Here is a 68,792-nt window from a genome sequence, read left to right as displayed (position 1 = left end):
CCCTGAGCCTGGTGCTGCTGGAGGTTTCTTCCTGTTACAGACGAGTGTTTCCTTCATCTGATTGTTGGGTTCTCTGTATTGTTGGAAGATCTTTACCTTAAAACATTAAGCACCTGTTGTTGTGATTTGGCACTTTATAAATAAAACTGAATAATGGTTGCTCACAGAGAACCCTGAGTGGACGCCTGTGGGTCAGCCCATGTGGGCCCACAGCGCCTCCATCATGGTTTTCTGTGGACATCACAGCGAGGAAACTCAGAGACCCCAGAGGGCAAAACTGCTGTCAGCCCTGTGTGGCCACACCCACTCACACAGCTGCACAGTTCACGCACACCCGCCCACTGTGGGCCTGCATGCACATGTACGCGGGCACATCGTTTTTAACAAGGAGACAACGAACAGGGCAATGTGACTCATGTGGAGAGGAAACATGTTTTATCACAGTGCTGCAGAGTGTGGTGGTTCACACGGTGGATCATGAAGCAAAGGTTTGCTGGTTGAAGCTTGAGAAGAATCATCAGTCCTGTTTCATCAGGAAGGGCTTGTGGTGCAAACAGCTGTCACGTGGTGACCCGTCTGCAAAGTAGCTTTGTTTTCAGCAACACTTTGGTCCACACAGACCAGCTGGTGACAGCAATGTACTGTGGGGCACATGTAGGACAGCCCACACCTAGACTGTGGCCATACTGTGGGTACGCTGCAGGCCCACACTGAGTCTGCATTAATCAGCAGCTGGCTGTGGACAGGCTGTGTGCTGGTGTGAGCCTCATGCTGTGGCTGAACTGCTCAGTGATCCCACGTCCCTCTTTGGTTTGTGTTCTCACTGATGAGCTTTTGTGTAGTTTGCCTTTCCTGACTCTTCTGTTCCTGTTATATCTGCATGTATTATTGTCGGGTCTACGAGATAAAGCACCCTGAGGCGACTGCTGTTGTGATTTGGTGCTGTGCAAATGAAACTGAATTGAATTTATATCTTCTCAGGTTCTGTATTATGTCTGACTCGTTACTGTTACACGAACACACTGACCACAGCGGTTGAACTCCGACCCTCGAGGCCTGGACACCCCTCGTTATCTGTGACAACACAGCATCATAATTTGACACTCTATAGCTCTGTACACTGAGCCCTTATTAGAAAGGAAGTGGTCGGACTGAGGGTGTCACTGTGTTGCTCAAACTCGCATTCATTCGTGACGCAGACGTCATGAAGAGTCCATCAGTGTATCTGCTCCTCGGTAAGTCAAACAAAGAGCTCCGACACTCCTTTGTTCAACTCTTAAATTCCAAAAACATGACTTTAGCTTCATAAATGTGCTGCTGGCTGCATATTTGTGCACATTTATCACCGCTGCCAGTAAATGACTGTAAATGACTTTGTGTGTGTCCTTAAAAGGGAAACACTCAGAGGTTTTCTTAATAAATCACACTTCCATTATGTTTTCTTTTTAAAATTATTTAAAGCTTCTATCCAAATCAAAACAGCACGTACAGCTTTGTCCTTAGTGTTACCAGCGTGTGACCTCACAATGCTCTGATGGCAAAGTTTATACAGGAAGTCAAACAGTGTTTCTGTGCTCTGGATTCACACTGATTAAACCTCTCAGCATGTCGTTTACATCCAACTCTGTCTCTGCGCACACGTGTGAGTGTAACGTGTGTTACACAGGCTTTGTGGTACCTGGTTTGTGTTTGTCTGTCAGGTGTTGGCTTCACAGACTGAAGGATTTTCAGTAAATCACACAGATGCTTGTAATTATCCAGATGTTGCTGTTGCTCTGCGTAGGTCGAAGTTGCAGCAGAGCTCACCAGGAAGAGGAAGTAATGTAAAAATAATCACAGATAAAAGCTACAAACAGCAATGGGGTGATACAGAGACGTCCAGCTCTGCAGAGCTCTCCTGGAATATCTGAATCTCCACCTGACCTCAAACTCTCCATGTGAAACTGGTTAGTTCTCTCGGAGCTGGAGATAGTGGGCGGGGCTTCTTCTCACCGTGGATTCATCTTTATCACATCGGGAGAGGCTGTCACTCACACATGCTGACCAAAGTGCTGCACAGAAGCAAAGCTATCAGCAGAGAATCAAAGCAAAACAAAGAGTTTAATAATGATAAAGATAAAAGACACAAACAGTGTTAATATAAGCAGAAACAAAGTAACAATGACAAAGAAATACAGATAAAATAATGAGAGGTGTGCTGGGAAAACGCGAGCGCACGTCAGTTAGAAGATTTTGAGAAGAGTTTTCCAGCTGGGATTTGAAGACTGTGGGTGAGGAAGACAAACTGATGGGAAGAGGGAAATGACTCCAGAGATACGGTACGCCCAGCCAGCAGCACGAGCCAATCAGGAGTCTGGAATAGCTGAAAACTGCTGATCAGCAAACATGAGTGTGCAGTTTGTGACAGACAGGACTGTAAAGGAGATTTAAGCTATGTCACCAAGGACCCGGGATCTGAAGGACACTCAGCAGGGCAGCCCACACCTGTGGCACCACTGTGGATGTGCTGCAGGCCGACAGTGGGTCCCACTGTGGACCCCTCTCTGTTTAGCGTGGGCTGCGTACAATGGGGCGTATCAAGACCCCACAGCACAGGCCTCAGATGTGCTCTGGGCGATGTTTAGTCATTTCCAATACAATGCATGCAAAACATTGTACAAACTTCCTTCAGTGACCTCTGACCTTCAGTGACCTCTGACCTCCTGTTGCAGGTGCGTGTGTGCTGCTGCTGTCTGCACTGACTGTTTCTGCAGGTGAGTCGATGGAAGTGAAAACAATCAGTGAGACTCCTACAAGAACACAAATACACTTACTGTGTGTGTGTGTGTGTGTGTGTGTGTGTGTGTGTGTGTGTGTGTGTGTGTGTGTGTGTGTGTGTGCGTGTGTGTGTGTGTGTGCGTGTGTCTGTGTGTGTGTGTGTGTGTGTGCCTTACCTCTTCCAGTCCTCGCCTGCCTGCCTCCATTCCTGCCGTTACAGGCTTTCCTCCACTTAGTGGTCATCATTCCGTACTTTGTCTCCACCTACCTGATGGTGTCGATCTACAAAGCAATCCTGCCAGGTATAATCTCCGTGACGCTGTGTAGCACAGCCTGGGCTGTAATTGTCCTGTAATTAATAGAATTTAAATGAATTTCATTTGAAATTCCAAAACACACAAACACTTAAAATCAGGTTTTACAGCAAGCAAAGAAATCATTTCATTCTAACTACCTTTAATTAGTGCGTAAGTTAAAGTACTGCCTCATATTCTGGTAATGCAAAAATCAAACAATGTTTTCCATCTTATATCATAAGTATGCTGCACTTTGGGCCCATGTCGTATTATTAAGTCGCTTAACTTTTACATCATTATTTAATATTTATGATGTTGACATGCATGACGGTTTTTCTGATAATAGATTGTCCTTTTTTACTTAAGCACTTCTTATGCATAATTTAAATCACTTACACAGTGTTTAAGTTTTTTTTAGTTTTATTATTTATTATTATTGTTTCCTGTAAAACCTGACATGTTAGTATTTGCAGTGTACCTACTTTAAGGATCTGTAAGTGAATATAATTACATTGTGATTCTAATAAACTACATTGCTGCTCCATTTAATTAGAGGATCCTACGCTGTATTATAAAGTGCTACTGAAACGTCTCAGCTGAGTCACATGACCTGCTGGGGTCTTTACTGTCATTTTCACTGGTTCCCATTACACCGACAGAACGCTCACTGGCCATTTGCATGGATATGGCGACGCTTGAAAGAGGGAATGAAGAGGGATGCAATGAAGACTATGATGACATTGATGCTGACGTCACCACGACTTTCTGAGACTGCAGAGACTTCTGTCTGCATTTGGTTGATTTGGTGACTTCTTATATTATTATTGAAGATATGTTAAGCTCTGGTTGTTGCTATTATTAGTTAGATTTGAGTTGTAAATTCATTGTTTATGTTAAGTTCATTTAGTTATTAGCTCTTATGTTGCTCATTTTTTGTTCTTCGATCCCTTTGTGTCTTCACCCTCTGTACATGTGTCATGTTAAGTTCGTGTTGTTCTGTTTCATCTTTAATGTTGAAAGTCTTGTTTCTATGATAATCATGCTTAGTGCTAATTTCCTCTGTGGTGCCATTATGTTTATTTGGGTCAGCTGCTTCCCCATGTGTCTCCACTTCCCCTGATCACCTCCTGTGTGTATCTAGTCTGTGTGTTTTCTTTCAGTCTTTGTCGAATAGTCTGTGTTGCCTCCCTCCATGTTCACATTCATAGTCAGAGTTGTCATATTCATTTCATAGTTCTTCAGTCTTGTTGTCTCAGTTGTTTTAGTTTTCCCAGTTTAGGTTTTCAGTTAGCTCGCGCCCCCGTTTGCCTTCGTTTGAGTTGTATTCATGTTATCAGCCACATTAAAGGCTCGTTTGTTTGCAACTCAGTTTCATCTCCCTCTCTGTCTGCTTTTCGGTCTGCACCTAAAACACACCGTCACTGCAGGTTTCGTGCCAGCTGTTCAGGTGATGCTGTTTATTCCAGTTTACACACATCTTTTTAAAACAAAGATGTGGCCACTGTGACATCAGCTGCTTGTTTCTGGACCTCTGAATCTTCAGCTCACTGATGGCTGCCATCATGGCTCATGACCATCAGCCTCAGGTCAGCCTTCATCCACTGGTTTGTTTCTGGGCATAAATATTATTGCCTTTTCTCCCTCAGCATGAATTTTCCAGCATGATCTCATGTCCACAAACATGTAAAGTGTCCTGGTGCTGTCAGGAATCTGGACTGTAAATAAAAGATGAAGCTGCCCACATTTTAAATCAAACCGCTCACAGCTCAGCAGAAAACGGCTCACGGAGCGCAGAGATCAGCTGAGCAGGAGGCCCGTTTCCTCAAAGACCAGACGAGTCGCCCCCTGCTGGACATTAGAATAAACTCCTCATTACATCATTACAAATTATGATCTGTTGACACATTCAGGACATTTTTTCACACATTAAAATCATGAATGTCTTACATTCTCACTGGACGTTATTTCCATCAGAGTGAATCGGGATCTGCGTCGGTCCATGGGTGTCGAGGTCACAAGGTCAGTACTGCGGTGTGAGCGTGTGCAGGTGTGACAGTAGGTTCAGCCTTCTCAGTGATCGGCTTCCTTCCTCTTTTCTTCTTTACGATGTTATTATTATAGCTCAGTTAAAGTCATACAGCTATAATTCTGTTATTGCGGCTTAATGTCTGAACGTGGTTGTTATGGAAACATCACTGCAGGCACTTGTCTTTAGTGACACTTGGTAAGAAACATGTGGTATTTCTTTACTGTGGGACGGCTGTAAAGAGGAAGTGATGCAGCTGAACTAGTCTGTGTGTTTAGATCTCAGCCGTCGTTCACACAGCATGAAGACCCCGTCAGTGTCCCTGCTCCTCGGTGAGTCCACACTTATCCAGCTCTGTGCACCCACAGCGTCCACACACCTGAACTTCACTTTAAACCTGCTCCAGGTTGAATTATTACGGCACTCTGAGCTGTGCTGTTAGAAAGAGGAACAGTGAAGAACAGGAAGGTTAGTGTCTCGTCTTCGTGCCCTTGTGAACTTTTTCACAGATCTAAATTCAGTTTTTCTGAAGTTGAACAGGAACAGAGACACTATCAAACTCACATCAGCAGACAGAAATAAACTTTATTTATAACTGAGTATGACTCATTTCTAAAAGCTTCATGTTTCTGATAGTCAAGGTGTCTGTGCTCTGACCGCAGCTTAGCTGTTTGTTAGGACTGATGTGGAGTCACATCTGGGATCGGCTCTTATTGTTTGCACGATGATGGACAGGCTGACCGCAGGGAGCAGGTGGAGGTATGCACAGGAGAGAAGTGTGTGAATGAGAGGGAGACAGGTGGACATGAAGGAAAGGGAGGCAGTGAAGGTGGAGGGTTCAAATACCGTGGGTCAACCCTTCAAAGCAACGGATGGTGCAGGCAGGGTGGAGACGAGTGTCAGGGGTGATTTGTCTCACACACACACACACACTTAGTATGTGTGAACAGCGCCCTGCTGCACTTCCTCTCTCTATGTCAACACTCACATATCAGCACTGCTTCATCATCATTACACTGATTATAATTATACAAGATTATAGTATAGGATTATTAAGATTAAGATTATTGTATAAAACTATTAAGATTAAGATTATAGTATAGGATTATTAAGATTAAGATTATAGTATAAAACTATTAAGATTAAGATTATAGTATAAAACTATTAAGATTAAGATTATAGTATAGGATTATTAAGATTAAGATTATAGTATAAAACTATTAAGATTAAGATTATAGTATAAAACTATTAAGATTAAGATTATAGTATAGGATTATTAAGATTAAGATTATAGTATAAAACTATTAAGATTAAGATTATAGTATAAAACTATTAAGATTAAGATTATAGTATAGGATTATTAAGATTAAGATTATAGTATAGGATTATTAAGATTAAGATTATAGTATAAAACTATTAAGATTAAGATTATAGTATAAAACTATTAAGATTAAGATTATAGTATAGGATTATTAAGATTAAGATTATAGTATAAAACTATTAAGATTAAGATTATAGTATAAAACTATTAAGATTAAGATTATAGTATAGGATTATTAAGATTAAGATTATAGTATAAAACTATTAAGATTAAGATTATAGTATAAAACTATTAAGATTAAGATTATAGTATAAAACTATTAAGATTAAGATTATAGTATAGGATTATTAAGATTAAGATTATAGTATAGTACCCCGCCGTGACAGTTGATGTCCACCAACAGCAAATCATCCAAAGGGGTAACCCTAACCATGGTGGTTACTCAGGATCATCTCTTTATAAACCCTTCAGCCCTTCAGTTTCTGACTTATTGAAGACAACTGCAGCTGGGAAATTTGGATAAACCCGTCTCACACATGGTCAATAAAAAGTATAAAGAGATCAGAACTGCCTTTAAATGGTAAATGGCCTGTATTTGTAAAGTGCTTTTCTAGTCCCTATCAGTGTTGGTCAAGTTACTTGAAAAAAGTAATCAGTAACTAATTACTGATTACTTCCCCCAAAAAGTAATCCCGTTACTTATTTTGAAAAGTAATTAATTACTTAGTTACTTAGTTACTTTTTAAAAACACGATTTACAACCTGAAGAGGTGATAAAGTGAAAGATCTTTCAGCCCAATTCTACTTTTTCTGCATAATCCATCATACAAAATGTAATCAAATGGAAAAGTCTCTTTTTTTAACTTGTTTTATCAGTTTTAATCTTTTAACTTTATGCATCAAGCAAAAATGTAATTATATGCAACATTCTCTGACTGGAAGAAATTAGTTTAACATTTAAACCTATTTTCTGCACATTCCAGCACATAAAATATTTTTTTGTGTTTACACTCACTCTTTCAAATAGATGCAAGTAAAACACCTTCCGATTACAAGGCGAACTCCCAACTCTAGAGCCACAATTTATTGTGTTCATTTGTTTAAATAAAACATGTCTGCCTGATTGACAGCCAGCACAGCGGGGAAGTAGGAAGTAAGTCAATGCTTTGTTTATGTGACACTTCACAAACCTCATTTTTCGATGACCTAATTATAAGCTGATACTTCAAAACCCAAACAAGGAGCACTGAAAGGTTAAAGAGCTGAGAGCAAAGAAAGCTTAAAGGTGGACGATCAACACGAGGAGGCAACAGAGCAACACAAACACCAGGAATCATTACAAACAGTTTCAGAAACACAAATCAGTTAATACAGGTCACAGACATCTGCAGGGAAGGAGGCTATGTGAATGTATTCATTTGAAGCATGTGCAGAACCTGAAACCAGAGCTACCAGGGTCAGAGGGGAAACCTGACAGCAGACTCTCACTGAACTGTGAATGTAGTTATCAGATTTAACTAAGAGGGAAGATGTGAAGAAGTATTGAGGCTTAGGACAGGATAACATGAGGTGGATGCTCTTTAATGAAGCCCACAAACCTTTTCACAGCACTGTGATAGAGAGTTTACGAGCACCGAGCCGAGAGCTGGCTGCACAAGAGTTTGATTTAGAAGAAGAAACACATCCTTCATTTCTGTATAAGCAGCATGTTTGTAAATGTTTAACATTCTGAGCCAGGAAAGAAAGTCCGCTCTCACATCAAATATACTCGGCGCTTTATCACTCCACAGAGTCAGTGTAAAGTTTCAAATACAGGAAAGGCAGAAGTGGACAATATCATGATTTACAAGTCTGTGATTGTAAAGTAAACAAGTCTCTACGTATGAAGCAAACAGCAGTGCACTAAAGACAGATTTGAGTATATTAGCAGTTATTTATGCACACAACACTGCACACACGCCCTGGGAACCTTCGGATAACATTTTAAAGGTCCCAGGTTGGACTGTTGAGGTTCTTTTCTTCTTGGATGCATTGGTCTCTTTGGTAGATGCAGCAGGGTGAACGTTGTGTGGCTACAGGGTTTTGTCTTGTAGCATCTCTCACCGATATTGGTGGTGCTACAGAACTTTGTCTCTGCTCACCTCAAACCACTTTATGGCTCTGTTTAATATGCTCTCCATTCACTGACTGTAAGCTTTGGCTCCGTCACAAAGAGTGATGTAGCCAGCATCACTGCACTGCTCATTGGCCAGTTGGCACATCCAAAATAACCCTCATAGGACCACAATTTCTAAATATCACTCTCTGTTTTATGCTTTTCAAACTAGTGACTGAGACCAATCCATAGATCTAGACACACTCTTTTTGCCCCCCAGTGGCCATTATAAAGAACACAGTTTTATGGCACTTCACATCTTTTATACGGACCATTTCAGTTGAAACGGTTCAGGTATTTGGTTCCTTCTGGTTCCTGCTTCCCTAGAGGTGCTCCAAGCACACCCAACTGGGAAGAAACCCCAGCATAGACCCAGAACATGATGGAGAGACTGTATTTCTTCTTTGGCCCAAGAGTGCCTCAAGATCCCACCAGGAGGAACTGGAAAGTGTAGCCGGGAAGGATGTCATCGAGAAGGATATCCTGCTTAGCTTACTGCCACCATGACCTGACTTTGGATAAGCCAAGATAATGACAGGACAGCATAAAACTCCCCTTGTGTAAGCTTTCAGTTCATGGATGACCATAAATTAGGATCACTTAGCAGTCTTTGTGGCAGAAGGCTAACGTGTCTACTGAATGTGCAGCTGATTGTTTGAGCCCCATACGCAGCCCCTCCAGATTGCCTTCTAGCACTAGCATTTTGCTTCAGCAAACACAGACCGTTAGCAAACAGTTGCACTCTAACAGTTTCCTGCTGCCCGCATTTCATCCTCAATGTGACCCAAAGCCATTCACAAAAACAAAAACGTCTAGCACCGACAGATTTGTAGGTGGTTTGACTTTGGCCCCTCCTTCTTTTGGATCCCTTAGATAAGGGGTGGAGTTAGGCTGAGTCAGTGAAAGCAGCTAAACTGATTTTTAACATCTCTCTGTCTTCAAGTATTACATGTGTCGAACAGATGTTCTTCAAATCTACATGATTCAACACACACATGCATACACACACACACCTACACACACTCACCGGCTCTGTGAGTGTTTTTGCTCTTTTCAACTCCTTTTGTCCAACAGGTCATTAAACACACCGCACACACACACACCCAGGCCAACAATAACATGTATAAACCAAATCCAGCATATTTTTATGGGTGTGTGTGGGCTGGTGTTGGTATCTGTGTGAGTACCTTTCTCCTGTTTAGCAGATCTGTAGTTTTTAGTGGCTTTAGTTGTGGTTTTTGAGAGTGTAAAAGGGATTATGTTTGTGCTCTCAGCTGAACTACATTTATATTCACACTTTGACTTTTTAGTTAACTTATATGAAACACCTGTGTGTCCCCAAACACATCATCTCTGGCTGAATGGCCCAGGAAAGCATTAAACAAACCATGGTCCTCACACTGATAGAAAGGCAGGGACATGGGTAAGTGTGTGTGACTTATGGAATTTCCCTGTGGTGTGTGCGCTCATAAATACTGTGCCAAGAACACACATGCACACACACACACACACACACACACACACACACACACACAAATACACACACACATTTCCCGCCTGAACAGGCCAATCAGAGGAGCCAAAATTAACTCTGACCTTTGACCCCCTCTGCTCTACTCAGACGGAAAAACATTAAAGGGCCGTTCCACTTAAACCCAAGCATTTGACCTCAACATCCACATTGTTTGAGTGCAGGCGGTCCTCCAGAGTGAGGTTAGACATTTAAATTCCTGCACAGAGTCCTGCAGCAAGGCATTCAGTCTCTACACCGAGCCTTTAGAGTCAGAGTTTCTGTTTAGATTACATCAACTTAGAACAAGAAGCTTTGGTATTTATTCTATTGATTAATAAAGTATAATAAAGTGTATAATGTGTCAGATGGAAGGAAGGAAATATGAACTTTAATGATAACTGTATTTTTATAGCATCCTTATTTCACTTTACCCCAGAATAGCTGCAAGTTTCTATTCCTGTTTTATACACTGTGTGCATAAAAACATTCTTGTGCACACTATATTTTAACATATTTGAACCATTTCAGCATTTAACATTGACAGCTATGTATCAAATATTGAAATCTTTAGTTATTACAAAGTATTTATAAATAAATAATCCATCTCTCCATTCTCTTCCTCTTATTCTCTGAGGCAGGTCGCAGGGATAACACATAGACACAAACAACCATTCGCACTCACATTCATACCTATGGGCAATTTAGAGTGCCACCCTAAATAAATAATATTTCATTTAACTGTTTGTGATATTTTTCATTTTCACCTCATGTCAGCTCAAACTCTCTGTAGTGAATGTTTACCCCGGTTTATCCCAGCTGTCATTATTCAGTAAGCTCCTGTTGGCTATTGTTAACCTGTGATAATTTTTGTTAGCTGTGGTTACACATCATTAACCTCTGTCAGCTTTTATGAATAACCATGAGGTCTGTTAGCTCCTGCTACCTGCTGCTAGCCACCAATATCCACTGTTAACCTCTGTTAGCTGCTGTTAGCCAGCGTTACTGAAGATTTCTTTGAAGTGGAGTGTGGAGCAGGGAAATTATTTTACTGCTATTGTTAAATAATCATCATCATTACCATTGCATTAATAATATAAGCTGCAGCATTGATATTGTATTCAGAGGTTTAAACAGTGTGTGTGTCTTTTAGAAAGACTAAGCTGCAGGAGTTGACAGGAAGTTGCAGAAGGCTTTGCAGAACTGAAACCGAAAGTCATTCTGAGGAGCAGGTTAGACGAGGCTATTTGAATTACTAGGTTATTCAAATTGTCTGTTATACTTTTATATTCTTTTACTAAGCTCTTAGTAGAGGTTCTTGATTAAAACATTTATTCAACATAGTACATGTAGTTTCAGTTAGGTTATTACACATAAGGATGAGCCTGTGGTCTGGTAAAAGGTCAGAAGTGCAACGGGTGAATTGAGAGAACATTTGAGGACGACACACACACACACACACACACACACACATACACACACACACACACACACACACACTCAGTTAGAGAATCATTTATAGGTGGAAGTTTAATCATGTTTTGCTCGGGGTTGCAAAAAGTCATTGTGGTTTTGATTTGATGTATGTATATATTCTGTCTGTGACGTATGAAGGGGCGTCGTTAATTCAAACCCTGATGCTATAAAAATCTGTGTATGCTTTGATTAAGTTGAAGATCAATCCCTGTCTGCGTACAGACTGGTCTTCCCACGCGTGTATTCATTAAAATCAGTTGTTTGACCAAGATCTTCTGGACCTGGTTGTTTGTACTCTCCTTCCTCAATTATGTGAACCTTAACAGGAGGTAGCGTTGTCAGACTCAGCGAATAAACTCTTATATGATGTAATAATTGAATTCAACTGTTAAACAGAGAACGTGTGAGTGAACCAGTTGGTTTGTCTCTTTTATATGGTCTGTGGATTTGAGTGTGGATGCACTTTAAAGGGATCTGAGGTTGTTATGGGCTGTAAAAGTGTTCACTAAAGACTCCAAATCAAATGTGAAAGGCAGAGGAAGCCAGTGCAGAAACCAATAAGGAGACCGAGTGAATTTTGATTTCTGATAATGACACAGAAAGAGTGTTTAATTTAAGAGATTTTCAGATTTTGTGTGTTTAGTTGAAAAGCGCATGCCATGTGACACCAGTGAGAGCGACAATGAGGCCTTTTTAGGGTCCTGAGGTCATGTTTGAAGCAAAGGACACTGAAGGACACTTGTGAGGCTCGGGAATGAGAACGACCCGGATGGCCTGTGAGATAAACGAGGATCCAGTTTGAAAGTGTGAGTCACGGACAGCTCCTCGAGTGGACTCCCAGAATGAAAATGTTTCCCTGAACAAACACACACAGCGATTCGGTTTCTTCTACTGACAACACGCAGAATGGTCTCGGGGCTGATTTCTATCAGTGTGTTATTGTGAGGTCTATTTGAAGTGGTGGTTTCACTTCGGCTCTCTATAACAGAGACAGGAATGCGACAGGGAGACGAAACTGAAGGACGGATCAGAACAACAGAGCCTCCGGCTGCCACAAAACCTCAGCGACCACCTTTATTTAGACAGGAAACAAAGACTCTGTGAGTGTCGGTGTGTTTGTGCGCGGTTTCCTGACTCGCTCTTCCTCCGAGCCACAGACAGACAGACAGACAGACAGACAGGACCGACTCTCTCAGGAAACAAACCGCCATACGTCAGGCAGGGTAAACACTCTGGCTCCACTCGGCTGAGCCTAAAAACAGAAACATGTGTCATCAGAATCACGCTAAAGATGCTCGAAACCCTCCAACAGTGGGAGTGGACGTGTTTTAGCCGTGAACACAAAGTAACACCGATCAGACTAAACTCAGTGCTCAGCTCTGTCGATGTTTCTCACCACATCCTCTCAGCTGTTGTTCTATGAAACCACACATTTCTTTGTCCTGCACCTTTGTTTGTCTCCGCTGGGCTCTTTGTGAAGTCCCCAGTAGACGCCAGCCAGCGTCAGGCTTGAAAACCACAACTATTTAGAGGCAGACACTCAGGCTGAAGCTGCAGGAATTCACCTTCACTGATGTGAGAGTGAAAAAGCATAAAGATATCACGTTTACTGTGTGAGAGCTCATGAACAGACACCAGCGCTGGCTGCTGGCTGTTGAACCATCAACCCTTCAGTTAGTGGGAAACCCAAAATGCCACCTGAGCCACAGCTGCAGGTACAGTGTGGATCGTGATGTCAGTGTTTGTCCTTTTAACCCTTTAAGACCTACCATAGAACCAAGTCCGCCAGAGCTTATATTATATTTTTACCTGCTGTGGAGCCATTTTTGGGAACATTTCAAGTTGCTATACATCAATACAACCATTATAGCCCAGATTTTAATAATATGTATGCATTAAGTGCATAGTAATTACATAAATTGCAAAAAAGTGCAATAAACTACAAAAAAATTGAAAATCGTTTTTGCTTTTTTAACATATATTTGTAGTTAGAGAAATTTAAGAGGCTTATCCCTCAAAACTGTAAATACAAAAAAGTTGCACAAAATTGTTTCCCACCTCAGGAAATTTATTTTGAGTGTCTTCATAGTTTTATTTTTGAAATACATAAATTTTTATATACTGCAGGAAAAACGAAAATAAATATTATACTGCAAATTTGCAAAAAAGCAGCATATGCATCAAAATAAACTATTTCCAGCAGTGCAATATGAGTCCTAAGCATCCCAGAAACGACACAGAAAGTCATAAAGTCAAAGATAACTTTTAAAAAGAGCAGTATAGGCCCTGAGGCCCTGATGGTAAAAAAAAAACTACATTTCCGCGAAAATGACGTCACCTCCGGTTTCGGGCAGGTAATGGCGGAAATGCAAAAGTTCGCGCTGACGTCTATTCCAATGTAGGAAGTGTTACAAACAGCTGATCGGATCGGCAAAGCATGTTTCTGGAATATTATGTTTTTGTTCCTGCAAGCGCTTTTTATTCAGTTTTTGCAAAGCTTTATGTGGAAGGAAACCGTGACCTAGGACAAGCTGATGGCATAAGATGTAAGGACAACTCCTCCGGTTTCATATGCAAAAAAAATTTTTGCGCTAGCTTACGTGGTTGCAGTGCTACTGGGATTTAAAAATAGTTACGCAAAACAGAGCGTGCCCACTCCGACCGGCTCTAAAGGGTTAAAGCATCGTTGCCATGTTAAAGCACCATGTTTGCAGAGCAGGGTGGAGCGCTCACTGCATCCACAGACTCCATCGCACAGATACATGCACGTCAGGGATATTTAAATATCCACATAAAATCCTGCAGGTTTTCCCATCAAGCAGAGCCTTCAGCAGCCAGTCATCTGCTTTTTCTGCTCCACAAAGACTCAGTGAAACTCCCGACCTTCTCTAAACTTCTCCATCATCTCATCAAACATCCCTGAGTAGAGCTGTTTGTCAGCATGAAGGCACACTGTTTCTCGCTGATCTTCTCCTCTTCTTCACTGAGCTTCAACAGCTCTTTCTCAGATCTTCATCATCAGCTTTCCCCTTTGTTGTTCCCACAGCTCTCACTGTTCTTTAACATCAGTCCTCCCGCTCTCTATGATGTGTTTAATAGAGTGGTTAGAAAGTGCACCGTCCTCTCTCCTGCACCGCTCTGAACCTGCACAGGTTCGTTATGTGGACCACCATTCCCCTCTTCATCCTCCGCACAGCTGCCCTCACCTCCCCCTTACTGTCCTCCATCCTCCTCTCTCATTAACATCATTGATCAGCTCCTCACAGTCACTCTTCAACATTAGTAAGGTATTAACACTTAATTCATCCTTTATAAACCATTACGTAACATGTCATTTATAAACGTAGACATAAATAGTTATTTTGTTTAATAAGCTCACATGTAGCATGTTTACTGACACAATGTTTTATACTTTAGGACTGATTAACTATTTGTAAATAAAGTTTTACACCAAGTTCAAACAGGTTGTTTAGGAGCTGTTTGTGGTTCTGAATTATTAACAGAGTTGAATCTGTTTCTTTAACACAGCTCATAATGTGCTGTCAGTGAGTGTGTAATAAAGGTTTTATAAGTACTTGCTTCATGGTGTAGTTCATGGTTAATTCAGGCAGTTTTTAGTGTTTTGTGTGAGCTCGTCTAAACTGAGGACTGTGTATACGTGACAGTAGCGTCATAGCTAACCTGCTTCAGACTAAGTCTTGGAGGCTAGTACTGCTAGTGGATCAGTGTTATTAGTAAACATACATTTAAAAAGTGAACATTTTAAATTATTTTATTTCTAAAATTTAATAAGAGAAAAAAACTTGGATAAAACTGAATTTCCTGGAATAATAATAATGTTCTGTCTAAAACTGCAGTCGTGCGCTTCAGATTAAGTTTTACTACTAATAAAAGTATAAATAATTTTAAACCTGTGAGTAATCAGATTACTGCTGTAAGGTCGTATTATTTTCAGACTGTTTCTTGTATGTTGAGCTGATGTTAGACGTTCTCCTGTTTTCTGAGTTATTACTGTCATTTGTAACTGTTCATCAGTGAGTGTAAAACAAACACTCTCAGTGCGTCGACACATGGAGCACCGACTGCTGTCCGGTGTGTCGGCCAGCAGCAGCTTGGATTTAGAGTCGCACACAATTAAACTTTAAACAACAGAAGAAAAATTCAGTTGTTCAGGTCAAACTTCAGATGATCCTGTTGCAGGAGTCGTACTGAGCACGTGCAGAGGAAGTTCAGCTCTTGTTTCTGATTGGAGGAGTGGAAACTACATGTAGGTGGATTTAACTGTAAATAATGAAATAAGTGAAACGCTGTGGAGTCTGAAGGAGCTGCGATGGCGTGATGGAGTTTCCAGAGCTCGGGCTCGGACCCTCAGTGGGCTGGAAATGAGCTCCCCCGCGTCCGCTCGGTAATTGGGGCGTTATTGAGCCTCCGTATGTTTCTTCCATCCAGCAGATCGTCTAATTGATCGTCTCTGCACAGTGTCTGTGACGTTTGCCTCTCCTGGTGGTCTCAGCGAGGAGGGGCGGGAGGCCCCAGAGGACTTTGTGTGTGTGTGTGTGGGAGGGGGTGTTTACAGCGTTGACTTATTTCCACGTCCAGATGAACTCAAACTCACAGCATTGGCAGAAAGACAAACTCGCTCTCGCAGCTGGAAGCACTTTGGGCTCCGTGTGGTCTCCATGGTAACGCCTGAAAGGTGAGCCCCTGATACCAGCGTGCGACCTCTGACCCCTCCCTGCCGCTGCGGGAGGAGGCTCCTCTTCCTGTTCCTGTGCTCCTCCCTGCTGCCACATTCCTGCCGTTGTTCAAAGAGGAAGTGATGTCGCTGTGCTGTCTGCTGACCTGCTCCGGGTCCAGGTTGGGGCTTCCTACGTCTCCCATCATGCCTTTCAGCACGCCGACACAGAGTCCAGTGTTTGCTGATTCGTCGCTCTTAGTTATGAATCAGTGTTTACACTCTGACCTGAGATCAGCCGAGGTGTCGACTGAAGCCCGAGTTTCACCTCAGAGGCCACAGCAAGCTGATGGCATCGAAACGAGCTTCCTGAAGGTTTACTGAATATTTTAATGGCAAATCTGGGATTCATCCAGAGCTTCTTACCCAAGTTTGTTCAAACGCTGGAAATGTGAAACACTAAAATAAAATAAAAAATCATTGGGACTTTTCTTATTTTTATATGAACTTTAATGTTTAACTGTGCAGTTTGTGTGTAACACATGATTCAGCACAGAGATGCAAACCTGAAACTCAAACTTGGGATCAAACTTGACTCTGGACCTTTAAATATGCTTATTTTTACAACAAAGTAAAAAGTATAAAAAACATTCACCAGCTAAAACATGCAGAGTCGTCACGGCGACGAGCAGAATTACATCCCTGCAGCTGGATCTGAAGCCCGGCCGAGCTACAAACTCCTGGGATCCAACAAATAATGACCAGCAGAGACTTCAGCGCTCACAGGGTCTCCGCTCATGCACCAGCTCACACAAGGGAAAACATTTTCACAGTAAAAGAGGTTGTGAGGTCACTTCCTGTGTGTTGTTTGGACCAGATTTTAATGAGCATGCCTCTTCCTCCTCCCTAGCTGCTGTGTGTGCTGTCATGTGACACATCTGTCTGCATCAAACCTTTGCAGGAGTTTGTATTTTCTGGTCTATAATCCTGCTAACATACATGACACACACTGATGTTGGATATCAGATGCTACAGACCTGTAGCGTCAGGCTCAACACCTGTGCAGGTGTGCCCCGCCCCTCACTCTGTGACAGCAGGGTGAGGGGCGGGGCACAATGTTAAATGTCATGACATCAGAGGTGATGTGTGGATCTGAACCGAGAAGGTTTACAGTGTTGTTGACCTGATGATGGTTGCCATAGCTGATGATGGTTGCCATAGCAATCATCACATGATTTAAAAGCAGTGAGTGTCCACATGAAATATTGATTTGATCACATGATCAATCACTGATAGGGCTCAGGTTTCAGACACACACACACACACACACACACACACACTGCAGGACTTCACATGCATTTACACGTGTCACCTCCATCTCATGTTCCTTCTCTGCTCCGCCCACATCTGGGACGAGTTACAAAAGGAATGAAGGGAGAGAGAGAGGGGGGGGGTTAAAGTTGGAGGTCTGATGGTGACAGACAGCTCCTTGTTTTTCTGTTATTACAGAAACCAGACTGGCAGCAGGCTGAGGACACACACACACACACACACACACACACACACACACACACACACGCGCGCGCACACACACACACACACACACACACGCGCACACACACACACACACACACACACACACACGCACGCACGCACGCACACACACACACACACACACACACACACACACACACACACACACACACACACACACATGTCAGTCGATTAGACCAAGCTGAGTTTCCACACTCAGTGAAGAATCCAGGAATTAACCTGATCCGTCCTGTAGTGTTGCTATTGTTTTGTGTACTTTGGTTTAAATCTTGTTGTTTGTTTGTTTGATGACATTGGAAAGTGATGTCATCAAACAATGACCTCATTCTGAGCTTGTGTATGTTTCAGTCATCAGGCCACTTTGACAACATTTGTTGTGTTCGACTGTGGGCAAACCTGTTTCTGTTTCTGTCATCGTATTTTATATTTTGTGGGTTTTCTTTTGTTTATTTGTGTTTCTCGTGTATTTGTCATGTATTTGTCTCTTTGTGGTGTTTTTGTCAGCTTGTGGTCATCCTGTGTGTAACTGTGATTGAGTGCATGTCTGACTCTGCAGGTTTTTATCTTTGTTCTTGTTGTTATATCTTTTTAGATCTCCCTGCTCATTTATGGTCATGCTCTGTCTCTGTGTTTGTTTGTCTTTGTGTTCTTTTTCTCCCTTTTCTTCACTGCCTGTGTCAATTTTGTGTGTCTTCAGTTTATCTATTTTAGCATTATTTGCCTGTTTCAGATCATTTCATGCTCTTTGTGTTACTGTGTGTTGATGCTCCCGTGTGATGAGCAGCAGCTCGGTGTGTGTCTGTGTCGACAGACTAACAAATGCTGACTTTAAATAATGAAACCTGACGTGTCAGCTTTGTGTCCAAAAAACATCCAAAGATGGAAGAACATCATCTATTATTCTATTCTATTCTATTCTATCGCGTGCAGCTGGTCTTGCTCTCTCAGCATTATTTTTAATCATCCATGAAACGACTCGAGTGTGTTTGTCGTTAGCTGCACTAATATTATTTTAAACTGTTCACCGACTGCTGAGAGCTCACACACACACACACACACACACACACACACACACACACACACACACACACACACACACACACACACACACAGATGTTTGGTGCGTCTCATGAGGTGGGGTGGAGGACGTTGCAGCCAGTTTGAGTCTGGGTGAGTAAAACAAACGCTCCTCTGTAGTTTAAACTTTGATCAAATCTCATCCTAAAGCCTCGGCTTCAGGTGGAATCTGATTGGCTGCAGGTCAGAGGTAAAACACAGCATGAGGATCAGACAGAACTCACACCAAGCATGTGCAGTTCATGAGTCCTGAGGAGGAGACATGAACTTTATGAGTTAGGACCTCCATGACTTACGCTCACACGGACGTTTCAACGAGGAACCCTGAATGTTTGACTTCCTGGTTCACCTGTGTGAGACCATGCCCCGCCCCACAGTCACGTGACTGAATCAGACCACCTGTGAGAGGGCTTTGAAGCACCTGTAACTGGATGTCAGGACTGCACTATAGCGGCTGACCACTGGTGTGGGAAACCATGACCTCTGTCCACTGATGGCCTCTTTTACTACTCTCTACGTCCAAAATGTAAACATTTACATCCTCAGCGAGTGACCTTTGACCTTTAACCACAGGTGTACAGGTGAGTGTGGTGCTGTTGAGGGGACACACCCACTGTTACCACCAGGATCTCTGCAGTTTTCACAGTGAGAACTTCAACTGGACAAGACGCGAAGAAATCCAGTCGCCTTTGTTTTCAAGCTCTGGAGACCGCTGTGACCTGGATGACTGATGGGAACATGATCTCACCTGTTGCCAGGTGTGCTTTGTGCAGGGAAGCAGCAGAGCAGCAAACTGGAGGATGTTCCTGTCTGGTGTAATCAGACCCCAGCTTAGTGACAGAGGACGGATGTGTGGGAGCTCTGCTGATGCTGAGAGGCAAACAAACTGTGCTACAGGCCCAGAATAGGAGCTCTTTATTTAAAACAGCATTGTTGTTTCACATGGAGACGAGCAGATTTTCAGTGCGGCGGTGTCACTCTGGGAATTTCATTTGTTTTTTACATGGAAAACCAAAAAAGGATAGAGCTTTGACATTAAGTCAGAGCATGAAATGGAGATGATGGGCTGGAGGTGGGTTGCAAAGCAGCTTGCAGGTCAGTGTTTAGTCAGGTCCCCATGGATACAGAATAAATTAATCGCAGGTGCTTTGAATGAACTTGGGTTTGATTTGATGTGTGCAAATCAAAATTAACCAAGAGCCAAGAGCAATAACATGGTCACACTCACGTTTGTCACACTATGATTCAGGTTATGATCCATAACACCTGAGCAGGAAGTCGGAGCTCTCGTGTGGTCTGAAGTTTGTTTGTTTGTTTTTAGTGTGTGAGGTTTTCAGACCAAAGTAACAAACTGCAGGCATGAAAACATCCTGTGAGCAACAAACTAGGAAAACAAAAGAGGAGCTTTTTGCAGACGAGCAGGTAATCTGAGTTTAACCTCAGCAGCATTTATTAACGCTCACACCAACGTGACTTTAAAAAGAATGACAGGAAATCATCCTTTACTCTCTGACCTGCTGCTCTCAGGAAGTCCAACAGCAGCACGCTCTCACGTTTAAACTTTTATTCTGACAAGGGCTTCCTGTGCAGCACACACACACACACACACACACACACACACACACACACACACACACACACTGCTGTGTTTGCGAGGTCGCTCACTGCTGGGACTCTAACCCTGAAACCAGGTCAGCAAACCCGTGAAGGTCTCTGCTGCACAGTGTCCTCACAAACACACACATATGAGGGGCTGTAGTTGATGGGTGATTATCTGAAGCCTGAACCAGACGACCCTGAAAAATGTGTGCATGTGCTTGTCTTCCTATTAGTGTGGGGACATATATCTGTTCAGACACTCATATGTCCTCATAAGAGTTTAAAATGTCAGCTTTGATTTTTGTTTGAGTTTTCTGGAAGTGAGTGTGAAGTCCTCTGAAGTGGTGAAACAGCTGTGTGTGTGTGGTGTAGACACAATGAGCATCCTTCATGGACACGCTCTCTGATATATGAAGTGTGTCGAACCACTTCCTGCTTTCTCTGAATCAAACGCACACACATGAATACCTGTGTGTGTGTGTGTGTGTGTGTGTGTGTGTGTGTGTGTGTGTGTGTGTGGGGCAGAGAGGAAGTGTTTGTGCTTCACGGTTGAACGAACTAAAGGACTTTAGATGAGGACTGAGTGTGTGTGTGTTCACTTCTGAAACAGATTCAGATGTTTCAGGGAGACGCTTCATAGTCCGGCTGCGATCAGGGTCCCTGTAAAACAACTCTCAGATTTAAATCACATCTCATTACCTTGTTTAACGTTTGTCACCTGTTAAATTATCACAGAGTACTGTGACCCATGACTGACTCACAGGTAGGAGATGCTCCTGGTGTCACATGCTGAACCTGTCCCACGAGCTAATACGAGCTTCAAAGTTTACCCACAATGCACTCTGTCAGGTTTTCTACAGTGAACGATCAGAACCAGGTCAAACATAAACGGACTGACGCTCACATGAAGCTGCTGCTGGTTTGTCTTCAGACGGTGACTCATGGCCGTAAATCTGATCTGAGTTCAGTTTCTAATAAGCTTAAATCTGTTCTTCAGCCCAGAAAGTTTCATGTGGAGATCTGCTGAACTGATGATGTCATCAGGATCAAATGAAAAAGGACCTCAGGTCTGATCCCTCACATTACATATGAAAGAATAACGAAGGACTAGAGTGAACGTCCACAGCAGGACAGCCGTTCAGGGAGGACTTCTGTCATAATAATAATAATAATACTTAGCTTATTATGAGACAAACAGCACGCTGGCTCGCAACATGTGTAAACACTGAAGGTGACACAGGAAGTATTTTCCTGCTGACGCTGTCTAATCAGGCAGACGTCAGCTTGTTAGAAAAGCCAAAGAAGAAGAAGTCTTCATGTTCACAGGGTTCAAAGATCTGTGGAACGCAGACCAAATGGATTCATGTTTCATAACTTATTCATACATGTTTGTGTGCTGTTGTGCTGGAAGCAGCTGCAGGCATCCAGTTGCTGCCAAGCACAGTTAGAAATCATCCTACTTTTAATCCTGTGAGTTCTCCGGGAGACAAAAAAATACTGATACAATTTAAGTGAGTCAGATTGTACTGTAACAGACCGAAACTTGATGTGACCCACTGTACACAGTGAGGACACTAACAGAGCAGTGTGCGCATCTTTAACATAACCTACAGGACGTCTGTGACAGGAAGTGAGAAGCAGAGCCCGTCCTCTTAAACCTGACGGACCTGAGCGATGGTCCTGCAGAACACATGGGTCCTGATGAAACACAGACCTGACCCGCAGACATAGATTAGGACAAATTACTGTTCACACACACACACACACACACACACACAGACACACACGCACGCACACACACACACACACACACACACACACACACACACACACACACACACACACACACACACACACACACGCACGCACACACACACATCTGCTCACATCTGTTGGAAAAGATCTCGTCAGGCTGGATAAACGAGTGTGTGTCTAATTCAATTAGGCTGCTGTGAATTTTACACTTCATCAACACACACACATTTGCACCAGATGTGTGTGAAGAATCAGTTTGTGTTGAACATGTTTCACCTTCATGCAACCTCACAGACAAGGGAGGAGGAAACGTGGAGGCAGGAATCAAGGAGACACATGGAGGAGACAGAAAAGAAGAGATTAAAGAAGAGTGAAATTATTGAGGAGACAAGGAGAGAGGAGGTAATGAGGCAGGAGTCAAGGGTGAAGGAAACTTTGAGACAAGAACACACAAGGAGGCAGGAGATGAGCTGAAAGAAGAAAAGGGTAAAAAGAGTAAAGAAGGAAGGAACAACCAGCTCTGTCAGGTGGCCCTGTACATCTTTAACCTGAGCCTGAGCCTGGAGAAGGTTCCTGAACTGTGGAAGACTTCCTGTGTGGTTCCGGTGCCAAAAATGCACAACTTCAGGCCTGTGGCCTTAACTTCTCATCTGATTAAAACCACATACTGTGTATGCTACAATTGTTTATAGTGTATTATCTTACTTTTTTTAATTGATTGTACTTATTTGTATTTTTGTATTTCCTTCTGATATCTGTACCTGAGCTGTCGTGGGATCAATAAAGTCTTATCTTATCTTATCTTATCTTAACAAGGAGACTGGAGACAAGAAGTGAGGATGTGTGAGTGGGGAAGACATGGTGGAAGGAGGAAGGAGAGAATGAGGCATAAAGAGGGAACAGAAATAAGGAACCTAATTTATTAAAAATTAAGGGCGCGAGGAGAGAACAAAAGAGAGGAGGCAAGAAGAGACAACAGGGATGGAGATGAGGAGTCTGTAAGTGTGAATAAAGTGATAGAAGAAGAGTCACGTGATGATGTACGTCCTTCCTTTAGAGGTTTGTGTTAAACATGCTCGGTTTGAGCTCAGCTTTTTAATTCTTTAGACAAACATAGAAAATCACAGCATGACAAAAAACATCACAGCCTTTGTTTTCAATCATGTGACTCTGACGCCCTCTGCTGGTCAGTGCTGACATCACATGGCTCAGAGACGAACAGTTTGTTTGGATTCAGGTTTATTTCTGCTGATGATGTCATCGCTCACCTCTGTGTCTGATAGATGGGACAGGTTACTGTTAATGTTTGTCTGACTGAAAGCCTAAACATTTATTCTTTACTGATGTTTAGTAACTTTAGTTACTTGATGTCGGTGAAATCTGTAGCTGGAGTGTCTGAGAGTGCATAAATGATTAGAGTATTGATCTGATGATGATCAGCACTCTCAGAGCGATGCCTCTTCATGAAGGAGGAAACAGGAAGTCTTCCTCATGCTCTGCCTCCACGACCCGACTCTGGATACGAGGAAGAGAAGGAAGGAGGAAGCTGCTGTGTGGAGATGTTCCGATGGTGAGGTGTCACAGAGTGACACGGGATCCACAGCAGCTCTGACTGCAGTTTCCTGTTTACACATAAAGGCCTCCCACCTGTGGCTGCACATGCTGCAAATTTTTGTTGCCTAACAAAAAGCGTGAGAACCACTGTTGTATTGTACTTTGCACACCTCTGTTGCTTGTGAAGCTTGCACACAAGAATTTCACTCACATGTGCTGTACCAATGTACCTGCACATGTGATGTGACAATAAAAGTGATTTGATTTGAAACAAATGTGGTTGAATTACAACACTGCACGGTGCTTTAAAAACCTACAGCCACTTATGGCAAATCCTTGGTTGCAGTTGTTGCTGCTCAGTTAGCTCAACCAGTTATTATGTTTAGGGATTAATCACTTTTTCACACATGGCCATGAAGGCTTGTATTTTTCCTCTTAATAACAAACACCTTCATTTAGAAACAGAGTTTTGTGTTTGCTTGTGTTATCTTTGTCTAATATTAACATTTATGTGATGATCTGAAACATTAAAGTGTGACAAGCACAAAAAAATAGAAAAACAATTTTTACTATACTCTGTAGTACATCGAGTTCTGCCATGGACACATGCCTTCTTGTAAATCAGCTGTGTTTACATATCTAACTGAGGCCCTCATGAAGACTCGCTGATTGGTCGATTCATTGTTATGTTAGATGCAAGGATTTCCTGTGACTAACCACAAAAGCTCAAAGCCAAACTGCAACTTCTCACATTGTTACTGACTGCAGTGTGCTGCTCTCTTCACTTTCAGCCTCAGCAGAAATTCAGTGTAAGTTATTTTAATTTATCTCATGAATTAAGCTAAAGTCACTTTCTTCCTCTGGTCACCATTTTTATTCTTTAAGATAAGACACAGAAAATGTAGTTATTTTAAATAGATGTGGTAATATAATATTATTTAATAATTATACAGGTGAGGTTGCTGAATGACTTCCTGTCCCATCTGCTTGATGTGACCTTAGCTTTGGGTGTTACTTCATCATTACACAGTCTGCTGATTATTGAGCCAGTTTCAGTGCATCCGATCATATTATATTTAGATGAATAGAGAATAACTTATATCATTTATATGTATCATGTCTAACATAATTGTTTCAGATAATCTGATCTGCTGAATGCAGGGTTTTAGTTTAAATACATTCAAGTCTGATAATAGGCATTAATAACCAAAAAAAGTCTGACAGGAGTCACTTTTGGATTTTCACAAAATAAAAACAAATTAGCTTTTTTCAGACTGTTAAGGGACAAGATTTCTACTTTGATTGTAAATCATAATTTTACGTTTTTTTCCTTTTAAATTCATATTCAAATAATATTATTCTTCATGTCTCGGTTAGAATATTATTTAAAGACACATTTGAAACTGCAGTGTGTAAATCAACTTTTATATAAATAAACCCTTTTTACCTTTTCCACTTACAGAGAGGTTGTCACAGCAGGTAACTCCTCATGTTTCCTGTGGCAGAGTTTTACACAAGATGCTCTTCTGAATGTTGCATCCAAATCATAATCCAGTTGTTCACTTTATCATATTGCTACAGGAACAAACGTGATCTTTTACACAGTTTATATCTGAATAATAAACTTTACTGAAACATCATGACAGTGGGTTTTTTTTGTGTAATCATGAATTTTAGCGCTGCTTGCAGATCAGCTGCTGTGACAGCTAACCTTCAAACATCTTTATCTGAACTTTAAACTTTTTTGTTGATAATTATCTTTTGCATCTTAAGTTTAATTAAGAACAAGCATAAATGCCGTGTGATCACAAGTATGTGTATAAAACATCCTGGGTCTGCACAGAGGCGTCGTGGTGGGACACGTCTGTAACAGCTCACCAAGGAGGTGCCTCCTGATCAGAAATGACCTAAACAGACTCCTTTCTATGTGGATAAAAATACAAAAACTAGTTGCTGAAACCATAAACATGTTTATGTAACTGCAGCTAAAATTAAATTTATGCTTTGAACAATATTAAAACTGCTGCCTCGTCATTAGTGCCCAGACCTACTGTAGTTTTACAATTATCACTGAGGGGAACTCTGCTGCTTAGTTAAGTTGTTGGGTAACAGTACATCTAACAATGCCCCCTGAGCTCAATCACATGGTTCAATTTGTGAGAATATATTTTATGTAAGTTATGCTGTTGTAATAATCATTTTCTATGATCATGTGACAGTCCTCATCTGTTATTACTCGTAACTTCATTATGTGGGTATATATTGTGGTTCTTCTCTGTCATTTGAGAACTACTCAGTCTATTGTTATTTCATTCTGTTATTTTCGGTCAGTATGTTAACAGAGTTTACACTGATTAAAAAACATCTCTTGGTTTGTGGTTAGGCTGTGAATGTGTTGTTGCTGCATCGTTGCCTCAGGGGGAAAGTTGTGTGTGTGTTATGCAGACTAGCAGAGACTGCAGCTGTCAGCAGCCACACACACTTTCTATTCTTCAAATCAAATCACAGTGAAACATGTTCACTGACAGCTCAGCTTCAGCATCGTCTTCATGCTGTGACTGCAGCCGTTCAACTCTGTTTGTCTTTAACCCAAATCATCACAACATGCAAATATAATCATCAAAATGATGTGACTGGAAGGATGCAGCAGTCTGTGCTCCACCTTTCTCCTCCACACCTGCAGGTGGAGAACATGGATGCATGAATCTCTACAGAGTTCTTTGAATATTATCCGTCTCATCAGTTTTCAGTGAACAAAACTCCTCACAGAGCCAAAATAAGCAGTTTGTATCCAACATAACTCAGCTGGACTCTGATGCTCCGTATAACAGCCACACATGAGTCTGGATTCACTCAAAGCATTGAACAAACTTTATTGGAAATGAAGCTTTTGGACATTTGTTCTCTGATATTTGCTCTTCAGCTCGAGTCTCCATCAGTGGGAACATTTCCTGATTCAACTTTTCTTCTGTTCAAATCAAACTCCATGAGAATCAAAGTGTGAATCAGAGTCCTGATGATCAGATTCTATAGAAACATGGAGACTGTAGAGGATTTACACTCAACATGTTCATTTGTTCCCTTCAAGAAAAATCAATCATTCATCCAATAAAATCAGTCATTGATCAGTTTGATTGACAGGACAGATGATCAGAGGTGCAGAGTTTTTACCTCCATCATTGAAACAGGGACTGAAGTATGGGTGGAGTTTGTGAGTGAAGGAGCAGCCAGTAAAGGAGTAGATCAGAGCTGCAGCACCTACATCATAAAAGGAGACCAGACCCTCATCATAATCCACAAACACCCCCACCTTCTCAGGACCAGGATGAAGACAGAGGGGGACTGAAGGGTCAGCAGCAGCTTCGTACTCATTTCTATTTCTCAGCACTACAGTCCAGAAACCATCCTGAGGTCTCAGTGTGATTTGTCCCTTCCTGTTGATCGACTCTGTGGCCACTCCTAAAGTCCACTCAGTCTTTCCTTTAACCTGAACCTCAAAGTAAAATCTGCCTGAAGAGAAACTCTGCTCTCCTAAAACATTAACACACAGAGAAAATCTCTCTGGGTTGTCTGGAAGTTTCTTCCTCACATCACTAGCATAAACTTGTTTTCCATCATCAGACAGGATGAGAGCAGGATGAGCTGTATCAGGATCCAGAGTCACATCCACCTCATGCTGCTGCACCCTCTGCAGCTCAGCCTCTAACAGCTTCTTCTTCATGGGTTTCCAGACTGTCTCCTCCAGCTGAGCCACAGCTCTCCCCACAGTCCCCTCATATGATGGTGGATGAACTCTGACCTCTGTCCAGTCCTTGCCGGGTGGAGCAGCTTTCAGGGAGGAGAAGCTTTGGAGGAGGTGGAGGTGGTCTTCAGAGCGTGAGAGCTGCTCCACCTCAGAGCTTCTCTCCATCAGCTCAGAGATTTCCTGTTCCAGATCTTTGATGAGACCTTCAGCCTGTTTCTCTGTAGCTTCCTGTTTGTCTTCGATCTCCTTCATGAGCTCCTTCAGGCGTCTCTCAACAGACTCCATCAGAGCCGTGAGGACCTGAACACCTTCTGCTTTCTGTCTGTCTGCAGCATCTTTACTCATCTTCACCGACTCTGTGATCTCCTGAATCTTCAGTCGTCTCTTCTGGATCATCTGCTGAATCTCAGCCTCTGTCTTCTCCAGCTCTGCCTTCTTTCCTTCATATTCTTCTCTCAGAGGAACAAACTCGTGGTTCTTGTGCTCTAAAACAGGGCAGAGCACGCAGACACATGTCTGGTCGGTCTTACAGAACAGCTCCAGGAGTTTATCGTGCTTCGTGCACATCCTGCCTTCCAGGTTCTCCACAGCATCAACCAGCTGATGTCTTTTCAGACGCTTCAGTGTCAGATGAGGCTCCAGGTGAGTCTGACAGTAGGAGGTCTGACACACCAGGCAGGACTTCAGGGCCTTCAGTCTGGTTCCAGTGCAGACGTCACAGGGAACTTCTCCTGGTTTGGCAGCTTGTTGCTCTGAGCTGCTGCTGCTGGCTTTCTGCTGAGCTTCACGTCTGAACTGAGCAACCATCTCAGAGAACAAAGTGTTGATCTTCAGCTGAGGTCGAGTGTAGAAAGTCTCTTTACACATGGGACACTGACAGCTCTGACTCATGTCCCAGTGCTGACTGATGCAGGTTTTGCAGAAGTTGTGTCCACATGGTGTAGAGACTGGATCAGTGAACACATCCAGACAGATGGAGCACAGAAACTGATCTTCAGATCGCAGATTGCTGGCAGCAGACATGTCTGCACTCTGAGGGAGAAAGAAGAGAAACATTTGATTCAAAATTCACTTTAAATTTCATTTTTACAAAGAGAGAAACAAGCGTCAGTAGTCTGAGGAGCTTGGAGAGAAAAGCGTCTGGACTTCTTTAAGTTTCTTTTCATCACAGAAGCTTCTTCACCTCATCCTCAACACGGACCAAGGAATGAATACTGCACTTTTGGAAGAACTCCCTCCCCTGCAACCTCTTATCGTCAAAGGGACGGAGGTGGAGAGGGCAAACAGCCACAGATTCCTGGGACTGCAGGTTACATCAGACCTGAGCTGGACTCTCAACACTACAGCAACTGTGGAAAAAGCCCAGCAAAGGCTTTATTTCATTCGGCTGCTCAGGAAAGCTGGCATGAACCACCACCCTCTCACCCAGGCCTGCAGAGGACTGATAGACAGCATCCTCACCGCAGGCATCACTGTCTGGTATGGAAACACTACACAGACAGAGAGGAAGGCTCTGCAGAGTCAGAAAGTCTGCAGAGAGGATTATGGGAACAACACTTGCATCCATGGACCTGCACATACAAAGCTGCACATACAATCTCAGACACAACAGAGCGGACAGCAGCATCACACACAGAACACGATTCTTCAACAGCTTCTTCCCCACAACTGTCAGACTGACGGCAAACAAAAACACACTGAACACTTAAAATAACACAGCACTACTTAACCTCACTTTGAATGTATCATCGGTTCACTGACCATCGGGCAATACACTCACAACAGACTTGTGAAACAGATCTGTGGAACAAATGTGCAACACTGTGAGTGCGATAAGAGGTAGAGAACTACACACTCTCTGTACATTTTCTTCTTTTTCTTTGTATATAGAAAATAGTACGACTACCCTACTCCGGACTTCATTTCTATCCTTCTGCTTTTTCTGTCTTTATATTGTTAAAGTGTGATTTGACTTGGAAAGCTCTGCACAAGTATTCCACTGTGCATGGACTGTTGGTCCTGTGTGCAAATGTCAAAATAAAAATCTTGAACCTTCAGTTGTCAGAGTAACTGGTGGAGACCCAGCAACACACTCAGACACAAACTGGTTCATCTGAAACACAAACTGAACAACGTCGTGTCTGCTGTACAGTGCAGCGTCCAGATGAACAGGATCAACAGGATGAACATCTTTTTAACAGTCGTTACAAAGATGTGAAGTTGTTTGGCTGACACAGACAAACAGTATCCCACATTCTTGATTTTTAGCTCACAAACACGTCTTATAAGGACTTATTGATCCTGAAATGTTGGAGGTTTTAGCTCTTTAAACAGTAAAGTTACAGGAGGATACAGATAATTATCAGGAAAATGTCCTCGGTTTGTTAAAATGATCCCGTCCGATAACACACGAGAACAATAAATGTATCATTTTCTGTTGTAACCCACAAACTGAACGGTCACACTCATCTTTCATGTTGTCACTAAAACATCACTCCTTCCACGTCTAGTTGGTCGTGATGGAGGCGGAGTGCGTTGGGTCCGCTTTCCCTGCCCAGCCGATGTTCCTGACGCAGGGAAACAGATCCTGTTGGGGATCCCTACCTTGGCACAACACCTGCCATGGTCTTTGCACACTCACCACAGTAAATGCATCATGTTGTCAGCTTTACAGTATCATAGTCAGAGAAACTGGTCAGGCCGCTCTCTTCCAAATGTCTACACTTCACCCTTTTACTGTCAGTGGGCTCAGAGTCCATCTAATGTGGCTCATTATCTGATGCCGTCTGCAGACCAGTGTTAGACACTGAGAGGTTGATGGCTCCGTGTCAGAGCACCGGCCTTAACGAAAAAGTTATCAATCGTTCTTTTCATCTTTTCTCATTACCCACAGCTACATCCACTCCTATCACGCTGCTCACCTCTGCTGCGACGATTCAAACAGCCGGAAAGTAAATAATTTGGAGACGGTGCGTTTGTGTCACAGTGAACAGTGAAAACAGAGACTTTCTAAAACAATGATGCATGTTAGTCATGTGATGCAGGCATGTGACCAATTAAACAAAGATAGTGGAGAGCATTATACAGCAGCAGTTTTGACAGTCCTATTAAAGATGAATATCAGTCTGCACATGCTCCACAGAGCTTTTCTTCAAATTCTTTATTTCTCTCTCGCTTTTGCAACTTTGTACTTTTGTGTTACTCGCAGCAACAACTCCACCTCATTGTTAGTCCATTTTAAAACTCGGTGCTTTTCCTCCACCTCTGCTGCGACGATTCAAACAGCTGGAAAGTGAATCAGCAGCAGACAGAAATGAGACCGGTCGAATCATCTTGCGTTTCACGCATGCGCAGGACTGGAACGTAAGCGTTTTCAGCCGTCTTAATGTGGACGCACAACTCTGTGAAAATGACTGAAAACACTAGTGTGGACGCGGAGCACTGTTTTCAAATCTATCCGGGCGAGTGTGGACGTAGCCTAAGTGGCACCATGGAGAAATGAGGTGGCGCTCTAGACCCTGATGAAGTGAACAGAGTGAAGATTTGTGTAGAAGCAGGAAGTGTGATCAGCTGCACTCACCACTGTTGCTGAGAGGAACCTGATGGACTCCAGTGAATCTTCTTTTAGAGACAAACAGGACTCGACTGCAGCTCTGCTGCTGCTCTCTCACACTTTCACTTCTGCAAAATGACGTTGAGCTTCTTGTTTTTCAGGTGTTGCTCCGCCTCTTCTTGCCTCTCCCTTTACAGGAATCAGCCGGTCTGTACTCAGTGACTGTGTGCAGCGGGTGGGAGGAGTGAGGAGTGGTGTGTGTGTTCACACAGTAATGACGGCCTCAGGTGATCAGGAGAAACTCACCTGGATTTCCTTTTTCCACAGCAGACTGAGAGCTTCAGCTGGACCCTGAAGGAGGTCTCAGACACAGGTGGTAAAAGTACACACAGTGTGTACTGAAGTAGAAGTACTACTGTTAAAAATACTCCAAGTACTAATTCAACTTCTTTACTCAAGTAAAAGTAAAAAGTACTGGCTGTGAAATGAGAGTAAAAAGAGCTGATTGAAGAACATTTCTAACACGTGTTTATACAAAGCTAACTGAACCATGTGCTGCATCAACGTGATAATAAAATAATATTATTCACTTTGTTTCTGTCTAAATTTGAATTCCAATAAATATTTTAGCTTGAAATAAGTGAAGAGTGAAGGGAATGAATGAGCCCTTATCTGGGACTCTCCTCAGCTCTTTCTGGGACAGTGGCGCGGCTGCCCCTCTGTTGGTCTTCCTTGGTCTCTTGTGTTCTGGGGGCCTCTGGATGTCTGGAGTTTTGATCTCCTCCATACCTGCTTCATGCCCTGGAGGACGGGGCTGTGGCCCCCCCACACCCTCTAGCAGATCATTACATGAAGGAACCTTTTAAAAAAACAAGCGCGTCCATGCTCACAGGTGTAGACACGGGTGCTCACACACACAAACTACACCCTTTTTGGCTCCTACCTTAAGGTCAAGGTCAAATTTATTTATATAGCACATTTCAAACAGCCGATGCTACACAAAGTGCTTAACAATATAAAAATGGTATTGAAAAGCAACAATGTGATACAATAATAACAATAAAACAATAATAGCACAGTAAAAGAATTAAAACAATAACTAAACTAATTCAAACTAGAAAAATTTGCATTTCCTGCGAAAATGCAGTGTGGATGCTTAAAGCCTAAGCTGTCTGCAAAAACTAGCTGAAAAAGCTGAAAAGTTGCAGAAATTGTAAAAACTTTGCAGAAGGAAAGGAACTTTGCTAAAATGGAATAACTTAGCAAAACTGCAATATCTTAGAGGAAACATAATACTTGGCAGAAATACCATAGCATAGCAGAACTTAGCAGAAATATTGTAACTTACCAGAAACATGATAACTTCTCAAAAATACAAGAATTTAGGAGAAATAGTATAAGATAACAGAAAGAATGTATTTAGCCAAAAATACTTAAACATTACAGAAACACTATGATTTACAAAAATAGTACAACAGAGCAGAAATACTGTGATTTACCAGAGACACTGTGATGAACTATGAATATTGTAATTTTAGATCAATACTATGTTTTAGCACAAATACTATAATTTGACAGAAATACTATGATGCAGCACAAATACTCTGGTTTAGCACAAATATTATAAGATAGCAGAAATACAATTATATAGCAGAAATGCTATATGTCATGGTCCTGGGTCGGTGACCCAGCGCTTTTAGTTTGTTATCATTTTCATGATGATGATTGTTTTAGTTCTGTGTTATATTCGGTCTGCCTCTGAGTCTGCGTCTGGATCTGTCTGTCTATGGTGTCACCCCATCTGTTTGTGAAGCTGTCTGTTTAGATCTGTGTCTTGTTTGGTTCCCCGTGTCTGAGTTTCCTGTTTTATTGTGAAGGTCTCTGTCTGATGTGAGTGTGTTCAGTTTACATTTCCCCTGTCCCGTCAGTTCTGATTTCTCCCAGCTGTGTTGCCCTCCTGTCCCTCATCCCCTGATTACTGGTGTGTATTTAAGCCCTGTGTGTTCTCCTGCCTGTTGTCGGCTCGTCTGCATTCATCCGTCTACCCCTGCGTTCTATGGTGTTCCTGTCTCTGCGTCTCTCTGCCCCGCACCCCTTTTGTATGGTCTCAGGTTTGTCACTTAGTTTCTCCCAGTTTAGGTTTCCGTTTGTAAAGTACTCATACCTCGTTGCCTGTTTTTGTCACCACCACTTTTGTAAATAAAACATCACTCGTATCATCAGTTTGCTGCATCTTGGGTCCTCCTTTTCCTCCACACCACACGGCTCCCTCCGCCAGCCGTGACACTATATTTAGAAAGAAAAATATAATATAGTAGAAATAGTATGATTTAGCAGAAATACTACAATATAGCATAATAACAATGATTTAGAACAAATACTATGATTGAGCAGAATAGTTATAACTTAAGTGAAAATACTGGAAAAGTAAGATGACAAGCTGAAAAAAAACAGAACATGGTTAAGTTCCCTCAAAACTAATTGTTGTTCACCTGTGGAAAAAAAAAGAAATAAAAATAAATTTAAAAAAACAAGAAGGAACAGCCAACAGATACACACAAAATCAAATATGTATACACAAATGCACAGAGAGAGAGAGACACACGGAGGGTCTATGCCAGTCAACCAGTCTGAATATATTATATGTTTTTCCAACAATGAGATGCTGCCCTAAAGAGGGTCTCTCTCTCTCTCTCATGCACACACACACACACACACACACACACACACACACACACACACACACACACACACACACACAGGGAGAGAGAAGCATGTTTTCAGTCAAGCAGCCTGGGAGCTGCTGAATTTGAATCCACCAATCAGAGAGGCTGTGTACTTTTTCCCGCCAAAGCAGGTGCACATGCGCAGCACTGACACAGGATTTTTGCAGTCTATTTCTCATAGTGAGGACTCCCCTCAAACAAATGACCATAATTTCCTAACTGTATTGGCCAGAACGGTCATTCTTACACCGTTTTGTTCAGAAGAGATGGGGGAATCGTCAAGTGTTGACAATTTATCATTAAAATGTGAATTTTTAGAGATATATGACATCGATGACTTGTTGGCTTAGAAGCCACGAAGGCCCCAATATGCAAATTTGAATGCCTCAGCCCACATATATGATTGGCTGGCTGGGAAGCCGTGCAAGCCCTGATATGTAAATTTGAATGTCTCAGTCCTCACAGAGGATTGGCTGCCTGGGGACCTGGCAGAAATATATAGAAATACTATGATTAAGCATAAATACTACATTTAGCAGAAATACTATATTAAGCACAAATCTTATAAAACAGCAGAAATAGTATAATTTAGCACAATAGTAATAACTTAAACAGAAAAATTGGAAAAGCAAAATGGACAGCTGAAAAAATGCTGAACATGCTGAGGGTTCTTCAAATATACTTGTTAAATGAAAAAAATCGGCAAAAAAAAAATATAACAGCCACACAATCACAAATATGTACACATGAGGAAACACACATGCACACAGAGACACACACACAAGATCCAATTCAGTCAACCAGTCTAAATATATTGAATTTAAATCTTACAATGAGATCATCCCATAAAAAGGCTCTCTCTAACTGCCTTGACCTGCCCTCAAACAATGCTTTGTAACTCTAAACTTTAAATCTATTTGGAGCATCAATATCATTCTTTCACCGTAAGAGACAGCAGGATTTGGTGAACAGTCATGGAAATTTTCAGGTCTCTGTGGAAATCCAACAAAAAGTTATGACGAGAGAAAAAAGTGGTTCATTTCCAGAGTTTGAAATCTGAAGAAATCTGAGCGAAGGACGAATTTCCTACCCTCAAACAAGTCTAACTCATTTCAGAACGGTAATAGGTGAGAAAGAAATTCTTGAATTGTGAGCGTCAGGAGTGTCTGAAGATATACTGGGACAAGCCTCATGTCTTAACTTTGTTTCGTTAAGGAGATATGACGATTCGAATATGCCTCTCATTACAGAAATCCAGCGGTGATTTTGAACAAACTCTCCATTGACTTTCTATGGAGAGTTTTCCGACTTTGTGTTGGTCTGAGGAGATTTGCAAAAATTCTATAAGTGGTGACATTTCCTGAAAGCCAGCAAAAATACCTACGTTTTGATGTATAATTTGTGGAAGTTGAGTGAAAATTGAGCAAGTAGTGATAGGTTTTGTATTGTTGATTGTCATTTATGCTTAGAAACATTTACTCATATATGTTTAGAAGTGTATAATCATTTGTAGATTGAAAGAATGTCTCATCCTAAAGAGGTCTGTATTAACTCTGTGTAGCATAAAGAAGGGGTGCGTACATTCCTCTACACAGAGTGTCCTGGCATAGATCACACTCCCTAGGAGAGTTTATCTTTTCTTGTTGATTTATGGTATAGCAAGCACACGTATATCTGTTTAAGTATAAGAGCCTTTTGTTAGATGGAGTTAGACGTCCTGGCACTAGCCTTGGGGAGTCTTCACAGGGTCACATCTTGACCTCACACACACACACACACACACACACACACACACACACACACACACACACACACACACAGGCAAGGTACTCTTTGTGTGTATGTAGACGTCACATGTTAGTGAACTTATGCATATTCATGTAACCTCAATAAAAGGGCAGTGGTACGGGAGGACGGACGAGAGCTACTGGGGTCAAGCGAAGGGACGGCGCTTTGTCCGGTTCTCTCCCGTATACGAGTAACATGAAGAACTTGCCTACTTCGTGTCTTGCTTTGCGGTGTAATTATATTGTCTTCAACGTTCCAGCGAATAGGTTTATGCTATAAACCTAACATTAATTGGTCCTTCGATGCCGGCTCCCTGGCATCGCATTCACCGAGGGGGGGGGAGGGGCACGCTGAAAGACTGACGTCAGCCAGGAAGTTCCTGTGGATTCGCTGTGTGTCTTCTTCTCCTCGATGAATGGCGATCGGCGGGATTCGAGGGTGATATTACACGCTAAGCAACGCCAAGTAAGTTTAAAGAGGCCGACTCTATAACCGTGTCGTTGTGCAGTCTCCGCCATTTTGTGAGGCGTTGAGAAGTTCGCTGCTTTGTGGAGCGATAACTGGGTTAGTGTCCCGAAAAAGAAGTTTTGGTTAAATCGCCCAAGGGTCCCAAGCGTCCGGTGTGTGTCCGGTTTTGAAATCGCCCTGGGTGTGTGTCCCGAGCGTCCCTTCATTGGGTTTTGTCGCGCAAGTGGGTGAGCGTCCCACAGCTGGGTCAGGGTCCCGAGCGGTCCGGTGTGAGTCCGGAGTAGGCCTATTTTGTGTTATTGTCATTTTCGTCGTCGTCTCGTTGTTGTTGTTGTGTGTGAGTGTGTGCGGAGCAGAACGCGTGGTGTGTGACGTCAGCAGTTGTTGTTGTTATCATGGGTTTCTAAGCAACCAAGAGTGAGTTAGAGGGAGAAAGACGTTTGTGCTGGACTTTGCTCCTGGCAGCACAAAGTATTTATGTAAAAAAGAGAGAGAGCGAAGGCTCCACAGCTGCGTGGGTGCACGCGAATGCGGTCGCGCGGGTTTCACGCGGACCTGAGCCGTGCGGTTAATCGCAGGCTTATGAATGGAAGAGATTCAAATGTTAGAAGTTTTCAGAAAACACACCAGCCTTGAAGAGTGTGTGGAAAAGGCCAGCCCACATCAGCAGCTGTGCTCTGGTGGGTGGCTTTCTCCCCACCCCTTCCTGACACAAAATGTTAACAGCCTGTGTGCCAGACCATAGATGTAATTGAGGTGGATGTTTGTTAAAAGTAATCTACATTAAGCTTGTGGTTGCTTAAATTCAGTACAATGACATATGAGGTGAAGTGATATAGGTAAATATTTAAACTAATGAAGTGCATGGAGGCACTTGACCTGTGTGAAAGACTGTCGTCTTATTACGAGCCATTGTTGAGATATAGAGCACATCTGTGAAAACAACTAAAATGCTGAACCATGTATGAAACATCTAAAAGTACATGATGGAGAAGCTGCATTGAATATGAAAGTGTAAGACTTTGCCGCTGTGGGCAGAGCATGCAACTACTGTGTGATGTTACGTTGCAGTTTTTTTCTGAGCTGATGAGCAGGCTGCACATTATCAGATCGAGAGCTGTCTGAGAGCTGCTCAAAGAGAGGGGAAACAGAGCTATGAGTGTGCAGCGTTTCCATGAGCAGTTTTTCTGCACCTTGACTCGTGTGTGTGTAGCATCAGCATCATGTTTTTGTTTATTTGTTTTGTTGGATTAAAAATAATTAAATAAACTGGTGATCATGCCTATGGATCACCATGGCACATATCTCCAGCCATATGGTTTATTTATGCAGATGAAAAAGTGAGTGTGAATGTGTCTGACATCACAGTGTTTTTGTGCACTGTGCAAAAGTAATTGCCTCTGATTGTGAGTGAGAGCAGTGATTTTGCGGATCACAAGCTATTGTAATGAAAAAAAAAGAGTGAAAAAGAGACAAATTACATTGTAGACGAAGAAAAATAATCATAGGAAAAAGGTTTTGTGTTGATCAGCCGAAAAACAACTACAATGTCATTTTCTGCTTTTAAGAAAGGATTGTTTACACAAACACAGACAGAGAGAGATGTGTGATATTAAGCAGTGATGATAATAATGAAAGTCTCTCAGTCTGTCGTTTACAGGTGGGGAACGGACCTGGATCAATCCTACACGGGTAGCAGTCGTAAGAAAATTATAGGTTGAAATCATTAGAAAAATTAGAAACACTCAGCCAGAATTTTTTGGCTGAATTGTTTTGCAGCTTCCCGTCCTCATCCTGAACAAGCAAGCTCCAAGGAAACGAATCTCTCCCTGAAGACACCGAGTGCAGTTTCAGAAGCACGAGCATGAACATTTAACAGTGGACAGGAGTCCAAGAGACAATCTGAGCAGAGAGGTCCAGCAGCGCTGTGGGCAAACGGCATCAGAAAGAGAAGAACCACCATCTAGATTGGATGGATGGAGATGCGTTTCCAGCCAGCTGCAACCTCACTGTGTGTGAAGGACTTTTGAGAAGACTGTCTGAGTTTGACATTTGCCATGTTTGGAGTGAGATGGCAATGAAAGAGACAGTGGGACAAAGAGAGACACGGGACAAAGCTGGAAAAAAAGCTGACTGCCATTGGACTGAAAAGTGGGAGAGAAGGAAAGGAGCAGAGGAGGACTGAGGCTGCTGTTTTAGTGTGGGCAATCAAATTAGGTTAAGGAATTCGGGGAGACAAGCGACTGCCTGGAAGTGGAGGATTGACACAGTGTCCAGACCAGCACAAAAGGGGGAAGAGGACAAGCACTGAGGTATGCAAGTGTACTGTTAGAAAATGGAAAGGTGACACCACACATGCAGCTAATATCCACCAGGGATAACACAAGACCATACACAAAGTGTTACACATTAAAAGAGGGTATTTGTAGAAGGGGTTAACAACACACAGTGTGGTTGCCGATGGTAACCTGTTTCAGAAGATACATAAAAACAGAACATATATTAACCCTACTAACAATTCCAAACACAAAATAGCTTATGAAGATTAGACAACATTTTAAGTGTGTGAGTCTGTTTATTATCTTGTCCAAGTCACCTTGTGTGATGTAAAGACCAGTGAAACTCATAGCACATTGCATGCTCTGCTGGATATACAGCTCCACACACATGCAATGAAAATTAGCTTGTTATCTTTCATCAGTGTAAAATAGTGTCAATTTAGCAGACACTTGTTATCAAATACTGAATTTATCCTAAAAAAAATTGACTCTCCAAGTTGCAGGACAACAATTTAACTTTTGTGGGAAAAAAAAAAAATCCTGGTTTGATAAATCAGTGATCAGGCAATAAATTTAGTGTTAAAATGGTAAATTGGGAGAAGCTTCCTGCTTGATTGATGCAGCATAAGCAATTTACTGTATGAGGGAAATTGTCTTTTGTGATACTATTTTGAACATGCTTTCCTGTCGTCCTGTCAACTTAGTGGGTTAATAGCTGATATGCAAATTAGTTGATCGGTTTTAGATTAATGAAAGGTGATTGAATTTTAGCACAAGTGAATGAGATGTGTTGGAGTTTGTGTGTTAAGTGGAAACTCTAAAACACTGAGTTTCCTGTTTGATGTGCGAGTGAATTCTGTATCTAGATACACAACTTTGAATACGTCAGAACAAACTTTTTATGAGGTGCATGACAACATGTCACATGTTTTATGATGAAGGAAAAAGGAAAATTGAATAGAATAGATCTGTGGCCTAAATGAGTGAAGAGCACAGACCTGGTGATTAAACTCATAGCTAATAAGACATTAGGGTTAGACTGTGTGTTTTGTGCAGCTGATGGTTGATTTGGAGTGAATCTAGCTGATGATTTTTCTTTTGTTGTGAAGTCGAGCCTGCCGATTAGTATGATGGTATGATGAACCATGCTAATGGTATGATTTACCTGAGATGAGGAGTTTGTGTCATGACTTAACAAGGCCTTTTTATTTTGATACTTTCACAGTGCACTGAGAGTTTTGTTTGATAATTTGTTATTTTTCATTTTTATCTTTTGAACAGGCACTGATTTTGTTGTTTATTTCTTTTCTTTAAGCAGATCTGCACGTCGGGAATTGAAAGTGCTATACGACCGATCGAGAAAGCCACTCATTTGGGACAATTATTAAATGAAAGTCCCTGTCCAAAAAAGGATTCAGCGATGTAATCCGATCTAAAGTTCTTCTTTTTTCTTTTTGAAATGACGTCATTTTGCTGAGAGTGGAAACTAAATGCGGCGACGGGTTCCGCCATCAGCAAAGAAAGAAACAAAGAAAGAATGAATGTATGAATGGAAATAAAGAACGAACTGACTGACTGGTGAAAGAAACTGTGAGAAATTGTATACATCTGCGCAGCGCTAACGTTTGCATTTTCTTTTCTACAGCATTACAGTTCTTCATGTGGTTTGATCACATGATTTATACCAGGACAACTGGTTGATGTTTTTCCTACTACAGGATTTTTGGGTTTATGTGTGAGGAAAACTGTGTTTACAGGTTATGAGTGGTGATGCTGTTACATTGTGTTTTTGGGAAAATGTGACGTTACTTTGATGATATGAATAACATATTTTCCACAGCAATGGATGGTTGATTTTTATGGTGTTTTTATGGCACCTCTGGAACCTGTTGACCTGTGTCTGACCTCCGTCTGACCACAGTCAATGTGTATTGCTAATGTTTGTTTCTTTGAGAATGCTGTACAAGATTCAGCTGAAACGGACAAGTGACATGAGTAAAACAAATAAGAGATTACGGTGTTTATGGAAAAGTTTAATATGGGCTCTTAGCTGGCCACTTTGTACCCATAATAAATATATGAGTGGAGTGACTTTGCTTAAGAGAAGTCACCGATTACATTAATGTTAACTGAGCACATGGGATGATCCATGTTTGAGGCGAATTATGGTAATAATAGTGATTTAATGATTTGAGAAAACCTGCACATGACACTTGTCTTGCCCGTGCTGAATGCTTGTTACTTTTTGATATAATTGTTTATACGTGTGAAGTTTGATTTTATTTCCAGATCTTGTGTATGCAGGCTCCTGATGGAGCCAGTTTTTAAGACAGGGATCCAGGTTTGGTGAGTTGACGCATGAGCGTGTCCATGCGTCAAGAGGTGGGGTCCAGAATTAATATTAAACAATGTTTACTATTATTGTTGCAGTGATTTGTGTGATTAGCTGTATTTACAAGTATTAAATCTATGCAAGTGGTGCATCCATGTTCAGATGAGGCTTTGATGGTCTATAAGTTCACTGAACTAAAGAATGTGGTTTGATGATTGTTGACATGCTCTCCAAATAGAAGTTTTTCTAAAATACAGGTGCAGCAGTAATCTCCTGGGAAATCTTCAGAGGCCCAGTGAGAAGCAGAAACATTCCAGGCATAGCCCAGGCAGTGGTTGAGGTCAAAGATCAAGCTGGTTGGGGCCCATCATGAAATCAGACCTTGGAGCCACAGCAAGGACCATGAAACTGCCTGCAAAATAGAGGAGAGGATCGTCCACAAGATGGGAGAGAGACTTCAGGAGGATCAGAGATCATCTTCAGCACAGCAGACAGGACACAGAGAGCTGTGCTACTAAACTTCCAGGAGATCAAGAGGAGACTTCCCACAGCAAGATTTTAAATAAAATGAAAGATTCAATATTGACGCTGAGGAAGACAACTAAGGTGTACGACGTGCTCTGCCTTAAACCTTCAGCAGCGTTGGAACATGAAAACTCGAGGGATGAGGGAGCGTGCCAAGCTCCATCGACAGCGCAGAAGGAGTTCGAGGATGACATCATGATTCTGTGAAAGCACAGGAACCAGAAGCTATGGTGGTGATGACAGCAGTTTCCTATGAACTGCTGGGATCATAACAGCAGTAAGACAACCCTGCACCCTTTCCACAGAGATGTTTCTCTGCAGAGCGTGGACAATGAAGGAGTCATAAATATCCCCCTCACAGGATGAAGGCTTGAATGAGGTGATGGGGGTTGGTGGAGGCCATAAAACTAGAGTGCTGAGAGGTCTGCAGCTTTGGAAATAGCTGAGACCCATGTTGACAAACAACAAAACCAACTGGTATGTTTGAATGTTTATTCTACATACGTCTGGACTCTGGTCCTATGGACAATGATGGAACAACTGGAAGAGACATTTATGTCGCCCTGCAGAACTCAAACCACTCTGCAGAGAGACATGTGATGTGCACACCTGGAGGAAGCACCACCAAGCTGAGATGTTTTTGAAAATGTTACTTTCTTAGTTTCACTATTAAATTAACATTTTCTTTGGTTGCTCGTAAGATGCAGTTTGCCATGAGATGAGCTCAATGAGGAATGGGATAACTGTTAATGCATTTGTTAAACTGTGTACTTTTTCAGTAATTTAGGGTGATTTGACATATGCTGAATATAGAAATGTTTGCCTTAAAGCTGTCAGACATGAGGTATTCATAACTGGGGACTTTTCTAGCATAAAGGTCAAAAACGGGGGAATGATAGGTTTTGTATTGTTGATTGTCATTTATGCTTAGAAACATTTACTCATTTATGCTTAGAAATATTTAACCATAGATGCTTAGAAGTGTATAATCAATTGTGTAGTGATAAGTTGTGTGATCTTTAACAGGCTACAGAGGCCTGGTGTGCATTCCACACTGGGAGCATGGGAAAGTTCGTACCTTGTTTAATTGTTATGGTAGGATTAACGTAGTTACATCTGTTCTAGTCTAAGTGCTTTTTGTGTATAAATGAACTGCTAGACTTCCTTACTGTGTTATCTAGGATGAGGGGGGGGTCTACCCTCTTCCTGACACACACACACACACACACACACACACACACACACACACACACACACACACACACACACACACACACACACAGGCAAGGTACTCTTTCTGTATGTAGACGTCATATGTTAATGAACCTATGCATATTCATGTAACCTCAATAAAAGGACAGTGATACGGGAGAACAGACGAGAGCAACTGGGGCCAAGCGAAGGAACGGCGTTTTTCCGGTTCTCTCCCGTGCACGAGTACCATGAAGAAGTTTGCCTACTTGCGTCTTGCTTGCAGTGTAATTATATTGTCTTAACGTTCCAGCGAATAGGTTTATGCTACAAACCTATCATCATGGAGTGGGTGGGAGGTGTTATCCAACATTGTCTTTATCTTGGACAAATCATCTGCAGAGGAATGGTTTATTTGAAGAGTTTCAGTCAGGTTTCAGAGCTCAGCACAGCACAGAAACAGCTTTAGTGAAGGTTACAAATGATCTTCTTATGGCCTCTGACAGTGGACTCATCTCTGTGCTTGTCCTGCTAGACCTCAGTGCAGCGTTCGATACTGTTGACCATAATATCCTATTAGAGCGATTAGAACATGCTGTAGGTATTACAGGTACTGTGCTGCAGTGGTTTGTATCATAGCTGTCTAATAGACTCCAGTTTGTGCATGTAAATGGAGAGTCCTCTAAGAATGCAGGACTCTGCAGGAATGTCTTAAAGACATAACGACCTGGATGCTAACTTTCTGCTTCTTAATTCAGATCAAACTGAGGTTATTGTACTCGGCCCTGAAAAGCTTAGAAATATGGTATCTAAGCAGATTCTTACTCTGGATGGCATTACCATGTCCTCCAGGAACACTGTGAGGAACCTTGGAGTCATATTTGACTCAATTTTGACTTGACATTTTTTTCACATTTGGTGGTAAATAAATTCACTTACAGGTGTGATTGTCATGGTTACCTGTTGTCTCACCAGATTTCCTCTACCTTCTGAAGATCACCTCACCGTAAACAACATCATCAGGGCCTAAAGACAGAAAAATGAATGAGTGATGCTGCAGCTTCAGTTGTGACTCACAGTTTGATCATATGTGTTGTCACGTTCGCAGTGGCAGACCGTGTGGAGAGTGTGTTGAGGACCCAGGTGCGAACACAAGTGAGGATACGGGAGTGCACTTTAACCAAAAGCGAGCCTTTTATTGTGGCTGATGATCAAGAAACAAACAAGAATGAGGGCAGTACAAGCGTAGCAACTAAACAAACCTAAACTGGGAACAAACTATGCTATGGCTGGGGATACAAAAGACCGGGCATGGAAACACGGAGGGTGGAAACACAGACGACGCGACACAGACTACATGAAACACAGAGACTAAATACACATGAGGGATGATCAGGGGATTGGCCACACATGGGAGCACAGCTGACACAGATAACCATAACAAGACAGGGCGGGGTGAACATAACATGACGTATACGGGCGCTAGAGTCACAAAGTAAAACAGGAAGTACACGGGGGTTCAGACAGGAGGGGAGAGAGAGAGCACAGGAAGAACACAAACATAACGGGCAGGGGAAACATGGAATAAACACAAAGAGAGACGAGGGCTCATAAATACACAGAGGGGCACACAGGGGGTAAGAGTCACGAAGGGAAAACACTTAGGGAACAACACAACAGGACAACTCAGGAAACATGGCCTGACCCTCCAGCGGAGACGAGGAGGTGCTGGCCGGGCTGACCAGAGCCGCCAGCGGAGACGAGAAACGGCTGTCGGATGGGACCCTCGGACCCTCCAGCTGATGTGACGTGAAGCGGTGGTGCCGCCACAGGGTGCCGGATAGGCACACCCGGGAGTCCAACAGCAGACGCAGGACAAACAGTTATGGAGGCCCCTGGCTGGACTAGGAGCTGAGGAAACACAGGCTGCTGAAGCACAATCCCAGAGAGAGAGAGAGCAGGTGAAAAACAGTCTATAGGGCTTAATATCTTGGCACAAAAGACCATGAAGTGAACAGTGGTAGTGACCACCAGTTCTGAGCCATCAGTCATTAGGTTCCCAGAGTCTGCATCAGTCCAAAGTGGCTCAAAGGTTAACGGCCCAGTCTCTGTAGTCCTAGAAGAGGTCAACATAAGCTGGTTGGACTTAATCGATGGTAGTGTGCGGCTCAGAGGAGCTGGTTCAACCATACGGAAAACAAGAATTGCCACTCGACCCATAAAAACAAGGCTTAGAACATCAGGAGCTGACTCCTGGACAAACAGTAAATACACAGGTATGGACCTAACCAATGGCACTGTGGTAACATGACTGTGATGTGTTGGATGGATGTGTTTGTTGGAACCCGCACCCGTAATGATCTGTGGCTTCGGAGTGATGGCTATATTGAGTTGAGAAACAGACACAGGTAAAACGGCACCTGAACCATTAACTGCGGCAGGTGACACTTTAGGCTGTGAGTGAGTGGTAACCCCATTGTCCAAGAGCAGAATTTTCTCCAGTGATGAGTTCATGGAAACAGGAGAAAACGGTGTCACATTAACCCTGATGTCAGCCTCTATCTCCTGATTGGAGGTAATCGTGCAGGAGCAAGACCGTTCAAAATCGCCCTCTGTGTTACCTTCAGGAACACAGAATTCGCGTTGTGGCATTACGCAGTCTGGGTCATCGGGATCTGCAGTTATGTTTACCTCACGACGACTTAACACGGGTTCATGATCAGCATTCACAGTTTCCAGTTCGTGAGAAACAAGTGTAGCTGGGCAAAGCGGAGCACTAGTTATGCTTTCGTACCTTCATTCAGTGACTGGTGGAGGAGCAGGGCCGGCTCAGGAGGGAAGAAATTAGCCACAGGCAACTCAGACTTGGTTGGAACTGCAGACACGGAAAGAGACACCAAAGGAAACACCTCCCTACCGCTTTTAAAACAAAAGGCAGTGGGAAACCCTGTCAGTCTGTGTGTAGATTCTGTGGTCCCTGCAGGATTGAGTGAAGCAGTCTGAGAAGAACTGTCTCTAGCCTGTGGCTTGGTGAATAGCTCATTACTAGCCACATCACCGGCTAAGTCTGTAGCCACCTCACATGCCTTCCGCTCAGAGGTAACTTGGGGTGACTGGACAGTTTCACTCACCTCCGAGCGTCGGGCGATGCGATGGCGACGCGAACGCCGTTTCTTTTTGGCCGTGGGCCCCGTTAACATGGAAGGTGGAGCCTCCTGCGGCGTCGCAGAGGCTGAGGAGGCGAGTGTTGGAGGAGCGGTAGGCGGGAGCTCCTGGCAACTCCGGGGGCCCCCAAGGGCCAGGCGTGTCCCGCGGAAAACCTCTCCGTAGTTAGGAGCGAGCCATGGCTCCTCCCATAGCTCTTCCTCCAGTTGCGCGCATGCAGCGCGCTGCTGCTCCTCGAGGTCGAAATCCATGCCCCCCACAGCTTCCTCGTGTTGCTCAGTGGAGGGCGAGACATGCTGTAGCGATGAGCGATGGCGACGTGAGCGCCGCTTCCTTTTTGAAGTGGTCGTGGACGGAACTTGGATTTCTGTGGCGACCGGCTCCTCATCTTCCGACCACATCCGTGCCAAATAAGAAGCGGGAGACGAGTAGTCCGATCGAGGCGGCGAGGATGGGCGGCCGGTCCGGGGCGGGGCGGCTGGCGGGTGCTCCTCCTCGGAGATAAGCCAGGGCTTCCAGCGGAGCTCATCCTCCCGATACGCCCGTAGCACCTGCTGCCGCTCCTCCTCACCAAAGTCAACAGCCTCTGGCATCTCCGTGCAGTCAGGCGGTGGCGAAGATGCGGAAGCCGATGAAGCGTGAGCCAATGGTGTGTCGGTGGTGAGCCTCACTGTTCCAACTCTGACTGCTACTGGCTCATGAGGCAGCGGGGTAATGACGCCACAGCATGGCTCTGGTGACAGTGCACGCACACCGGGCCGCTGCTGCTGATGCTGCTAAAGAACTATATTCTTTAGCAAAAAGGAAAGTTTGAAGCCTAATCTTAAAAGTAGAGATAGTGTCTGTCTCCCGAATCCAAACTGGAAGCTGGTTCCACAGAAGAGGGCCCTGAAAACTGAAGGCTCTGCCTCCCATTCTACTTTTAAATAGTCTAGGAACAACAAGTAGGCCTGCAGTGTGACAGTGAAGTGCTCTAATATGGTGATACAGTACTATGAGATCATTAACATAAGATGGGGCCTGATTTTTCAAGACCTTGTATGTGAGGACCAGAATTGTGAATTCAATATTGGATATAACAGGGAGCAAATGAAGAGAAACCTATGTAGGAGATCATATTACTGATTAATGATCAAGGAACTGACCTCAGAGTCCATTGTTCATTCAATGGACTGGTTTCACTTATTGTACAAATGTACTCTTTATAAGATTGGGGAAACCTGCAGTCAGCTGAGACTGAAGAAGTCACTTGGATGAGTGATGAAACATTTCTCCCATTGAAAAGGCTACATACAGATGAACAAAATCAACCTTTTGGGATATATAGGAAAACAAATGCTCTCTTTTTCAAGTCCCTGTCAGGACTCTTGCTGCAGCATTTTAAATGTTCATTTCTAACAAGTCGGCGTATATCTAGCGTTGCTATCAAGGTCTGTCTTCTTCCTCCCATTGCCAACTCTAGGCCTCATTATGGTCTCAGTGGTCTCTTCCAGCCTACAGCAGCTTGGGCCTTAAGGCACGGTCTTTTCCCACCTGTCCCTTGCAAGTCTTAGCTTTTCACAGCCTCTCTACTCTGTCAACTATCAGGTGCCAAGCACAGCTCCCACCACTCACATTTTCAGTCTTTATGGCTCTTTGTTCTCTGTCAGCCATAAGTAGCCCTGAGCCAAGTCAGATGTGTTTTCCACTTAGCCATGACCATGAACCAGTTGTTAGAACCTCTGTTGACTTTTCTGATTCATAAGCGCATAATGCGTCTCCCTTGCACTCATAAGGAAAGAGAAGGGTTTAACTCTGACTAAATGATTCAAATGAAAAACAATGTGTTAAACAGGAAGTGAATTCAGAAAAATACCACACGTTAATAAGTTTTGCAACAAACTGACAAACCCGTCCTGAATTCTTTTGATTCCTTTCTCCTTTTTGCTCAGTGAGTTCACCTAGCGAATATATTTCCTCAGACAGGAATTCTTCTTATAACTTGTGACAGATGAACTGAGGTTGCATGCTAAGCCATTTTAATAAGAGCAGCATAAAAAGAAAACCAATGTTACTTCTTTTCCTCCTTTTAGTAAGGATCGTGCACGTGCTGGATGTAACACTGCCAAATTATATTCATAGTACATTTGTTGACGAGAATCAAAAACCTAATAAGGAATCTTTGGGATGAATTATGAAGGTGACTGAGGGCATTAATGTCTGACCTCACAAATGAGTTTCGGGAAGAATTAAAAAGTTAAAAACTCTCCTAAACACTCCAGAATCTTGTGGAAAGCCTTCACAGAAGACTTGAAGATGTTATAGCTGCAGTGGGTGGGCCGACATCATATTAAATCCTATGACTTAAGAAGGAGATGTGACTCGATTTCACATGAATGCGAAATGCAAACGGACAAATACCTTTTCGCATCATACCAAAGTTTTTCTCTTACAACAATTCAGAGGCAAGGCAAGGCAAGGCAAGGCAAGTTTATTTGTATAGCACAATTCAACAACAAGGTGATTCAAAGTGCTTTACAGAGACATTAGAAACAAGAACAAATAAAAAGCATGATTTAAAATTGATTAAAACAAGCAAACAAACTAACTAACTAATTAACAAACAAACAAACAAACAAAACAGTATATAAAATCAAAACAGATAAAATCAGAACAGTAGATAAAATCAGTAATTAATGTAAGTTTTGAAATTTAAGCTTAAAAGTGTGGATTTGGTGCTTTATTCAAATGCAGCTGAGAACAGGTGAGTCTTCAACCTGGATTTAAATAAACTGAGTGTTTCAGCTGATCTGAGGCTTTCTGGGAGTTTGTTCCAGATATAAGGAGCATAAAAGCTGAATGCAGCTTCTCCGTGTCTGGTTCTGACTCTGGGAACTGATAAAAGACCGGATCCAGATGACCTGAGGGATCTGGATGGTTCATACTGGGTCAGGAGGTCATTGATGTATTTTGGTCCTAAACCATTCAGAGCTTTATAGACCAGCATCAGAACTTTAAAGTCTATCCTCTGACGGACAGGCAGCCAGTGTAAAGACCTCAGAGCTGGACTGATGTGGTCCACTTTTTTGGTCTTAGTGAGGACTCGAGCAGCAGAGTTCTGAATGAGCTGTAGCTGTCTGACTGATTTTTTAGGTAGACCTGTAAAGATGCTGTTACAGTAATCAAGCCTACTAAAGATGAATGCATGGACTAGTTTTTCCAGGTCCTGTTGAGACATCAGATCTTTTATCCTTGAAATGTTCTTGAGGTGATAGTATGCTGACTTTGTTATTGTCTTAATGTGTTTTTCTAAGTTTAGGTCTGCATCCATCACTACACCCAAATTTCTCGCCTGGTTTGTGGTTTTTAGATGTATAGATTGAAGTTCTCTGGTGACCTGTAATCGTTTTTCTTTGGCGCCAAAGACTATTACTTCAGTTTTGTTTTTGTTTAGCTGGAGAAAATTGTGGCACAACCAGTCATTGATTTCCTCAATGCATTTACCAAGAGCCTGCACAGGGCCTTGGTCTCCTGGTGACATTGTGATATATATTTGTGTGTCATCTGCATAGCTGTGGTAGTTTATTTTGTTGTTGTTTATAAGAGACACTATTGCGTGCTTTTATTTCCTGTAGAACTGATTTCCATAGTGCTCTACTTTCTGGCCCCGTGAACAAGTAAACACAAACAACAATCGCTTTGCACCTGAATGAATTTGACCACTTGTGATCACAGCCTTTGAAACAAATGTCTGCTTCACTGCTCTTTTCCCTTCCAATTTTTGCAGTAGTGTAAACAATCTTGTGTTATCTCTGATTAACCTGTATGCAATGCCACTGAACCCTCACTTCTAATGTGTTGAACTGAAAGTGTTGAAGATCTTGGTAGTGACTGCAGTGTCTCTAAAGTGATCAATTCTAGTCTCAGTTTTTCTTTCTTTCATTTTCTTTCTTTTGTTTCAAATCTACTTACCATTTACTTTTATCGTTCTCTCAAAAAGTTTTATTTCCTTATTTTGCAGCTTTCAATTTTGGAAAGCATGACAGACACAAAGGCTCATTGGAAACAGGTTGAGCAGGAAACACATTTCCTGAACCATTCTCATAGCACACACACACCTGCTGTAATCCCATTCAAATCATCCACAAGTTTTAGCCAAAAGAAGAAATACTCTACATGCTTTTATGCATACCCCAACTTAACCAGCGTGAGATGTTTCCTTGTCAGTAAAGGGGAATAAAATGCCTTTTGTCTTTATATAATCTGCGGTATAATCATTGCTTTAGCAATATAACAGAAAGCTTTAAGGTGGCCTTAAAATGTTTATGCATACTGTTATCATATTAACCTTTTATTCCAGATGATTCATTGTTATCTTTTATTCGTTTATATCCTTCTTATTAAGCTTTGAAGTAGGGGCATCCATTTGATTAAAACATTTATTTCTTATATTACACGTATAGTTTCAGTTGTGTACGTGCTGGCCTTCTGTCTGGCATTTCATGCTGACACACACACGTACACACCCACGCACACATAGTAGATAGACTCATTTATAGGTTAATCATGTTTTCTTGCAACTGCAAAATTGTCTCTGCAAAAAAGAACAGTTTCTGGCAGGATGTGGGTCTGATGTTCCAGATGAGAAGCGAAGGGTCAGAAGGTTGACAGGAAGCACCTGCCGTGGAGACGGAGACAATCTTCTTTTAAACTGTGTTAAAAGTCATTGTGGTTTTGAAACCTATGTATGTATTGTATTTGTTTGACGTTGAAGGGGCGTCAGTAAATCTAAACCCTGATGGTATAAAACATCTGCTTATGCTTTGTTAGGGAGAGATCAATGCAGGATTCATCTCCCACACGTGTGTTCATTAAAATCATCGTTTTGACTAATCTGGCCAGACCAGTGTTGTTATTTGGATTTCCTCCTATATTCCTCCTTAATATTTGAACCCTTAACATTTGGGGGCTCGTCTGGTGGTTAAGGAGGGAGAGTGAGTTGGAGGCAGGGGCGGAGCGTGGGGGTGGCTTACTGGGCTTAAGCCCGGGTTGTTTTGTCAGAAGCCCGGGGTATTTTGGAGTGTAATTTTTTTCATAGTTAGATGCCTGGCTGACAACTGTATAAAACAAAAAGTACACACAATATTCGAAGCACATAGTGCACACCGTGGGAATTTACGACTGTGCATGAATCCCCCCTCATATTGGTATGATCCGAGCTCAGGCACTAAGCGACTGAGCGAGGGGGCGGGGCAGCTGCTGCCAGCAGTGAGTGCGCTGTTGTAGAGACGGAGCCAGCCATACTAAGGAGAGCTTAAGTTTGACCAGGTACCAAAGCAAATCATTCGTAGCGTACAAATAATGTAAATATGACGGTGCATCACGAAAGATTGATATCAAACTGATCACTTGACCAATATTACGTTACTCGCTCTTCAAGTGAATCAACAAATGGCGAAACAAAAAGCCGAACAAATGCTATTTTTTTTAGAGAGTCTTAGCTTACGTGTGTTTATTTCATATTTTCAGTTCTTACCCTCCCCGACTAAATCGGTTTCAGTTATGTACTGAAATATAAGAATGGACATTAGAGGCTTCTTTCAAAGAAAAAACTCAGGTAAATGTTATTTTATATATTATGCTTTGTATGTTGTTCAGTATATTTCTATGCAAAACAAGAGGGATTTCAGTACACAGCAGGATATTCACATCTGTAACCAGATATTTACACTTTAGGGAGAAAACATAAAACATTTTTACTGTACAACATCAATTTAGAGTAAACTTTTCTTTTAGATAAATATTGAAATATATTTTGAATTAGTTAAATGTCAGAATAAAGAGAGACAGAGCTGTATTTTTTATCACTTTCATCAAATTTAGGAGTACATGTACACTACGTTTATTGTTAACTAATAAGAAAACTGCAGACGATTCCATTCTGAGCTGAAGAAGCTTCTGATAGGTTAGTAGAGTCCATGTGAGTAAATTTTCTGTGACATGGGAAAATCAAAAGATGTCAACCAAAACACCAGGAAAAGAACTGTGGAGCTCCATAAGTGTTGCTCAGTTTGAATACAATTTGGTGCCATTTGCAATTAAGAAATACAGACAATTTCTCTCTTTACTCTTAAAGTTAACAAATATGTTTTTTATATTTATCAATCTAAAAAATAAACATTTAGTCTGATTTGATGTTACAATTAAAAAAGTGTTTGTGTTTTGATCTGAAGAGTACATAAATATGTGGTTTCAACTGTATATTTGATGATTATCAGCACAAAGAGAGAGAGAGAGGAACAGAGAGGGACAGAGAGGGATGGAGAATGAGGACAGAACAGAGGTGGAACAAGAGCGGGTGAGACACACATGTTAGTCACATGGTTGTTTACCAAAAGTATCACTGTATCATAGGTCCTCATGTATCTCGTACCTAGTGTTTCTTTTTAGGTTTGTTATTTTTCAAATTCTATATTTATTAAGTTATGCAGCTTGTTTGTACAACAAGGCTAAATAATTATATAAACTTTTCTCAATCTAAATATTGTACTTTGGTAGAATTAAAAGATAAATGTACTGCAGGTCTATGATGATTTTTAGTGCTACTATCATCTAGTTCTGATTCTGGTTCTGTCTTGGTTAAATCCTAAGTAGTCCTGATTTTGAACTCTTGTAGTCCTGTTTTAATTCCGGATCAGTTCTGGGTCTGGTTGAATTGGGGTTTAGTCCTCATGTCTTGATACAGCCCTGATTTTGTTCTGCCTTGCTGCCTAATTAAAAAACTAGTTTAAGGTGTCCTGCACATGTGATATATATTTTTCCCTATATGAAGTCATTGTTTTTTGAACAAAACTCAAAACAGAGCCAATTAATCTTTCAGTAATTTCTACCCCCCCCCCCCCCCCCCCCAAAAAAAAAAAAAAAATCCCACATGCATACTACCCTTTTGGGCTAAGCCCCGGGTGTTTCAAATGTCTGGCTCCGCCTCTGGTTGGAGGCTTGGATGGAGAAATCCGGGGTCCGAGGTGGTCAGACGGGCAGGCACGAGTGCCAGTGGTCGAAGTGAGTGGGCATAAGCCGGCTTATCCAAAGGTAAGGCACTACCTGTTTCCAAAGTGTGACAAATTGGACAAAAAATAAGTCTACTCACTGAAATTACTGGTGAATGTCTGTTTTGATTTTGGTGAAAATCTCATGATAGTAATGAGGATTTAAAGCAGTTGGACTGCTGAGTGAATTTAGTATATTTGGGAATTTGGTTATTTTTTGGGTTAGAGTCCCTGCTGGTTATAAGGTTGGACCTGCTTCAGTCTTACACTTTTTTGGGTGTTTTATTGTTGTTCCAAAGTATTATAAATTATTCCAGAACGGCGGTTGGACTGAAAACCCGGATGAATCAATTCAACAACAACAGCAGAATCTAAATATAAGTATTTAAGTTTCAGAATTTAAACGAATGTGCATATCTCAAAAGGGGGGGGGGGGGGGGGGGAGGATTTACCTTGTATAAAAATGAATCAGGACGGAGAAATCGAAAATGAAATGATGGCAATCCTGGAGGAAGTTTCTGAAAAGCTCCCTTCTGGGAGGGTGAGAGTTCTCATCTTGGAGGCAAGAGTTTGGTCCCAGACTGTGGCAATATGTGATTTCCACCAGCAGAATTTTATCTTAATATATTTCTCCCTTAAATTGCCATCAGTTATGACAAGCTTTGTTTTTCAAGTGAGGGAGATGCTGGCCCACATTTTCTTCTATCTTTTTATGTGATGAGAAAGAAATTATTCTACCTCTCATCACAGCTTTCCCTGCTTCCCATAGAACAGATGCTGATGTTCTGTTTTATTTTTTCATACAGAAAAATAAAAACAGTCTTAAAACTTCCCCTTTAATGGGAGTTCTTCCTTCCTGCTGTCACCAAGTGCCATACCAGTGCATGAGGAGTGAGATTTCCAACAACAAGCATCTGATGGCAGCAGAAAAGCTGAGGAGAGGAGCCGTCACTGACTGTCTGCGAGTAACTGAATTACTAAAAATATCCTGAGAGTACAGCTCATTTTACAGAATTATTTCATTGTGATATTCAAATGTCATAGGTATATTTATTTCCTTATTCTGACTCTTTTTCTTCATTTGTGTAAATTTCATGTTTCAGATCATATCTGCACAAAAACAGAGCATCTAGGTTTAATCAATGTTTTGTGCAGCTGTTCATGGTAAACAATAAAACAACTGAGCTTCAGGAGAAACAAAGAGAAGAAGAGGAGCAGAGTGAAGGATGAAGGTCGTCCATCAGACCGAGTGTGTCCTCAGTTTCCTGTTCAGAGACAAACATCACTGATGTCAGCTGTTCACTATTTATAGAGCACCACAATTTTTATTATTACTCAGTTTATGTCTTGATGCATGCTCATCCAGGTACGTAAATCTCGTGTGAAAACTTTGGAGATTAGTCAGTTAAGTTATCTGTAGTGCCCCCTACAGGCTCATTGAGAAAACATGACAAAACAAAAAACAAACAAACTTTTTTCCAGGTATATCTGCTATTTCATCTGCTTTCATCTCATATTTAGACCCCATTCCTACAAAACTGCTCAAAGAAGTCCTGCCATTAATTAATGCTTCGATCTTAAATATGATCAACCTATCTCTAATAATCGGCTATGTACCACAGGCCTTCAAGCTGGCTGTAGTTAAACCTTTACTCAAAAAGCATCTCTAGACCCAGCAGTCTTAGCTAATTATAGGCCAATCTCCAACCTTCCTTTATATCAAACATCCTTGAAAGAGTAGTTGTCAAACAGCTAACAGATCATCTGCAGAGGAATGGTTTATTTGAAGAGTTTCAGTCAGGTTTCAGAGCTCAGCACAGCACAGAAACAGCTTTAGTGAAGGTTACAAATGATCTTCTTATGGCCTCTGACAGTGGACTCATCTCTGTGCTTGTCCTGCTAGACCTTAGTGCAGCGTTCGATACTGTCGACCATAATATCCTATTAGAGGGATTCGAACATGCTGTAGGTATTACAGGTACTGCACTGCAGTGGTTTGTATCATATCTATCTAATAGACTCCAATTTGTGCATGTAAATGGAGAGTCCTCTAAGAATGCAGGACTCTGCAGGAATGTCTTAAAGACATAACGACTTGGATGCTAACTTTCTGCTTCTTAATTCAGATCAAACTGAGGTTATTGTACTCGGCCCTGAAAAGCTTAGAAATATGGTATCTAAGCAGATTCTTACTCTGGATGGCATTACCTTGTCCTCCAGGAACACTGTGAGGAACCTTGGAGTCATATTTGACTCAATTTTGACTTGACATTTTTTTCACATTTGGTGGTAAATAAATTCACTTACAGGTGTGATTGTCATGGTTACCTGTTGTCTCACCAGATTTCCTCTACCTTCTGAAGATCACCTCACCGTAAACAGCATCATCAGGGCCTAAAAACAGAAAAATGAATGAGTGATGCTGCAGCTTCAGTTGTGACTCACAGTTTGATCAGATGTGTTGTCACGGTCGTAGTGGCAGACCGTGTGGAGAGTGTGTTGAGGACCCAGGTGCGAACACAAGTGAGGATACGGGAGTGCACTTTAACCAAAAGCGAGCCTTTTATTGTGGCTGATGATCAAGAAACAAACAAGAATCAGGGCAGTACAAGCGTAGCAACTAAACAAACCTAAACTGGGAACAAACTATGCTATGGCTGGGGATACAAAAGACCGGGCATGGAAACACGGAGGGTGGAAACACAGACGACGCGACACAGACTACATGAAACACAGAGACTAAATACACATGATGGATGATCAGGGGATTGGCCACACATGGGAGCACAGCTGACACAGATAACCATAACAAGACAGGGCGGGGTGAACATAACATGACGTATACAGACACTCTGGATCCTCCTGCCTATGAATGAAAAATGTTTGTTATGCTAATTTAAGAGCTGTTAAAACTGACCGATCAGTTTTGACTGGAGCACTAAAGTGAAGGGGGGAGGGGGGTCCTGATAAGGAAACAGGATGGGTGGAGGGGGCTGCACCACATCTGAACACCAACAACAGGAAACTGGACTTATCTCCAAATATTTTTTTAATCTCCAAACCTCCAGAGAACTCCCCACACCAGCAGAACAAGAAGAACCACCGAAACCAGACCTGCTACAACCAGCACGAGGGTGGAGGAGGAGGGAGGAGCGGAGGAGTCTGTTACAGGCCAAACAAGAGCAGGAGAGTTCACAGGATTAGAGGAGGTGCAGGTGTGGAGATGAGGAGGAGGAGGGAGGAGCGGAGGAGTCTGTTACAGGAAAAACAAGAGCAGGAGAGTGGGCTCTGAGCAGCAAGCAGAGGTGCGCTGTGGGACAGGTCAAAGGTCACGTGGTGTGTTTCCTGTTCCTGCAACTGCAGTGGAGCTGCTCGTTGTGTGGCAGCGTGTACACACAGGTACTGCATAAAATACACACAGTGTGTACAGGATGTGTTTAGTGTCAGTTTCTCGGGTGCAGTGAAAGTACTCAGAGTGCTTCATGTGTTGTTAGCGTGTTGGTGGCGTGTTAGTGTTGGTGCAGTAAGTAAAGTGTCGTTTTGGAGGAAACTGCTCACGATTTCAGGTGTGTGTGTTTACCTGTTGCTCTCTCTCTCTCAGGGCTGCAGCAGCTCTCAGTGTCACTCGACCTCGTCAGTGTTTCAGTCCAAAGCAAAGTAAGAGCAGCTTCCTGCTGAGCTCACCTGCTGATACGTGTTAATCACCTGGATGAGTCAGGTGACAGTCACATGATCAAACCATGTGGCTCTGCTCTTCGATCAGGCTGGTGATTGATGACGGGACAGGTGAGGCTCACGTCTGGTTCTCAGCTGCTCTGGTTCCTGCTCTGCTGGGATTGGCTGATGCTCAGTGGGAGGGGCTTCAGAGAGCACTCAGGGTCAGAGGTCACATCAGAGTCTTCCCTCGTGGGCAGAGCCAGGTCAGTAGCACCTGTCAGGTGTATATGTTTACCTGTCACAGGTGAGTCACGTGCTCATCGTCGTCTTTAAACTTTATTTTGTCTTTAAAATTTAAGATGAGGCTTTAACTGTGAAAGGACACATCCTGTTTACATCCTGGTAACAGCTCCGTCTGCTCACACCTTACTGCTGAACTGGTTTGGGGGCGTGGCCACTTCCACCTTTAAAAGTCTGTAGGTGTGACGGACCCACGCTGGGCTCACGTGAACGGGAGGGAGGGGCCTTACAGCCGTGTGTTTCAGCGAGACTCAGGTCGTGCCCCTGACTCCACCCACTCGACCTGATGAAGCAGCAGGTGGTGTAGTTCTGAGGGTAATCAGGGCTGACTGTGAATGCCACACCTCCCACATGGAGGGTGGAGACCACAGGGGAGGGGCAGGACAGCGAGAGGCATTTAGGACTCGGGTCACACCAGGAGAACCCACAGGGCCCCTCCACCCACAAGTGGAGCTGTGTTAAAAGACCCTGCAGACTGAAATGTCCTGTGGTCAGAGGAGGTGAAACGAGAAGAAGATGCAGCTACAACCCAAAGAACAGCGTCCACACGGTGAAGCACGGTGGGGACGCTGTGGGGGGGCCACCACAGAGAGAAACAGGCGTCCTGCAGGACGTTTCCACAGGGCCGAGCCGTGAGTCTGCAGAGACATAACCTCTGTGTCTGTCTCAGGTGTGTGACGGGGACGCTGACGACTTCCTCCTCCACTTCCTGTTGTGTCTGTGCAGCAGCGATGTCATGATTCGGCCGCTCAGCCTCACCTGCAGGAAACGCACCGACTAGAGACCAGAAGGTAACCCCACCCTCACACACCACCCTCACCACCCTGACTGCAACCTTCAGAGTCGTGTGTGTGTGTGTGTGTGTGTGTGTGTGTGTGTTTCAGAGGTGAGGAGGTTCACTCGAGGAGACAGAGAGTTCCTGACCAGACTGGCTCCTCCCCTTCAGCTCACCTGTCTGCACCTCCACCCTGACTGAGCTCCACCTGCTTCGTTCTGACTTCATCTGTTCTACGTGTTCGTACAAATAAAACTTTATTGTTCCTCCTGTCACACGGTATCTCACCTTCACTGACCCTGACGCTGGTGATCAGGGTCAGAGGTCACACGAAGCTCTCTGGGTTTAACAGGTCATGTGACCCTTCTACAGGAAGTGATCCCTGTGAGTGGCGCCCACATCGGAGACGTTCTCAGATGGTGATTCATGAAACCTAATTGGTAAAACTAAACACTGAACGTGTTTCGGTTTGTTTACAGAGGTCAGACGGTGAAAGCTTCAGCCTGACCAGGAAAGAATCAGTCCTCTTTAAATCACACTTACTTTAAATGAATTCCTCCTCACCTTCATGTGTTTTGTATTATTGCATCTTATACTGAAAGAGTTCATCCATCGACACATTTGAATCCTGCAACATTTCACCGTGTCAGTTTGTCATGAATTGGACTATTTTAGGATTTCAGTTCATCTTTCCAATAAAGCTGGCAGCTCTGAAACAGCTGTTCTCTCTGAGGCTGTTTTGCATGTAAATAAAAGTGAAATAATTAAATGTTCTGTGAACAGACCGTCCAGTGGAGCTCCTCAGGGCTCTGTGCTTTCACCACTTTGTTTTCTATGCTAATGAGTGTCAGAGCACGTCAGCATCAGTCCTTCAACATGGTCACAGCCTCTGATGAAGGTGTTCAAATGTGGCTTTTAATCCAGGTTTACACTTAAACAGTCTCCATGAAACGGGCCTCTGCCCTCATTCATCCTGGAGATCACTCGTCTAAACCAACCAACATAAAGAATGTGATGTTTTCAAAGCGAACACGTACACACAGTTGTTATGGAGACGATTAAATGTAGGAGCGATGATTCGTGAAATCCTACATGTGTGTTCTAACATGCTTTAATGATGGCACGAGCTGACAATGAATAACATAAAGTTAATAGTTAATCTGCAACAAAACTTTTTCACCGCTTCAGTTTTTGGTCTTTTCCACATACGGTTGTTGTTGTCATGGAAACAGAAACCAATCGGGCCTTGGATGGACGTCGGGAGTTCTTAACAGCAGCTCGTTGTTCATTCTGATGTTGTTTTTTAATTATATTTTATATTTAATATCATATATTGGCCTTTTTCAGCTTTATCTGAAGGGCCACGGGTCAGACTCCACCTGGGCCTGCCGCTCTCAGCCTCACTCTGAGGAAGCCCAAAGTCTGTCACAGTGGAAACTACACCGGGGGACCCCATCCTTGGGGTGGACCCATTTTTGTTTTAGCGTGTTTTGGGGTTTAAAAGCCACAGAGACGCGGTGCTTAGAAAAAATGCATTTCAGCTGTGCTGATGCTCCTGACACGTTGGAACGTTGGGTTGTGTTGCGTGGTTGAGAGGAGGCGGCAAAACACCTAGCAGGCTAGTCGGAAGAACACACACCCACGCTGGTATCGGTAATCCACGGTGGTTCTTTAATACGCCTTCTTCAACAACCATATAAAAGCCCGGCTGAACGGCTGCGGCTCAACAACATAACGCCCAGCGTTCATACAACCCAAGCGTTGCAAACAAAACAAGAAGAAAACGTAAATCCGTCCCTCGTTAAGCAGAAGCGTGCAGGCACGTGTCCTCATAATCCCAGAGAGAGAGAGCAGCGGCACAAACTGATGACACCATCAACCCTCGACTTGGGTGTCTTAAAGGGACACCGCACCATAGTGGCTGTCACAACGTATAAGACTGGGGAAACCTGCATTCAGCTGGAACTGAAAAACACTATGTCCAGATAAACACAATCAACTTTTGGAGAAAAATAAAAGATTCTTCATCAGACTAACAACTAAAAACATGACACTTACCTTAACAGTATGGGCTACATCAAATATATTCAAGACCGACAACAACACTTCTCACTGCTGCTAATTTTAACAAAACTAAACAAAAAGTAGAAAAAGGCAATTCACCAAGTCTTGAAAAGTAAAACTGAAAAATAGAAACACAGAATAAAATAAAACATCCATCCAGATCTTTACCACCAACAACATAAAATCTATCTTAATTAAATGGCCAAATTCTCCAATAAATGAGCAATAATAAAGTAAGAAAAAATAAGACATTCAATTTATGGACGCTCAAATTAACAGAGCGACATTAAACGCACCTCATTGCCTGCCGTAGCGTTCTTCGCAGCTGCACTTCACCTCAAAGGTCGCTTAATACATCGGATTGAACTTAACCAAAGTCCAATTAAAGGAAAATAAATGTTTCTAACAAATACAATGAAGAAGATTAAAATAATTCACTGTCAGTTACTGTCGCTGTGAGTTTGACGAGGTCAGCTGCTTCATTTGGTTCTGCCTAAAGTTCTCTCAGTGATCCAGTGTTTATATGATAAGATACGTGTTTAATGCAGAGAGTTGGAATTACAAGTTGGTAAGAAGCTTTTTAACAAAGGTTTGATTTAAGCTTTAAGTTCAAAGGTGAAAGAAATTTCACGTTTGATGAAGGAAGATCAAGGCTAACAAGGACATAGGTCAAAGTTCAAAATAAGGTAAGGTGAGAAAATATAATAGATATATATAATCAATCAATAAGGTGAAAATATCAGATAAAAGGGTTTTTTTGGTTATAAGGAATAAAGAGGTCAAAGGTCAAAACAAGAGTACTGTTAAATTAAAATTGAAGGGTCAAAGGTCAGATTAAACAGGTTACACAGAAAGGATCGGCCAAACTTAAACAAGGATAAAGAAATAATACATTAAACAAGGAAATAAATTAAAAGTCTGAGTTAATGAGAAATTAAACGTTTAAATCAGGTTAAGAGTTAAATTTTAAGCTTTTCTTAGTTAAACTAAATAAAATAATCAGAATAAACGATTGGAGGAAAAAAGCAAAGATGTTGAGATCAAATAGTTTGTACGGCAGAAAGAAAAACATGTTTCAGTAGATTGTATGTTGGAAACCACAGTAGACACAGTAGACTCAAATCATTGTTACTGAGGAATTCTGCCTTAAACAGTAAAGTGTTCTTTAACAGTGTGTGTGTGTCTGCAGCTGTTGTGTTGTTGCTGCATCGTTGCCTCAGGGGGAAAGTTGTGTGTGTGTTATGCAGACTAGCAGAGACTGCAGCTGTCAGCAGCCACACACACTTTCTATTCTTCAAATCAAATCACAGTGAAACATGTTCACTGACAGCTCAGCTTCAGCATCGTCTTCATGCTGTGACTGCAGCCGTTCAACTCTGTTTGTCTTTAACCCAAATCATCACAACATGCAAATATAATCATCAAAATGATGTGACTGGAAGGATGCAGCAGTCTGTGCTCCACCTTTCTCCTCCACACCTGCAGGTGGAGAACATGGATGCATGAATCTCTACAGAGTTCTTTGAATATTATCCGTCTCATCAGTTTTCAGTGAACAAAACTCCTCACAGAGCCAAAATAAGCAGTTTGTATCCAACATAACTCAGCTGGACTCTGATGCTCCGTATAACAGCCACACATGAGTCTGGATTCACTCAAAGCATTGAACAAACTTTATTGGAAATGAAGCTTTTGGACATTTGTTCTCTGATATTTGCTCTTCAGCTCGAGTCTCCATCAGTGGGAACATTTCCTGATTCAACTTTTCTTCTGTTCAAATCAAACTCCATGAGAATCAAAGTGTGAATCAGAGTCCTGATGATCAGATTCTATAGAAACATGGAGACTGTAGAGGATTTACACTCAACATGTTCATTTGTTCCCTTCAAGAAAAATCAATCATTCATCCAATAAAATCAGTCGTTGATCAGTTTGATTGACAGGACAGATGATCAGAGGTGCAGAGTTTTTACCTCCATCATTGTTACAGGGACTGAAGAATGGGTGGAGTTTGTGAGTGAAGGAGCAGCCAGTAAAGGAGTAGATCAGAGCTGCAGCACCTACATCATAAAAGGAGACCAGACCCTCCTCATAATCCACAAACACCCCCACCTTCTCAGGACCAGGATGAAGACAGAGACGGACTGGAGGACCAGCAAGAGCTTTGTACTCATTTTCTTTTCTCAGCCACACAGTCCAGAAACCATCCTGAGGACTCAGTGTGATGTTTCCCTTCCTGTTGATCGACTCTGTGGCCACTCCTAATTCCCACTCAGTCTTTCCTTTAACCTGAACCTCAAAGTAAAATCTGCCTGAAGAGAAACTCTGCTCTCCTAAAACACAAGGACACAGAGAAAATCTCTCTGGGTTGTCTGGAAGATTCTTCCTCACATCACTATGATAAACTTGTTTTCCATCATCAGACAGGATGAGTTTAGGATGAGCTGTATCAGGATCCAGAGTCACATCCACCTCATGCTGCTGCACCTCAGAGCTTCTCTCCATCAGCTCAGAGATTTCCTGTTCCAGATCTTTGATGAGACCTTCAGCCTGTTTCTCTGTAGCTTCCTGTTTGTCTTCGATCTCCTTCATGAGCTCCTTCAGGCGTCTCTCAACAGACTCCATCAGAGCCGTGAGGACCTGAACACCTTCTGCTTTCTGTCTGTCTCTAGCATCTTTACTCATCTTCACCGACTCTGTGATCTCCTGAATCTTCAGTCGTCTCTTCTGGATCATCTGCTGAATCTCAGCCTCTGTCTTCTCCAGCTCTGCCTTCTTTCCTTCATATTCTTCTCTCAGAGGAACAAACTCGTGGTTCTTGTGGTCTAAAACAGGGCAGAGCATGCAGACACATGTCTGGTCGGTCTTACAGAACAGCTGCAGAAGGTTATCGTGCTTCGTGCACATCCTGCCTTCCAGGTTCTCCACAGCATCAACCAGCTGATGTCTTTTCAGACCTTTCACTGTCAGATGAGGCTCCAGGTGAGTCTGACAGTAGGAGGTCTGACACACCAGGCAGGACTTCAGGGCCTTCAGTCTGGTTCCAGTGCAGACGTCACAGGGAACTTCTCCTGGTTTGGCAGCTTGTTGCTCTGAGCTGCTGCTGCTGGCTTTCTGCTGAGCTTCACGTCTGAACTGAGCAACCATCTCAGAGAACAAAGTGTTGATCTTCAGCTGAGGTCGAGTGTAGAAAGTCTCTTTACACATGGGACACTGACAGATGACATTCATGTCCCAGTGCTGACTGATGCAGGTTTTGCAGAAGTTGTGTCCACATGATGTAGAGACTGGATCAGTGAACACATCCAGACAGATGGAGCACAGAAACTGATCTTCAGATCGCAGATTGCTGGCAGCAGACATGTCTGCACTCTGAGGGAGAAAGAAGAGAAACATTTGATTCAAAATTCACTTTAAATTTCATTTTTACAAAGAGAGAAACAAGCGTCAGTAGTCTGAGGAGCTTGGAGAGAAAAGCGTCTGGACTTCTTTAAGTTTCTTTTCATCACAGAAGCTTCTTCACCTCATCCTCAACACGGACCAAGGAATGAATACTGCACTTTTGGAAGAACTCCCTCCCCTGCAACCTCTTATCGTCAAAGGGACGGAGGTGGAGAGGGCAAACAGCCACAGATTCCTGGGACTGCAGGTTACATCAGACCTGAGCTGGACTCTCAACACTACAGCAACTGTGAAAAAAGCCCAGCAAAGGCTTTATTTCATTAGGCTGCTCAGGAAAGCTGGCATGAACCACCACCCTCTCACCCAGGCCTGCAGAGGACTGATAGACAGCATCCTCACCGCAGGCATCACTGTCTGGTATGGAAACACTACACAGACAGAGAGGAAGGCTCTGCAAAGAGTCAGAAAGTCTGCAGAGAGGATTATGGGAACAACACTTGCATCCATGGACCTGCACATACAAAGCTGCACATGCAATCTCAGACACAACAGAGTGGACAGCAGCATCACACACAGAACACGATTCTTCAACAGCTTCTTCGACTGTTAGATACTGAGAGGTTGATGGCTCCGTGTCAGAGCACCGGCCTCAACAAAAAAGTTATCAGTCGTTCTTTTCCTCTTTTCTCATTACCCACAGCTTCATCCATCCATCCATTAGCCGATGTTGTTGCAGAAAGGCGCTTTCGCTTTGCGGGACATATTCTACGCCTACCCCCTCATCGCCCAGCTAAGATTGCCATGACATGGCGTCCACGCACTGGCAAGCGAAAGCAAGGCCGACCAAAGACCACATGGCGTCGAACATTTATGGACGATCTGAGAACTGTCGACATTGCCTGGGACGAAGCTGAAGCAGTCGCTGCTGACCGACATCGATGGAGATCACTAGCTGCCCGATGCGCCGCTCGGCGTAGGAGGAACTAAGTAACTAAGTAAGTAACATCCATCCTATCAGGCTGCTCACCTCCTGCACTTTCAAACGTCCACACGTAGGCCTGCAGGAATATCTGGACCACGGCCAATCAGAGAGGTCCTGCCCTCTCTCTGATTGGTTTAGCCAACGATATGGGCATAATGTGTTGTTGACCACACGGAGACTTTTCCTTTTGTTTTTGCTCGAATGGCTGGTCGTACCGGTGTGACCTATTTGTTTAGGCTATGTCCACACTAATGCGTTTTTGTTTGAAAAAGCAGTTTTCTCTCTGCTTTGGCCTCCCGTCCACACCGAGATGGCGTTTTCTCTCTGCTTTGGCCTCCCGTCCACACCGAGACGGCGTTTTCTCCAAGGAAAACATTTTGAAAACGAAACATTTGGAGACGGTGCGTTTGTGTCACAGTGTGAACAGAGACCAATTCAGGGTCTGCAGCCTTAACGGTCCACAAGGGCCGCGTACTTAAAGACCGCTAAGGCCGGAAGTGCGAGGCTTGTGAAATGGGACGGTGTAGCCTCCGTTGCGCTGCCCAGGTTGCCTAGCAACCATGATACTAACAGCTGGAAACGTTTCATACAGCTTTGTTTGACAGAGATGAAGGAGAAAATCTTTTGTTCATTTGTTTGTTTGTTGCTACACGAGCTTTGATCATTCTCTATAAGATTAAGCTTTAAAACCAAGTTAGTACAAACGTCACTAACGATCTTATGTGCTGCACAATAATGTTTAATATTTAGTATTTACTGTCATATTCCCATATATCATCGTGATGTTGTTTATTATATCGCTCTTGTTTTCTTCTGCTTGTTTTCTTTTTTCTTTCTCAACAGGTGATCCAGGTGATCGATAGATGTATTTTTTTGTCTGCTTATTTAGTTGGTTTTTGTTTTTTGCCCTTTATCCTCGTCCCTCTTCTCCGCAGTTTTTCCCCCTCTTCCTTTCTCCCATTTCTTTTCCTCATTCAAGTCTGTCCCGTATCTAGCAAGTGAAAATAAAAAATAAATAAAATAAACAATAAAAGGTGAATCAAATGGACCATTACGGCAAGGCTGGGATGGTCAATTTGGTAAAGTAAATCCGTTGGGCATCTTTCTTCGCCTTTAGACAATAATTCTGATGCAAAAGAGCCAAACGGGACAGGCAAAAAACAAACAAACAAAAAAACCCAAAAAACGTCACTAATGTCACATAACTTTGCCGACATGTTGCCAACAGCAATATTTTAATGTTCTTCGTTATTAAACATTTGCACATAAATAAGTGACATCATATTCAGTACTTAAAGTTTACTCTTCGGGCACCCCTTATCGTTTTTTTTTCGGCAAAATTATCCACACCCATCGCCGCGCTATGCATTCTGGGATATGTTGGGCCACGAAGTCTACACCGCCACAGCCTTAAAATTCAGGGAAATGAAGGACGCTGTCACTACCCGATCTGTACCGGAAACCCGATCGGTACCCCGCATACGCAAATCTTACGTCACTTCCTCTCTTTGCCAACATTGCGACATTCAATATATTTGAATGATACGGTTAGCGCCCAGTTAGCTCCTAGCATTTCTCAGCAGCTCTGCCTCCTTTTCGACTACCAGGACATTTAAACAATGAATAATCCGTATACGCAACAAATTTTTGCTTTTCTCCTCAACAGAGAGCGTCCCCCGATTGAGCAACAGCGCCGTAAAATAAGAAGAATGGCGCCTAATTATAGAGTTAATAATACAGACTTTATAATATGTCACGTGAAGATTCAGCAGCCAGATGAAGTGTTTACTGACAATTGACAGTGATAGCGCACATCATCATCACTATTCCAACAATCCTCTCCTCACAGACAAGCATAAACACACTCGATTATCACTAAATCAGATTTAACACACGTTTGTAATGACGCTAATTCAGTTTACAATAGGGTTCATTCGCTCAGTCAGCAGGTGGCGGTATCCTCGTACACTGGGGAGTACACTGCCATTAAAGGAACAGAAGAAGCGCGTCACTGCAACTCCCCCTGGCTTCTGCTCCGCGGCTGCTGAGTGAACCCTCATCTGGGACTCTCCTCAGCTCTTGCTGGGACAGTGGCGCGGCTGCCCCTCTGTTGGTCTTCCATGGTCTCTTGTGTTCTGGGGGCCTCTGGATGTCTGGAGTTTTGATCTCCTCCATACCTGCTTCATGCCCTGGAGGACGGGGCTGTGGCCCCCCCACACCCTCTAGCAGATCATTACATGAAGGAACCTTTTAAAATAACAAGCGCGTCCATGCTCACAGGTGTACACACGGGTGATCACACACACACAAACTACACCCTTTTTGGCTAAAGAACCAAATGGGACAGGCAAAAAGAAAAAAGAAAAAGAATATGACAAGGTTTGTAAGGCAATCCCCTTACCTCTGTTGAGTTTGATTCAAGGTTATTTGTATTACTCTAAGGCACAAATTAGTCTACCTTCTTTACATCTAAACCAGATTCCTTTGACGGATAAAAACTGTAATAATAAAACCATGAACAAGATATTTAAAAACAAATTATTTCACGACTTTAACAGTAACACAAAACTAAAAGGGAGTAATGTTAAAATAACGAACAAATATACGCACTTTTTAAAATGGCCTATCCCCCCCAAAGTCAAAGAAATGCAATTTAAAATAATTAATGGATATTACCCAGCAGCTGAAATGCTTAAAAAAAGGTTTGGGTTTGAGGTAGAGCCATGTGGATTTTGTTCACAAAATGTGGAAAGTATTGATCATTTGTTTTTTTCCTGCTCAGTAACAACTGACTTTTGGCAAGATTTAGTAGACTGGTTGAGTATAAGAATAGATGGGACTGACTCTAACACAAGTTTTATATAATAATGGTGATCCATCTAAGGAACTGTCCATGCTACACAAGGTGGTGATAATTATGGGCAAATACCACATACACAAATGTAAATGGCAAAGTAAAAGACCTTCCCTAACTGTATTGAAAATTGAATTAAAATCTTTTCTGTCATCTTTAGAATTACTGAGGGATTCATGTAAAGAGGCTGCTTTGATATGCGACAATGGGACTCAATCTCTGTCCTTTTAATGATTGTGTTTTTGGTGTACTAAGTAAGCCACATGTATGTTAAAGTGTTCACAGAAAGGAAACTGTTATATGTCATAAAAATGGCCTTCATATATTTATGTATATATATATGTGTGTTTTGTTTTGGTTTTTTTTGTTCTTGCTTTTAGTTTTTTTTCCTATTTCGTTTGGTTTCTTATTCAACCTTTTCAAGATGTTGTTGCACTAATGTTGTCTCCCAATGAGAGATTGTAATATGTGCATAAATTTAATAAATTTAATTAAAGTATGAAAAAGTATGAAAAAAAAGTATGAAAAAAAAAAGAAAAAAAAAAGGAAAAGAATTGGGACAGCCTTCGTCGCGTCGCTGTGACGTAATCGGCCTTGAAATGCGGCCTTTAAGGCTGCAGACCCTGAATTGGGATACAGCCAGAGACTTTCTAAAACGATGATGCATGTTAGTCATGTGATGCAGGCATGTGACCAATTAAACAAAGATAGTGGAGAGCATTATACAGCAGCAGTTTTGACAGTCCTATTAAAGATGAATATCAGTCTGCACATGCTCCACAGAGCTTTTCTTCAAATTCTTTAATTCTCTCTCGCTTTTGCAACTTTGTACTTTTGTGTTACTCGCAGCAACAACTCCACCTCATTGTTAGTCCATTTTAAAACTCGGTGCTTTTCCTCCACCTCTGCCGCGACGTTTCAAACAGCTGGAAAGTGAATAAGCGGCAGACCGAAATGAGACCGGTCGAATCGTCTTGCGTTTCACGCATGCGCAGGACTGGAACGTAAGCGTTTTCAGCCGTCTTAATGTGGACGCACAACTCTGTGAAAACGACTGAAAACACTAGTGTGGACGCGGAGCGCTGTTTTCAAATCTATCCGGGCGAGTGTGGATGTAGCCTAAGTGGCACCATGGAGAAATGAGGTGGCGCTCTAGACCCTGATGAAGTGAACAGAGTGAAGATTTGTGTAGAAGCAGGAAGTGTGATCAGCTGCACTCACCACTGTTGCTGAGAGGAACCTGATGGACTCCAGTGAATCTTCTTTTAGAACAGTGGTTCTTAACCTTGTTGGAGGTACCGAACCCCACCAGTTTCATATGCGCATTCACTGAACCCCTTTTTAGTGAAAAATAAAATATGATTTTTTTCAAATTCAAAACATAGATATGTTTTTTATTGGTGCACAAAATGAGCCGTGCATGTCACAGTGGAGGCTCTGCCGAACCCCTGAGACCGACTCACCGAACCCCTAGGGTTCGATCGAACCCTAGGGGTTCGATCGAACCCAGGTTAAGAACCACTGTTTTAGAGACAAACAGGACTCGACTGCAGCTCTGCTGCTGCTCTCTCACACTTTCACTTCTGCAAAATGACGTTGAGCTTCTTGGTTTTCAGGTGTTGCTCCGCCTCTTCCTGCCTCTCCCTTTACAGGAATCAGCCGGTCTGTACTCAGTGACTGTGTGCAGCGGGTGGGAGGAGTGAGGAGTGGTGTGTGGGTTCACACAGTAATGACGGCCTCAGGTGATCAGGAGAAACTCACCTGGATTTCCTTTTTCCACAGCAGACAAAGGCTGTGTCCCAATTTAGGGTCTGCACGCTTGAAGTACGCACACTACGCGTACTACGTACTAGAAGTGCAGAAGTGAGAGGCTTGTGAAATGGGACGGTATACGCTTCGTCGCGCTGTTCAGGTTGCCTAGCAACCATGATACTAACCGCGACACACGTTACATACAGCTTTGTGTGACCGAAATGAAGGAGAAAAATGTTTTGTTGGTCATTCATTTTTGTCATGACATCACTTTAGCTGAGTATCTGAGGCTGAGACCACAGGACAGTAAAACATGATTGTTGGGCTTCATTTCTGTGCTGAACAGTCATTTAAGATTAGTTAGTAAATAACAATTAGTTGATGTTGTTCATGAGACTAAAGTCATCTCACTGTGGCAATGTAAATATAATATGGCCAATATTATAGTATT

The 68,792-nt window shown here is 42.6% G+C and overlaps 2 protein-coding genes, 2 long non-coding RNA genes and 1 pseudogene across 4 annotated transcripts; 3 read left to right on the top strand and 2 right to left on the bottom strand.

Annotated features, from left to right (window-relative positions):
* The first annotated feature begins 1,204 nt into the window (after positions 1–1,204).
* On the top strand, positions 1,205–3,822 carry LOC147333718 (uncharacterized). The gene is made up of 4 exons (XR_015125759.1): positions 1,205–1,235; positions 2,712–2,753; positions 2,943–3,059; positions 3,713–3,822. It is a non-coding gene; the product is annotated as an uncharacterized LOC147333718 (long non-coding RNA).
* A 23,030-nt stretch (positions 3,823–26,852) lies between these two features.
* Positions 26,853–28,700, bottom strand: LOC147333717 (E3 ubiquitin-protein ligase TRIM21-like; annotated as a pseudogene).
* A 22,062-nt stretch (positions 28,701–50,762) lies between these two features.
* On the top strand, positions 50,763–51,853 carry LOC147333716 (uncharacterized). The gene is made up of 3 exons (XR_015125780.1): positions 50,763–50,834; positions 51,036–51,123; positions 51,785–51,853. It is a non-coding gene; the product is annotated as an uncharacterized LOC147333716 (long non-coding RNA).
* Positions 51,854–53,018: 1,165 nt separating this feature from the next.
* On the top strand, positions 53,019–58,072 carry LOC147333715 (CST complex subunit CTC1-like). The gene is made up of 6 exons (XM_086285837.1): positions 53,019–53,096; positions 55,760–55,954; positions 56,157–56,212; positions 56,319–56,475; positions 57,183–57,303; positions 57,397–58,072. Exons 1-5 carry the CDS (start codon positions 53,019–53,021, stop codon positions 57,291–57,293), a joined length of 597 nt encoding a protein of 198 aa, XP_086141963.1. The 3' UTR covers positions 57,294–57,303; positions 57,397–58,072.
* A 2,344-nt stretch (positions 58,073–60,416) lies between these two features.
* LOC147333714 (E3 ubiquitin-protein ligase TRIM21-like) lies at positions 60,417–62,714 on the bottom strand. The gene has a single exon (XM_086269008.1). It carries the CDS (start codon positions 62,712–62,714, stop codon positions 61,251–61,253), a length of 1,464 nt encoding a protein of 487 aa, XP_086125134.1. The 3' UTR covers positions 60,417–61,250.
* Between the last annotated feature and the right edge of the window lie 6,078 nt (positions 62,715–68,792).

The sequence above is a fragment of the Aulonocara sp. 'chitande type north' Nkhata Bay genome, linkage group LG3 (assembly GCF_057382095.1).
Source record: "Aulonocara sp. 'chitande type north' Nkhata Bay isolate Kocher_YH1m ecotype deep benthic linkage group LG3, A_spYH_male_GT1.1, whole genome shotgun sequence".
In the NCBI taxonomy this organism is placed as follows: Eukaryota; Metazoa; Chordata; class Actinopteri; order Cichliformes; family Cichlidae; genus Aulonocara; species Aulonocara sp. 'chitande type north' Nkhata Bay.
This window is presented reverse-complemented; position numbering and strand designations above follow the sequence as displayed.

Bases quoted from the DNA above. Each gene is read 5' to 3' on its own strand.
- LOC147333715 (XM_086285837.1), top strand. From the start codon at position 53,019: ATGAATCAGGACGGAGAAATCGAAAATGAAATGATGGCAATCCTGGAG. The intron at 53,097-55,759 runs GTGAGAGTTCTC...TCACAGGATTAG, and splicing joins AAAAGCTCCCTTCTGGGAGG to AGGAGGTGCAGGTGTGGAGA. The intron at 56,476-57,182 runs GTCAGTAGCACC...TGTCTGTCTCAG, and splicing joins TCCCTCGTGGGCAGAGCCAG to GTGTGTGACGGGGACGCTGA.
- LOC147333714 (XM_086269008.1), bottom strand. From the start codon at position 62,714: ATGTCTGCTGCCAGCAATCTGCGATCTGAAGATCAGTTTCTGTGCTCC.